Below are 72,089 nucleotides of genomic sequence, written 5' to 3' on the forward strand. Positions count from 1 at the left end.
TAGGGGACAAAAATTAATGCAAGAAATAGACTAGGAGGGTTGTGATTTTTTTCTGGTTTTATTGCCAGATAATGACTAGCCACTAGAAAAATCAGAAAACCTGACATAACTTGTATAGTAACTTATTTAAGTGTGGTGATGATAATACGCAGAGAAGCAACAGCTTGCTAGTATTCAAGACTGATAGAGCTTAATAAGCAAAGCTTAACTTAAGCAAGAAGCAAGAACAAGGTTGTTGCTATTTGATTTGCCTGACAAAATGAAACATGAGAAGTACAATGGGGAAGCTCTCAAACAAATAATAAAGCACAGGGTAAATATGAACATTCAAAAGCATATGTATACAAACTTGAGACTGAGGAACGACAAAGGAAATGCTGAAAATTCTAGTAAGTTCAAGAGATATATCTATCTGGTTTGAAATAGAAACAGCTCCTGAAGACTCATGGTAGTATGAGGAAACAAATTTTATAACTTTTTCAGCTTCTAACAGAGCACACCAGTAGTGGTATCTATATTAGAACTGCACAGCTGAGGAACACACCTTCAGCAGCTGTAAATTACTCTGAAAAAATAGCCCTATTATTGCTTCTTTATGTGTTCTGAATTGAACAGCAGCAATGAACGAGACTGAAAGAAGATCACTGTAATATTGTGATTGTTGAAATGAAATCTATTTCTCGTACTCAGTCTTAAGCTATTACAAGCACAGTGGGAGGAAATCAAGCTGTTCCATTGAGAAAATTGGTATTGAGGATCTGGGATCCCTTCACTGGGTATAACACTCCTGTTAAAGAATGAGGTGGCTCCTGGCTATGGTCAGCCTCAACCTCTGCCACCAAAACATATTTCTGGGAGCAGATTGTCACTCTTACAATCTGCAGATAGAATGTGTGTGTCACCTGAGTAACAAGTGCAGACATGTTGGCTTTTCCTAGAACATCTGCAACTTGTGACTTTTTTGGCTGGACATTCAACATGTGGTGGCCTACAAGTATGTCCATGCCAAACATGCCAAGTATGTCCAGTGAAATGGTCTTTCTGTGTCTTGCTGTTTTAACTGCTTCTTCTAGTGCCATATCTGAGCCAAGCTTCAGCCTCTTTGACATGCAGCAGTTCTTGTATCACATGGTATGTGAATCCAAACTATTTTGTACAGAACTCCTTAGCAAAGTGTTGCATACAGGTGCAAACAACTGTGCCCGAATTCTCAAATATTCACTGTCCTGTGTGAAGTAAGAGAAAATTTTTTCTCTCTCATGAAAACATTTCAGAAGGAAATAAAATATTTATCCATCTTACTGGATCATTCAAGAAGTTAAAGGGCAGCATGATATCTTAAACCACATCAGACCAGGAGGGAAACAATCCTGTCTTTGCATTTTTTTTTAAAGCAAGAAACTTTCCTAATACTTCTGCACCCTGTTTCTGTCCCCACCATAAGATGGTACACAACCACAACCACAGTAAATGTTCCCAGAGATGGTATCTGGAGAACAAGAGCAGGGAGTTTTGTGGGGGCCTCTTATATACAGTCTTCATTATCAACTTCAGATTGCTCTTACTTAGCCATATCTCCAACATACAGTATTTATTATGACTGAAGAAAAATGTGCTTGCACAGCTTTGCTCTCTGCATGTGTCTACATTCCTGCCCAGCAAGGCACTGATGTAAGGACCACTACTGCCTGGAAAGCCCAGGAAAAGTTTTACACATCCCCTTCCTTCCCACAGGGACTTCGGCCCTGACACTTTCTGTCACCAGCCTGTACTGTCCATGCTGCACCCTCCAGCCCTTCCTGCTATGATGTGATGAACACAAGCAGGGATCCAGGGAAATCAGTTTCTTCACCAGGCAGGAAAAAAAGTCCCTCTTTCTTTAGCAAAACTAACATATTTACAAAGGCAAAGCTAACACAAGACAGAGAAGAATCAGGCCTAGATTTGTGCTTATCCACTTGTCTAAAGCCATACATTAGAGAATAGTTTTATTGTTGAGAATAGCAAATGCAGACTTCTACAGAAGTACAAAATATTACATTATTATATAATTTGTACCATATTATTTGAAAAATAGCATGGAAAATGTCATTTCTAATATCCTCCAAGAAGCCTTTCTTCTTAGGAAAAACTGTACTTTAGGTAGCTTAAAAATAAGAGTAGCAGTACTAAAAACATGCTCAGAGCACCCCTCCAGACCTGCTAATAGACATGCAAAAGAAGCACTGCTGCCCTTGCAGATAGCCATAGCAGAAAGACAGGCTGCATAAGGCCTTGAGCAACCTGGTCTAGTGGAAGATGCCCCTGTCCATGACAGTGGAAATCAGGACTAGATAATCCTTCCAAACACTTAACATTTGATGATTCGATAATTAGCGTTGGGAGATGTCTCTGCAATGGCTTATGCAGGAGAGACCCACCTGCAAATCTTCTAACAAGGAAACATACAGCAAGTGCAAATCCAAATTATTCATTTTGTGCGTTTGTTTTACCAGAACTAAATTAGAACAGAGATAAAAGCATCTCACCACCACACAGCTATTTAGTGTGTAGTGATACCTTTGACATGCAATTTGTCTTTCAGAGGGGGAAAGATTATTCAGACTGACGTACCTTTGTGTTTCCTTTCAGATCTGAGGTAGTAGAGTCGACAGCAATGTTCCTTGGTGTCACAATCTGGCTGCAATCATCAAGCTGCCCCCTTCCAGAGAGGCAAAAATTTACCATGTTGACATATTCTTACTGGCAGTGTAGCTGTTTCATCTCATGTAGAAGGAACATACTGCCATGTTAGGTTTTGACAGGTCTCCAGAAAAATAAATGCACTTAGCTGGCAATTTCTCTGCAGAGACACTATGATACTTTAGCCCACTTTCATGAAGACCAACAGAAACACTTCCATTATTACTGACAATATAATCAGCATTATGTGGATTTTCATTATAATACTTTCTTGTTAATAGGCTTTTAGAGAAGTTTTAAAATTAAAAATATTTATTTTAAGAGTATCTAATCTCTAGCAAGAAATTAAGGCCACAAATTTGAAGATCTAATGACTAACATTTTCTCTCAACCATTAGTTCCTTCCTCTCTGTCAGGAGCTGACTGGAAGAAGTTTTGACATTGTTGCTCACTCTGTAGAAGACACTGTAATTTGAAACCTTAAGTCTAGCCTGTTGCAGCACATGACCTGTTTACCTAAATAAATTCAATCTCCTTTGTCTTCATGCTGGCATCAGAACTGGTGTGCTGTTAAAAAGCAATGATCATTTATTCTTAACACAAACATATTCTCTCTTGCAAAAGAAATTCATTCTAGTTCAGCATGGGTTTCTAGTCACCAAAGTAAACAGGATGTTGCCGTAATTGGGGGATAAATATCCTGCCCTGCTGCATGTCCTCGCCTCACTTGGATGTTGTTTGTGAGGTTTTCCTCTGGCTCCCAAGGCAACTGTTTGTCATGAGTTATCCTTGGTGTGATCTCTAACATATTTCAGGTTTGCTGTACCACCTGCACTCCACTTTTGGTTACTGTACCTGACTCTTTGGGTTGTAGGTGAAAGAATATATTGGCTGTAAAGAACAATAATATGTGGACTACATTAAAAACAGTGACCAAACATTACCAGTTAATTATCTAAAACTATTTTAAGGGCTTGTAGGTATATATTTTGCAAACTACCCAGGCATAGTTATCACTTTATGGTACAGAAGCAAAAACAGCACAGGGGATACAGGGACTGTCATAGCATACCCAAAACCTTGGTGGTGTTGCCAGAATCAGAATAGCCCAGAGGCAGCCTGCATGGCAAGAATGAGGTGTGTTTTTGCAGTGACTGAGTGGTATTCGACCACTCAAGCATCTCAACACAGTGAGGTGAAATGGAAAATAAACCTCTTAGGCTGGTAGCACCCACATATCTTTTTTTCTTACATTAAAAATCCCCATTTGTTCAAATAATGGTGGTTGAAATCATTCCCTTCAATCATGTTTCCTACTTGATGCTGCTCATACCATGCAGGCTCATAATTCCCATGGGATAGTACCGAATCTGTGGTCCTTTTGTGAGATTATGTACAAAAACAATTCTCATTTCTAGAACAATCCATACCAAGGAAAAACATTATATCTATGTAATACTACCAGCTAGAGCAGCAAGGCCTTGGGGTATTTCTCATGAGTTAAAGAACTGTGGTGGGTTTATCATAGCTCAGAATGGGAGCAGAAGAGCCTGTGGTAGGACAGAGATAAAAGGACATTGGTTTGCTACATATCCAGCAGAGAGGAACCAAGACCTAACCAGGAAAAAAAAAAAATCTGATCGAACAGTTTGGGACTTTCACTAACATAACCCTTCAAGTCATCCTAGCAAAGCAGTGAATAGAATGGAATTTGTGATTCCAAATTCCAGTTACTTATCTTGTAAATGCTGCCTGGCATGTTATAGAATCATAGAATTTTTAAGGTTGGGAAAGACCTCTAAGATCATTGAGGCCAACTCTTAACCCAGCCCTGCCAAGTCCTCCTCTAAACCCCATCCTTAAGTACCACATCTGCATGTCTTTTAAATACCTTCAGGAATGGTGACTTCTTCCCTGCCAGCTCATCTTTCAGCACATGGGGACAGTCTGCTCCTGTGTCTTGAAGATTTTATTCTGGAAGAATGCCCAGGCTTCCTGGACTCCTTTGCCCTTCAGGAGTGCCTTCCAAGGTACTCTCACAACTAGTCTCCTAAACAAGCACAAGTCTACCCTCCTAACTTCTACAAGAATCAAAAACTATAATTTAATGTTCACTGTGCCAAAACAATGTCCAACCATCAAAGCACCCACAAGACCAATATGGGATCCAAAAACCCCCACAAAATTTTTCAGTTCTTGAGCCCAGAGTCCTGCACTGTTTTTAAATTACTTGAAATCCAAATGCCTGAATCAAACCACTTGGCTTCCTCCGCAGTGACGCCAAGATTATTTTTTTGCCTTTTCTTTTATATATCTTTTATATAACTTTTATATATCCTCAATATTCTTAACTTGCATACTTGTAATTCCTTAAGTCTAATAACTTAGCATAACTCTAGTATTTTTTTAGGCTGAGAGACCAAACATCCCAAAGGCCGCATAGCAAGAGGCCAGAAAACCCTACGCTATCTTGGGAAACCAAGGTTCTCTCTAGAATATATCCCATAAACTAAAAATTTGGCCCATCCAGGAAGAAATTCCTCAAATGAAGGAATACCACATCATTCATCCAGGCCTCCAACTGGAACATCTTTATTAGATATCCTAATTTGTAAGGTCTATAAATTATTTATGCGATATATCTTACATGTGCATTGTGGCACGTCCCATCTTGATGAAGTGGTGTACCAATAAGGATCCTTATTAAAATACCAAAGTAAAAACCCCTTATCCCTTAACTGTGTCTGACCTGAATTTTTTAAGACCATAAAAAGGCATCAGCAGTATGCAGGAGACCTGCAAGCTAAGGGCAGGACCCTTCCTAGGAAATTAACCAAGGAAGATCTAGCTTAGTGCCAGCCCTTTCACATGACTTGTATTTCATTTGTTTAACACAGGTGTAATATATAAAAGTGTTCTAGTCTGGTTGCTGTCTCCTGACCCACTCCAGAGTGAGAATTGCTGGTGGAATCAGCCAAGAGTGCCAAAGGCAGCCTCACCATCCCAGAGCACTCAGCAGAAACCGGTGCATGGCATGTGGTGGTGGTTGGGTATACACCTTTGAACTTTCCCTTACAAATGCAGGGGAAAGCCAGACATAGGCAAAAGATAGTTTGAAAAATACTACCTTAGTACAATTCAAATATAACCCCCCACTGAACAACAATTCACAACCTAGGACCCTTGTGTGTGCTTTCAAAAAATAGTCTGTAGGAAATTTAAATTGCAAATGAAGCTACTCTAATCTTAGCTTCTTTAAATACCTTACTACATGGCTCCTTCAGGGTGACAGATTACTAGATTTAGATTTCTTTCAAGTTAGTCTCATGACAACCATTTGGGAGATAATATAATCTCCATTTCTCTGCTACTCTGAGGTAGGCTTTGGCTGCTTGATGCACACTAAAGAAAGCTTTGTTCCAGCTCCTTGATACCCTGCCCCACAGAAAGCTCAGCTACCCCTGCATTCTTAGTCCAGGGTCTGTGTGTTTGCCTATTAATAATAACAAAAAACCCCTTCAAATCACCAACATCACAGAAACTATGGCCTAGCATACAGTCATTTTTCATCCACATGGACAAATACAGCATTTCTAGTGACTGAACCTTTCTGGCAGAGTGATTGAGATTTCTCATGCAGGGAAAATATTGTCTAAAGCTAAAGTGTATTACAAACTATTTATTGGTTAATCGCCACACAGTAAAGTTCTCGGTACAATTTCTCAGTAGAAGTATATTAAATTCAACTGAAGCAATTAAGGGAAAGAGATAATGCTCTGTGCTCTAATAGTATTTTATTTAAGTGTTTACTATTGCTAAATTTTGTTTGGACATATAATCTCAAGCTACATATTTCAAGCCCACAAATCTCATGCCAGAATTACTAGGGAAAAATATTCTGTATTATTTCACATTTTGGTAGCTACAGTGGGATTAAGTTGAAGAGCAGAGTTCTAAATTGAACCTTAACTATTCTCAATGATGTAAATAATACAGTATTTCAGAACTAAACTCACAAAGGAAAAATTCAAAACCTGCTAGATAACATTGTAAAAAATTCCTATATCAATGTCAACATCTAGAAATTGACCTTTTCCTTTGAAAATCTCTTTTAAATAGTCTGATAAAAAAACCCTGATATTCATATTATTAAAGTAAAATTAATGACCTATGCACAAACCCCAGTATTGCTTCCATACCTTAGAAATAAATCTGAACTGATGAATACTTTCAAATAAAATATCCACATCTCTGTTGCCACAACAGACATTTCTAAAAGGGCATGAGACTGCACCTTAGGATGACTGCAAGAGGAGTATAAATTACCTTTATACCATTTCCTACTCCTTCTACAGATTTTGTCAGAAAAATTAATATATCTTAGACTGCATTCTGTACTTGCTGTAGTCTGTCTCAGGAATGAATTATCACCAAATTTTAATGCTTCAATACTGTGCATTTTTATTCTCATTATATTCTCCCTTTTTTCTCAATCTTGTGAGAAAAATTATAATAATAAAGAGAAAATAGCAGAACATTTATCCATTCCCTTGACATCCTTAATATTGTAACCAGAACAGAAAATTATATGAAAATGATTTGTTCTTATACTAAATATAGGCACAAGGAAAGAAATACGTTTAAAATTAATCAGTCCCCTGAAGAATATGAATCCCTGGTCCATCTTCAGTGCCCTAAAATGTACTTCTACACAGAGCATTGTCATCAATTAAAGCTACAGTCAGTATTAAACATTGACATCTGCTACTGTGATGTGGACTGCTGTGAAGTAAGCCTGCAATTGGACATGATACCATTTTGGAACAGTGAGGCATAGAGAAAAGAAAGGCAAGCACTAGATCTCTGAGCTGTTTTATAGAAGCACAGATGTTAGGAAATCTGAACTCTGCAAGTCCTTGTCTCTAAACTGAAAAGGATCACATTTCTGCTAAACATGCAGAATATGCTATATTTAATGTTATTTGTTCACTCCTTTTTTTTATAACAGAATAAGATACAAATATATAAATTGTCATTTTCTTGGTATAAAACATTTCCATACCAAGGAAGAAAATAAATCCATCAATCAGTGTCTTAGAGTACCATTTCATAAGTACAATCCATCTTTAAGTACACATATATTTCTTTAAATACACACACATCATTACAATATCTATGCACACATAGATAAACATACAAATACAGATAGTAATGATATTCCAAGTAAAAACAGCCAAACAACTTTTTGCAAGTGAGCTTAGGATAAGCTTGCAGCTAAGTAAGTTGTCAAAAGTGTCTGCATGTCTTTACCAAGGAAGAAGTGTAAAGAAAATTATTGTGGATGCCTGCAGAATATGTGTATCCTCAATAGCAGGGACCATGATCAATGGCCACTGAGATTCATATTGCATCTCTTTTGGACATGACTAGTTCATCTGATCTGTCCTTTAGGGTGCTCTACTATCATGTAGTCAAGAGCAATTCCTGTCCCAAAGAGATCATCAACTGCCTCAGTAAGAAATGGGAGAAGAAGTTGAGGCACAAAAACTTGCCATAGGGATGGAAAAAAAAAACCGTGACAAAGAATATGATTTGAGTTTCATGACTGTCATGCCAATATCCTTTCTAGGAGTTATTCACCAATCTGAAAAACAAGACAATTTAATTACTTGAGCTGATGTGAAGATTTTAATTTTGATATTGGTGGAATACATCCAAATGCACCTGATATTTCAACTGCCTTTACTTTATATGTCATAAAGCTCATCTAAAGAAGTCTAAACATTTTACAGACTACAAGTACATGTATTTAACTACATACTTGAATCTGAAACCAAGTTCAGATTAGAAGCAGTGTGAATTCCATCATGGGATAGAAAACCCAGAACCTCTGGGTGATGCTGGGAGGGATGCTACAGCTTTTTTCCCTCTGCTGATAAATCTGCATATCTTTCCTGTCCCTGTACTCTCTTGGTAATATCTCACTGTGTTTTAAAGGATTGCTATTTACTAATAATTCGTTCTTTTGCCCACAGTATCTTCCAACAAATTCTAAGAACACGAAAACATGTTCTCATATTTGAGAGAATAACTAGTAAACTAGTGTGTTAATAAACTCATCTTGATGAGTACCCACTAAAACAAAGGCACCCCCTAGTTTTAAGGTAACACAACACAAGCATGCTAGCTTATCATTCTTTTTGATCAGATAAAAAAGTAGTCTTGTGTAACAATCAAAATGAACCTTTGGTTTAATTTTAAGTCAGCATAAGGATTTATCACATGCTATACTTGGCCTCGTCCTTATATTAAATGCATAATTTTTGCTTAAAAAGAAATTTCTTTTATTTAATTTATTTTAAAAAGAGAAGTTCCTTCCTGGCACTAAATTATATCATCTAGTCCAACTTTGAATTTAGGAAAGTCATTATAAATTAACTCATTATTACTCTGAAATGCACTTCTGTGGATATACACTGAAAATCCTATTGTTGACAAGAAGCAATTAACTACAAGCCTAAGCAGACTTTTGGGGTACCTAGAAGTTCACATTATTTGGAAAACTAACAACTAGGTCTGTTAGCTCTGTATCTGCATTGTAGGTAAGCTTTACTACTTTAAAAGTCAAATGAGATCATCATTATCCCTGAAAAGGAAGTAAATTATTTTCTTATTCATAATATAGTGATATTATTACGGTACTGTAGTCAAGGTCTTTTTCTAATTCTGCACTCAATAGTGAATACAAAGGAAGTAGAAATCTACCAGTATGAAGAAAGAAGATGGAAAAGTATGGTCAAAGTCCATGAAGATGTTAGATCTTGTGGGCAAGGAAAACGGTTATTTTCAAAGATCATGAATTATGGAAACATGGATCACATGGCTTAAAATCATAGGGAAAGAAATCACAGTTAAAAGTCTCCTATTTTCTTATTTGAATTTTTGATGAACAAACTGCAAATTACTGCTTTCAAGAGTTCTTTTCTGTGTCAAAGCCTTGGTAGAACCTTCTGCCAGAAGAATTTCTGAAATTTCATGAAATTTTATGTATCTGATGTGTTGGCAAAATATAAGAACAACAAATCTGGGAAATCTGAAAATTAAGGACAATATAAATGAATGAAATTGAATATCTGAATTAAAAAGAGCAAGCCTATGGAATTAAGATTTTTTTTTTAAATATACAAGCTTGAAGAAGAAACTCAGAGCAATGTAAAGAAATATCTTTGCATTTACCACAATAAGTAAAAAGGTGTCAACTCCTTATTCAATCATCTGAAATGACAGGAGACTTGAAAAAAGTGGCAAGAATAACAAGATTTCAGATCAAAGAAGATAAAAACAGATTTGTGCTTGTAAATTGACAAAAATAACTTACTGAAGTTTATGTAATAGTCAATAACGAGGGATATCAATGCAAGGATCCTAAATATCTAGCAGCATCAATTATTAGTAGCTATTGAATTCAGAAACATAGTAGGACATGAGAGTTACATTTTTGTACACTCAGGTACTGCTTAATTCCGCTAAACACCAAGAAGAACCAATTTAAAGACAGCTATGCACATCTCCGGCAGGAGAGCCTCTGGATGTAAGCTATTAAGCTCTATAAGAAGTAAGTAAATGAGCACGGGAATGAATTTTGGGGTTAGGAAACATGCAAGATTAAGAAAAGATTTAATAAGTATGGAAAGCCTCAGAGAAAATATCTGTAGCAAGTACAGAGAAATTCCGTTAGCCTCAATGGGTGATCGGTATGATGAGCGAAGAAGACATGAGGCACAATCTCCATGAATGTGAATTTCCCTTTCTTAGGACTTTGCAAACTGTTTAACTACCTACTTCTTTCTGTATGCTTTAGAGACCTCCTGCAGTTACCATCATTTTGCCTGAAAAGGTCAGGGCCTTTAGTAGCACCTTTCTCTGTTTTTCTGCTGTGAAACCAATAAATAGTATTTTACTGCACGTTATTAATATTAACAAGAAAAATGCTCTTAGAGGAAAGTGATGCAGTGAAATAATGAGAACAGAGAGGGATCTTTCAGGAGCACCGTCTCAGCATGCCAGGAGCCCACCCTGCTAAACACACTCTCTAACATAAGGGGACTTTTGGTATGACTCCTTGCTACCTCCACTACTGGCCATGGTGGCAAACTGCTGGCATCTCCTCTTCAGTTCTCCTCCAGACTAAATCACACACTAAGTCTTCCTGCTTCTCCATAGCCTGATGCCTAGAAAATTTACAGCTGTATATCATCATTTTCACACAATCATTTACTTAATCTCCAGTTTCATGCTCCTGGCTATCACAATCTGTTTTGAGGGGCAGTTTACCTGGACACCTTCAGTTTGGCACTATCTTTGCAAGTAATTATATAGAATGAGTAGCTGTTAGGCATTAGCATGCTTACCAACCCAAAGTCTTTGCAGGTGGGGAGGGCTCATTCTCTGCAGCTGACTGGAAGGGGTCCCAGGTGTTGCAGAGCTTCTGTGACCCATCAGGTCCATTGGGACTGATAACAACGATGACATAACTCAATTACTCTGATTCCTAGGCTAACTCTTGACCAAACTTCTTGGTTTTTCCTTTAAGATTTTACACCTTTTCTTGTTGTGTTTTCCTCTTGAATGCTTCAGCTGCTAACAATCCTGCCTCAACAATTTCATTTTTATCTCTAAGTTTACCTTCTTGACCATTCTGCATAATATCTGACAGGTCTTCCTCAGCAGCAAGAGCAAAGGGGAGCATGCTCAAAGCATGAGCAGCATGATGCAGTGGGGCTATATGAGAACTAGGACTTAGAACTTGTGACACAGGTCCAGGACCGCTGGGTTCATCTGGGTGCACAGCCCTTGCTATTCTTTGCCAAGTGTTTGATCCTCACTCCCACATTCTTAGGAAAAGATTCTCTTTGCCTCTCCTGGAGCTGACATAAAGCCACATGCAGACTGAACAGAGTGTAGATCCCCACCCATTACCAGGTCCAGCTCAGGGTCAATCATCTGAGATGTCAAAGTCCTAACAAAAAAAAATTTTAAAATAAAATGAGACCTATTGCTAGTTCTGGGGCAGAGATTGGGTCTTTTAAGGTCCAGACTCTTTGTGAGGAAGCTTTGATGTGCCACTCAAAGCTTTTTTTTTTGTTCACAGCCCACTGTACTAAGGGACCAAAGTGCAGCCAGAGAGTGGATATGGTATAGGAAACATGGCAAGCTTTTAGCACTATGATACTTAGCAGCTGGTGTTTAATACAGCCGTTTGCTTGACCAGCTGTGACAGAACACATCACTGGCCAGATGCTGCCTTCTTCTGCAGGACAGCTGGGACATGGTTGGTAAGCTTTTTCTCTGTTCTAACAGAAATTTATACAGTCCAGGGATCTTAACATGCATGACTGACTATTCATTCTCTTCAGTGGTCATGGGAGCTTCATTTATTCATGCCTGACCAGGAAAGGAGAGTCTGCACATTAATCACTGACTCGGGTGTTATTTCAGGTAGACATGATGGAAGGTTATAACACATAATGTAGCAAAGCTGCATTTGCCAGGCTTGGGTACAGTACTGGAAAAGTGCTCTGAAACACAGGAAGCACCCAAGCACTCCTCTCCTATTATAACCATTCTGAGAGAGAAGGAGTGAGCAACCACTGATCACTCTGGTTATTTTTTGCTCAAGTGCATAGACAGTGCATAACCTTTTGACTACCAGCAGTGATAAAATCAGGCCACACAATTTTGCATCACCTCTACCTACAGTTTATAATATCAAAGAAATAGGACTCCTATTTGATAAATTTTATCAAATTTATCCAATGTATCTATCAAATATTTAATCTGAGGCATTTACAACTCTGAAAGTCTAGCTAATGGCCTTAGAAGTGTCAAGTCTTGTTGCACAAGTGTTAAGCATCTTGGGAAAATGTTGGGTTGGAAATGGGCACCTAAGACTTTTCAGTAGAAAATATAATTGTTTTTTTTATGATGGACCCTGCATAAAGGGCGTTTTCATCTGAGGAAAGATGCAAAAACAGTTTGAACTGCTAAATAAAAGCAACACAATTTTCATTCTGTGTTTTGGAATGAATGAAGTAAATATTACAGAATGCTAGGGTATTTCATAGTAATCTAAAACTACCACTGTGCCTGCTCCAACAGAAAAGATTCACAAGAGTTTCTTGCAAGAACCACTAATGTTCCTTTTCTAGATGTCTGTAGTGGTAAGCTGAAAGTGCAATTACAAAAAACCACATAATGTATATGACATAGTGATATCAATAAAAAGTTTGAGAATTTGCACAAGTTACCTAAAAGACTCATCAGACTGGGTGTACAATGACAATAAATACACCACAAACTTATCCAGAGGGAGCACTTGATGAAGACCTGTTACCACAAAATTATCAAAATGAAGGGCTGAAGTTACTGCCATGATATCTAACTAGTTCAGATTTTTCAAGCTTTTATACCAATTTGCAAAAACTAGGTATTCCTACTATATTTCCCCACAATACCTACAAGTGCAGTTCAGTGAGAATTTTTTGCTGTCAAATCTACTTTTGCCAGACATGCTATATCTGACAGCAGTGTCTGACAATGGGCTTATAGCTCAAAGGACATTTTAGGCATTTTAAAACTATATATGTGACTATAGGATATTGAGTCCATGTTAATTCTCAATACAAAATAAAACAGTTTAAAACAATAAACCAATATCAAGGTGGTTGGTCTTTCTGTCTTGGGTGATACAGAATAATAGGGATGCCAGATACTGAGTCCTGATACTGTCTTCTGGAGTCTTCTTAGGTTAGTGATGACTTGCTGGTTTTGGATGTGCTTTCCTGTACTCCTTAGGAAGGGAATGCGATTCAAATTCCTTTTCCATCAGGTCTAGGGACTTACTCAGCATCTCGTGGTTTCTGATCTGGGTATCCTAAGAAGCTGTACATAGATCCTGAAGATCTGCTGGTACTAGTGTCATCAATACATGCCAGTTTTCTGTTGTTCTTTCTGGTGCTTCTGCATTTCCATTCACTTTGCCCTCATATCAGTCTTCATGGTTCTTTATAATTCCTTTCACAGATAATATAATCACAAAATTATATCAATGAATCATGTGCTGACAGCCTCTGACACTTTGCTAAACAAAAACAAAACCCCTGCACAGTAAGAAGACAATGTCAGAGTTACTGCAGGAGGAGAAAAAGACAAATTTGGGTTTAAAAAAGACCTATCTGTATTGTAGGAGCTGCCACCACCTCCTGAAAAGAACACTGTTCATCTCTGGGATAAGAAACTAATCACCAGCATATGTTTTTCAGGAGATTGACCCAAGGCTTATGAAAGATTTTTCTCAAAAAAATATGAGAGAGGGAAAAAACTGTTTAAGAGACTGGGGAAAAGGAAGTACTGTGAAATGTGCCAGAAAAGGCCACAGATAGGGACTAATAACATCAAACTGGTCATGGCATAAATGGGTATCTGGACCTGCCAACCTCAAAAGTAGTTATGCTAAGAGACCACAGATTTGTTCATCCAAGAGCAACTCAAAGATTAAATAAAACATGGTCAGCATAGTATTTGTTTGGTGGTATCTTAATTTATTTCTAATGGCATGACATATTACTGCTATTTTTAATACTAACCATCAGCAGGAAGAGTAAAAAATGGCACTGGACAATACTGCTTTCAGAGACTGAGCTTCCCAGGCAGAATGTCTGTGAGCATCACAGCAGAGCCCTTGAAGCTCCACACTGCCTACTGAATCAAACATGGACTAAGCCTGACCCCTGGCAGGATCCCCAGCACTGCACAGCCACAAGCAGAGGATACTACATGTTCCTTCAACAGTGCCCAGCTCTGAGACATTCTTGGTCATGCCTGCAACCTGAAAACCAGACATCCAAGCCCCCTGCTACTAGTGCCAGGTCACCCTGGTGCATAATGCCATGCTGACATAGCCTTGTCCCTGTGCTTCAGGCGGTGAGGAGAGGCCAGAGACCTGCTCTATGAGATCCTCAGAAACTATGCAAAACTTGATTCCACAGGAAAAAGTTTGGGTGCAAGCAAAGCAGCTAACCTCTCTGAATTAACCCACTCACTTCTGACTGAAACACTCAATTGTACATCTTTCTGTATTTAAGGATGCTTTGCCTTCCTAAGAGGCAGAGCAGCTTGGCAGCCAGGACACTCCTGCCTTATGTCAAAAATGCAAGTTTGAGTTCCTACTTTGAATGGGGCCCAAGTAAAGATTTGAAGCTGAATCTTTTGAGCTCTCCCACAGTGCACTATTGTGTATGCACGCTGGCATTTATGCACCTGGTTCCCGGGCTGTGGTGAATGCTTCATCCAGCTGATTTGCACCTTTAGCTCAGCCACAGGCTGGGGCTGCACTTCCACAGTGGAGATCCCTACAGCCACACTGAGGATCCCTTTCTTGGAGCTGCCAGTTATGTCTCTTGAACAATCAACAGGAAGCTTGTTAACCATGTAGCAGTGTCAACTAACAGATGGTTCTGCACATGCCTGGTGGCAAGATTATAGACACTTACTGGTTAAGAGATTGATGACAGTGGTATCACATGGAGATACACTCAGGAAATAAGTCCTCTTGATGAATTTGACCTATAATTGCCAGGGTTATGACTACAGGGCTTTCAGTGTATGATAATGTGAATTGTCTACTGCTTTTTCATCAATAAATTTCGACTGCTAAATTGATACAGCCACCAATACTTTAATTCAGATTCAGTTACTCATCATCTGATGTCACAACTGAAACACTGAAAGCAACACTGACTTCAGTTCAGTAACTCATAGAAAAAGCATATAGCAAAAAAAAGGTGCTATGCCGAATTTACTTATGTGATCACAGGGAGGATTATACATTTATCCTCTCATTACTCATCTCATCATAAGGCCTATTGCATCCAAAGGCTAGATAATATGTTTTTCTGTAATACTGCTTCTTCAGAGAAGTATGACTTGCTGCATCTTATCAGCTTGGAAATGTCAATTGGAGGAAGTGAACCAAAGAAATCAAGACCGTTTATTCTACTTCAGAATTAGCCTAAACTCAGAGCAGGTACCTAAAAAACCTGTTAGAAACAAAAATAGTAATAAATACATTCAATTTAGAAGAATAAGTTGCGTTTCTAGTATCAGTTAAATGGGGGAAAAGAATTTGTGTTTAATTTCTTCAACACATTAACTACAGCTGCACACAAAGCACTGGAGACTAATCTCTCTATTAGTCACTCACTGGGGTTTACAATGCTAACAACTAGTAATACTTTTCCTACCACAAACTGACATTAAAGGCTTATCATTCATCCTTCATGCAGACAGCATGAAAATTGACACTCCACAGAGACATTATAAATAAAGCCAAACACTACAGGATTATTAGATAGTCCAGGTAACTTTCCTCATCTTCCAAAGAGACATTTTTGCACACTATAATATTCTACAAATATATTATTGTCACAATGACTTGCTCTTGAGGTTTTTAGACCAAGCACAGAGAAAAAAGTGTTCCTGTGCAATCTGAAGGACTACAACGTGGAAAACTTTCAGTAACAGTCATTGACCTTTCACTGTAGAAAACTGTCAGAGCAGTGAAACTAAGAATGAGGATTTTTTTCAGTGGCTGCTGGGGTGTTATACAGCCTTCCATGTGTATACTAATTCAAATCCTGCCTGGACCACTATTCTTTCAGCCACACTCAGCTGACAATTACTCTGCTACAGTTAAATGATTGCCATCAGCTTTCTCCTGAAGAAAGCAAAAGAAATAAACAAAAAGTTAACTCTTAGCCTCTCTCTTCAGTTCACCAATACAATCCTAGTTTTGTGAGACTTGCCCAGAGAGCCTCAGCATCAAAGCACAAGATGCCTGTTCTAGTTGCAATTAAAGTTACAGAACTGACCAGAAATTATTGCTTTACAGCAATAAATTTAAATGACGCCCATATGGCTTCACATCTGAACACTCACCAAAACAAATCTTTTGTTTTCTTTCCCATGGTATGAAGAATACAACCACAATCTGCAGCTCCAGCACAATCTTCTATTCATCAATACATTCCACCAGCACTTACATGTCAATTGGCCTTGACATAGCTTTCCTTCTAAATCAAAATCAAACATTTTCACTCTATACCTCCTGTTAAAATATCAGTCCATGCTCCTATCATCTCTCTCTTTGACCCATACAATCTTCTTCCTTATGGCCTCCCCACTATCTGCATAAATCTTTTCTGATGCATTGAAAATAATAAAATAAGCATGAAACAAAAGGACAATATTCTTAATGAAAGCAATGTCTAAACCAATCTGCATACAGCTATTGTGTTCCAAAACACACAGCCTAATGGATATAGGCTTTCCAATTTCCTGCAATCATGGATAAATAAGAAGCTACATTACTACAAGCTAGGAAGAGAAAGTGTGACTTATTATCTCAAATTGGACTGGAAATCATAAAAGAGTCAGAATAAATTTTGAATCCCTCAGTGCTTGACACTTCCAGAAGATGACAGATACAGAAAAAAGAAGACCCCAGAGACTATGAATATAAGCAATTAACATCACCTATTAAATATTTTCAAGATATTCTGCAATAACAACAAATAGGCAATCATTTAGTTTATCATAAGTTTATCATTTAGTCAAAAGCATTAGAATGTAGATGCTCAGACAAAATTTGTTTCAAATTCAGTAATCTTCTGTCATCCTTTTTTATAGGAGTTAACTCTCTACATCCTCAGGAAGCATTACATAATAGAACCTATTTTCAAATGGTCTTTATTGTAGCTGCCTTTTCTGCATGTTTGCACGTGATCACAAAGTTTGTCTTAAAGGCCTCTGTTTGCAGGTATGCAATGGTACATAACACTGAGGCATAAAGCTCAGCTCCTATACACTGAAAATCCAACCTTAACACCTGGAAAAGTACTATAAAAAAGCAGGATACTAGTTGAAGGGATTTAGTGCCTTCTCTGCTGGGATACACATTTGGGGCTTGATCTGGCAAGGTCCTAAATGTGCTGCTCCTGACACTGTGAGCAATCAAGCACGTGAGTAAATTTAAACAGCTGACTCATTTCTTTGACTCTCTGTGTTCTATGTACATGCATTGGGTGGCATGTGACTGATGACTTCATGGGATGTCAGCCAAAATGTGCAGACTCTCATACTGTTCAGACTAAGGGAGAAGTTAAACATCCCGAACACTTCAAGAGAATACATGTATTTGAGAAGTTAAACATCCCGAACACTTCAAGAGAATACATGTATTTATGCACAAACATACTTATACACTTACACATACATATGTTTATATACATATAAACACAATTTTCTGTATGTATTCCATACATTTATATTTTCATGGTATTGCATGTTTTGTCTAAGAAGTGACAAAGTTTGAGTCTTGTCCTGCTGATACTGATGAGTTTACAGCCACAGATGAAATCTTTGCAGGCCATATTTCTGGACACTTCTGAAGAGAAGTAACACATTCTTAATGCATAAAATATGTAATTTTCCCTAGTACTGCTCTAGAGTTACACAAAACAGCAAATATTCCTCTAAGTGAAGTAGCCTTGATCCCATTTGAATTTGAAAATTAGTAAAATCAAATGTTTTGCAATTAAGGATGCTACAAATAAATTCTGAAATAGTGATGGAAGTATATATCTATATTACATATATTTTTACAGCTTCCATCACATCTTTGTGATCTTTGAATCTCCGCTGGAACATAAGGCCAGTCAGCACAGAAAAGATTGAACTCTGTAATTGCAGAAGACATTTCCTCAGACATTCATGGGCACTGTGGTTTTGGCAGGAAATTTCATACATCCTGACAGAGATGGTGCATTTTCACAAAAGTATTTTCCTTTCCTGTTTCCACATAAATCTGTGGAAGTTGCCACCATCTACAATGGGAACAGAAGTGGGGGAAAAAAAGAAGGCACAGGATCCTTCCCTGACTTTGCTGTTGAACTTCTGCAAAAATTCCAGAAATTCATTTCATCTTTCCATGTCTTGATTATCTCAGATGCAAACTGGGGATAATTGTCCCCACTGTTCTTCATAACACACCACAAAATCCATACAGGAAAGCTAATATTTAAACAACACCCAAACTGTACTAAATCTATTAAAAAAGATTCCATTACTTTTGCTTGTGAGTTTGGATTGAGTGCTCTAATACTAATCTGGCTATCATTATTATTGTATTATTTTTATGTATATTATTACAAACATGCACATCTATATAGCTTCCATATTTCACGTGTTTTAGGTTTTTATCACCATGGTCACTGAAGTAATTAAGGTGATAATAAATTTATCAGTTTTAATTACATGTATTTAGAACTGTATTCCTCAGTTTACATACCCCCAGTGGTATTTCTTATGGCATGAATTTTCAGACTGGTAATAGAAGCTAAATAAATTTTCCCTCAAAAGTTTGTGTAACACGTGAAACCCAAAGGCATTATGCAGTTATATTTTTCTGAGTCACAATGTTTTTTGTAAGAATAGCTGTGTATTTAGTTCAACAATGAAACTCAAACTGTTTTACTAATGAAAAAGGAGCAGGCTATTGAAAGCAGATAGTTGGCTCATTCAATGTGCCTCTCATGAATGATGCCACTTCCCTTTTGACTGGAAGTTAAATAACCCAGACTTTGCATTCTACAAAGTATTTATAGGACCTTCTGTGATAAAGATATGGGAAATACATTCCACAAAGAAAATAGAACTTCTTAGCTTGCAACAGCAAAACTTCAGCATTTACCAAACAATTTTATGTAGCTTCTAGCTTCATCAAAATTACTTTTGATGAAATTATTTATAGGTTTTCCCATGGGCTTACCACTACCATTGGACTGCTGCACAAGCATCAAAAAATTTATGAAATTTTGGTAATATTGGGAAGAACAATTACTTGTTTTTAGATACAGGTGGATTCATTGGCATACTGAAGGCAATGGGAAAACTCCAATACCACACAATAAGACAATACTTTATATAGGGAATTCAAGAAACCTTAAATAAAAACATCCAAGGTGAACATCCATATTTTAATTAGTTCTCAATAGAGTAATCTGCACCTATGACTTCTTTCTTTAAAGAGTAGTTATAGTTTCATAATATATGTCTCAGATATTTTTATTCTTTCCCATTTGTATTCTTTGGGCTTTGTTAATTTTTAATTCTGTGTATAAATTTAATTACTTCTTGCCTTGGATATAATTCCATAAAAATCTGTGTATCAGGACTGTTCACTCTTCATGCAAAACAGCTGAGCAGCCTGGTCCCTGACCAGGTTCTTCACAGTGGACCATGACAAAAGGGTTCTGAAAGATATAAGTCAGTCTTAAAAGATTGCTTAGAAAAAGTGCTGAGCTGATGACCAGAAATAGTGAGCTGCATTTTTAAAGACCCATTGCAAGAACTACATAAAAGCATGTTACAACTAGTGACCCAGAACCACAGAGTATTTAATGAGTGGTTACTTTAAGAGTCGCCAAGGGGTGTATAAATTCCTCCCAAACCTCTCCACTACTCAGATGAGTGTAGAATTTATAGGGCATAGCAACATAGTAGGGACATTGTTTTTGCCAACAGCATGCTCAGGTGTGTTAGGAAAAGCATTGCCAGCAGTTAAAGGGAGGTGATCCTGCCACTCAGCACTTTGAGACACAGCTGGACTGCTGGGTCCAGTCCTTTGCTCTCCAGTACAGAGGGACATGGATATGACTGGAATGAGTCTAGAAAAGGGCCAAGAAGGTGACTAAGGGTCTGAAGCATCTGGCATGTGAGGATAAACTGAAATAAGAGGGATGCACTAGCTTGGTGGAAGGCAGGCAGGTTCTTAGCAATGCATATACATATATGCAGGAGTGAGTATACATACCTGATGGGGGCTTAAAGAAGAGAGAGCCAGGGTCTTTTCAGTGATGCCCAGTGACAGGATAAGAGACAATGGGTTCAAACTGAAATAAAGAAAACTCCGTTTAAACATGAAAAACTTCTTCACCATGACAGCTGACAAAACACCAGCAGGTTGCCCAGAGAGGGTGTAGAGTATCCATCCCTGGAGCTATTCAAAACCAGGTGGTTGGACTAAGTGACCTCCAGAGATGCCTTTCACAGTCAGCAGTTCTGTGATTCTCCTTCCCTAGGTAAGGAATTTTGGCATGTAGCACAGCTCCTCCTGAATTTTGTCCCTTCATCTGACAAAGATACACCACCTTCAGCCTAACTGCAATTTCTTGTTTTCCCAAACCACCTTCTAATTTCAGTAAACATTTCTTGGGGCACTAATCTTGAATAAAACATATTTTAGCATGAAAATATGAGGGACAATTTGTATAATGTCAGTTTTTTCATTTATAACTAACATGCTTAGATTTAGATGGCTCAAACTCCATAAGAAGGTAAACTTTATTTCTAATAATACCTAAAGACTTGGGGGGAAAAACCACCACTGTGGATATTTTCCTCTAAAAAGGTATCTAAATGTTGATTATATCTAGATTTGAAATGTACGATTACATAAATTTATGATGTTAACATCAATTTATTTTTCAAGAAACTTCTACTTATAACAACCATATGCACAGAAGTCAAGAAAATGTCTGACAGCATAGCTTGGGGAAAAAAAAATGCACTATAGAAAATAATGTGATGTAGATGACAGCTGCTACTCCCCCTTTAACTCTTATTCAACTTCTCTTATGTTAAATAGTATCTTCTTTTATTTACCATTCAATACTAACAAAGTTGTCATCACCAGGCCCTCTGAAGCTGAACTGTTTCTGCTGTATACATTTTACTGGATAATATTGGAAAATACATTTTTCTCGAAAAGAAACAGGTAAACGATATAAAATATTCAAACTACTTGTGGAAGCACTCTTGAAGAATGTGAGAACATCTCAATAGCTTACAAGAGTACAAACACTGAAATCAGGAAGACTAGATTCAGACTTTACTTTCTCAAGGCTTGAGGCAGTTTGCATGCATCATTCTAGCCATCGTCTACCTCTACTTTTGTTATGCTTCTACAAAAGCCCAAGAAACCTGCTTCTTACAATCCACAAAAAGCATGACAGTGTTCATAATAATCACAGGGAATTCCCAGATTTGCCACGATTGACGAGTGGCTCTCACATTGCCCTGTGGAGTTCAGTGGGGAAGTCAATCAATGGGTGTTTAACTCTGGCTGGCATCCTCTGCACTCACTCCTGCAGTCTGGCTGCTCCTGCCTCCTGCCAGCACCAACTCCAGAGCTTTTTTTATTGCAGGGCTGGCAGCTGCCTGCATGTCTCTCTGCTCCAGCCAGCGCTGCACAGAGACATCTCTCAAGTGCTGGCAAGAGAGCTCAAAGAGATTCCAGCAGGCAGAGGAGATCCCCTGCCAGGCTAAAGGACTGAGGAAAAAGGAATCGCTGGGCTTTTTAATCCTTTTTTTTCATGTCTGTATAAAGGACAGCAGGAAGTACGTGACCCCAAAGGAAAGAATTTTCTATCAAAAACAGCACCATTCTTTCTGTAAGCCTTTCTGTGCTCTCAGAAAGAAGCAACTTTTGCTTCTTGAAGGGATCAGAAGGAGTCTGCCAGGGTGACAAAAGAAAAGGAGAAGTTAACCTCGTCACAATGATAATAGGTTAAGCCAGTATGAAGGAAGCTTATACTGCAAAGATCTTCTAGGACTGAGAAGAAAATTGTCTTTGGTTCAGCAAAAGAAGAAATGCAACACCAGAGGATTAAAAAGAGAAGGAACACAGTAAAAACGAGAAAACAAAGAGACGCCCCTTTGCAGCAGCACTTTGAATAAACAAAGCTGCAGGGGGCACAATGAGAGACAGGACATGACTAAGCCATACAGGCAGAGAGAACTGTTAGTAGGCCTGTGCTACAAGCAGTAAGATTTCAACACAATCGAGTGGGAATTAAAAGAGAGGGAAGATGAAAACATGAGTCATGGATGATATTCAAAACTATTTGTAAATAGGGGCATCCAGGGCACAATCTCTAGACAGTCAAAAAACTGAAAAAACCACAGATGGAAGCCTAGCACATCCCCAGCAGCAGAAGAAAGAGGAGCCAGTACTAAAGATTCAAAAAGCAAAAGAAGAAATGGGAAAGGACGTTTTTTTTTGGAAGTGCACTGGGGTTTTTTTAAGTGTTTGCTGGATTTGGGAAGAGGAATGAGTGTTTCTAAAGCAGTCCATCACTCAGAGCCAATGATGAAACACAGGCCTTTATGTCTAAGTTGTGGAGATATCCACATGATATCCAGCTGATGGAGGAAGGATTGAGCCATACTGAAGGAGATGTAGGATTAGAGAACTTTTGAACAGCATGTTTGGAGAGGTTAGAGATGACAGGAATAAAATAGATGAAGTGATAGGTACAGGAAGGGATTCCAATGGGTGTTTTTATGACAGGGATGATTTGTGACTACCTACCTTTATTTGAGAGGAAACTTAAGGACTTTGAGAAATAGAAAGGAAAAAAGGCAGGAAGAAGTAGACACACAGGATAGGAGGGGAAGAGATAATAAGAGATGAAGTAAGAGAAACAATGAAATCAACATCTGTGTGACAAATCAAGAAGTAAATATAGAAATGGTTAATGATAGAAGTAATTAATTCTGTATTTAAACTTTGGATTTTTTTCTGCAGAAGAAAATGAGATGGTTGCAGTAGAGCCTATTTGTTCAAAGAAGGAGAAAGACACCGTGAAGTCCAAAGGAAGAAAGTAATGTTTTTTTTAGGAGAAAAACTGGATGTAGATCTATGACTGAAGTGAAAAGATGAGAACATAGTGATAGTCAGCTAAAATGTCAGATTAAGTATCATCAGAGAAAAGTAGCTCAAGGGTGAACATGTGCATGCAGAAGTGATAATCACTGCCCCATAGTCAGCATCTTATCTACAATCAGAGTTAGCCTCTTTCATTACAGCAGTGCAACTGATGTCCAAAAATTATTCAGAAAGCTTCTCAGACATGCTCATTTCAGCCAGGGTAGAGTTAATTTTCTTCACAGTGGCTGGTATGGGGCTGTGTTTTGGATTTGTGCTTTACACAGTGCTGATAATGTAGGGATGTTTTTGCTGTTTCTGAGCAGGGCTTACACAGAGCCAAGGCCTCCTCTGCTTTTCGTACTGCCACACTGGCAAGGGGGCTCAGGGTCCATGGGAGGCTGGGAGGTGACACAGCCAGAGCGGGTGACCCCAACTGACCGAGGGGACATTCCAGACCATATGACATCATGCTCAGTATGTAAAGTGGGGCAAGAAGGAAGAAGGAGATGACATGTTGGAGTGATGGCATTTGTCTTGCCAAGTGTAGTGGGTTGAGCTTGGCTGGGTGTCAGATGTCCCCCCAAGCCACTCTATCAATCCCTCTAGCTGCTTCCCACAGAAGTCATCCCTGTAGCCCCTCTGCTACCAAAGCTTGGCCATGCAAACCCAGTGCACCAAGTAACTGCTATGTTTGAAGGGGCCCTCCTCTCCTGGGGATGGCTGAACACCTACCTGCCTGTGGGAAGCAGGGAATTAACTCCTTGGTTTGCTTTGTCTGGGAGTGCAGATTTTGCTTTCCTTATTAAATTGTCTTTATCTCAACCCATGAGTTTTCTGACTTTTGTCCTTCTGATTCTCTCTCCCAAACCTACTGGTGGGGCAAGGAGCCACTGGCCAGGTTGCTGGCTGGGGTGAAAGTATGACATCAGATCAGCGTGGTCATGCAATAAACAAATGGCTCTCAAAAAACTAGATAAACCAAAAAGGAGGAAGAACAAAACCAACCCAAAAACCCTACAAATACCCCCTTCAGGGTGTAGCTGATTATAACTTTTTCCGCTCCAGATAGTACACTTTATTTTCAATTTTCAGTCTCACAATATACCTACCTCCTTAGCCTTGTGCTCAAAATTTACAAAGCTTTAGCTTGTCAGCTCTGGGAATTCTCTGACTTTCCTCTGAATATTAGTTACATAATCGCTTGAGCAAAGCAATCAAAGCAGTGATAGGTCAAAAGGAAGATTTGCCTGAGGTGATGCAGGAAGTTGATGGCAGAGCTTGAAGCTGAATACACATTTCTCTGCTATTCCGACAGCACAAAAACCAACAGAGCCTCCTTGACTGTTTGGATTTTGTTGGCTTCTTTCCAAAGAAGCACTGTTTCTGAAGCCAAAGCTACAAAATGCAATGGCATTGAAAGAGCTAATAAGCCAAAGAGGTATCCCCAAATGGCACTGTTTTCTAGCTCTCAATGGCACTTCCATGTTACTAATAAATTATATATCTTACAATCAATATTTTCTACATGCATGCTGTACTTTGTGTCATTTCAACTGCCTGTGAATGCATACAGTTCTTCAGATACTAAGCAAAGTCTTTCTCTGGGATTACATTCCTCACCTTCAAAATAGTTAGCTCCAAAAATGCCACAGGTTTTTGCTACTGACATTTCTAGTTACAAAAGGTAGAGTTGAAAGTCATTGTTCAATCCCTCTGTGTCTGTTCTGTGGGACTAAATGACAACTTAGTAAAATTTTAGTTGGTAAGTGGTGGCAACAACAAATACAGCACTGGAATTTAGAGGGATGAATTCAACATTTTTTGACATTGCAGAACAGTGTAACATTTACTTGTCAACAGTGCAGGATGCAGTTAATAGACTAAGCAAGGAACTAAGAGGGCCAGGACTCCAAGGCCCGCTCTTCTGAGGTGACAGCAGTGATTGAGATGACACATCCTGCACTTCAAATTGCACTCTTCAGGTTCTTCAGGAGTTATGATTTATCTGTGACTGATTAGGGAATGGGCTAGGCACCATGGTCTTACTCTTCTCCATGCTATAATATTCTCAGAAATTTCCAGATTTTTCTCTCATGAGTTTATCGGGCATCAGCTTATTGAGAAAATGCCTTCAGAACTGAACGTGAAGAATCAAGTATTTAAGAACTGAAAAACTGTGAAATAGGCATTTAATTAATAAAAAGGATGGTTACGAGTTATACTGATATTCATTATTATTTGCATTATCAGAGTCTACGCACTGCTGCTCAGAAAGATGATGCTTTCATGGTACTTGGAATAAAGAAGCAAAAAGATGTTTTTATCCCTGGAAATTTATTATTTATGACAATTGATAGCTGATGGATCCTGACTAATGGGGAAAAGAAGGGCATTAATAAAAGAATTATCATTGGCACAATAGTAACATCCCACCTCAGATGTGTAAAGTTCCTATAGCCATGAGGAATGGCTGCTCAAAAGCAATTACAGTGAAATTTTATAAGGCAGAGGCAAAGCTCTAAGTATGTTGAATGCCCTATCTGGATCTCCATTTCTCTTTAAAGAAGCTCATCAGAAACTGTTTTGCTAAAGGGAAGTGTTTGTAAAAGTTGCTTTTTTTACAGAAGTCATAGGGAACATTGTGAGGACATGGGTTCTCAGTCATGATTTAAGGCTTGTCATAATGAATTACAAATTCTTTACTGATTTTGACATTAAATTAGCACAGTTTCTTTGGGTTATTTCTCTGAGCACTCCAAAGAGACATACTAGGAACTTATAATAATTGCTCACTGGTCTTTTATCTAAACTTGGGCACAAACCTTTGCCACTGAAAAATAAGACTGGGCTCTGCTTAGGAACTACCTAGCGCAACGAAACAGCCTAATATGCAATTTCTACAAGCAGCCTTATCCAGAGCATAAATAAGATAAAAACTGAGACAAGCTAGATCTTGGGGAGTGCTCTCACTTAATTACCTGGTAATACTTCTCTTAGTATTTTTTGTTTTACAAGTCCACAGGCTGCTCTCCACCATAAAAAACTGCTTCAGCTGCTCTCCTCAGAGTAGGAATTGGTTATGATGGCACATACCAGTACTGTTATCACAAGGGCCTAAATCTGAAATGATGCAAACTCATGGTGACTTCTTCTACTCGTTTATTTGTAGAAGAAAGATCAGACGACCGGCCCAAATCGGTGTTTCTATCCTTTCACTTCAGTGGAGCCGCAGTGAGGGCAGCTGGCCACTGCTGCTGACATTCTCACGGTCCCGTTTATCGCACCTCGGGCACTCCGGGGCTCCGGCTGGGAGCCGCCCTGGGGAGCAGCCGGCACCCCCGGCCGGGGCTCCCGGGCGGCGCCCGGCCCCGCCGCATCCCTCCAGGCCCAGGCCGGCCTGGCGAGCACCGCTCCCTGGGGTCACCGGAGGGGCCTGGGGCCGCCCGGGCCGCTGGCGGCGGCTGTGCCCCCGAGCCGCCCCCGGGAATCTCGGCGGGCGCGGCGGGGCCGCAGCGGGAGTGGAGCGGAGCCGAGCGGAGATGGCCCGGCCGGGTCACGCCCGCCCCCGGCCGCGCCACCGCCCCTTCCTGTCATGGCCGCGGCCGGGCAGTGGCAGCGCGGCGGGGCGGCGCGGGCCGGCGCCTTCGGCTGCTGAGCGCCCCGCGGGCGGCGCGGAGCGGGGACCGCCCCAGGCCGGAGCCGGCGGCAGGAGGTGACTGAGGGGCACCGTGCGGGCAGGGCCGGCCGGGGGCTGCCCCAAGGAGCGGCCGCCCCGCAGCCCCGCGGAGGCGGGACGGGAGGCGCGGGCGCCCCGGGGCCGGCAGGGTCCGGCGCTGGCCCCGCCGGAGTGCGAGCGGGGCAGCCGCTTATTCGGGTGTCCCAGCGCGGGTTTTTGTCGTGTGCACCCCGCGAACGAGCCATCCCCGCGGTTAGAACTATTGCGGAGAGGGCGGTCCGGGCTGGTCCCCGCGCGCTCCTTGGGAGCGCCTTTCCAAGTTGCAGGAACCACGACGGACCTTTGTCCCGCAGTGAGGGTGACCACGGTGGCACTGCCCCGGAGGTTAAATTCACGCCCTCCCCCCTCAGTGTACCGCAGTCTGTCCATGCTCCCGGATCCCGAGGATGGCCGTGTTAGGAAGTGTGGGAGAGTGATGTGCAGCAGCCATCAGGCCGTAAACACCTGGTGAAACAGGCCCGCGTAGCAAGGCACCGGGTAAGCAGGCTCTGGTAGCTGCAGGCAGGAGAGCCTGTTCTGACTTTACCTCTCGGTAAGTCCTCAAAAGATTAGTTTCCACAGAGTTACATAACAAGATAGCAAATCCACTGTGGCTGTCTCATGATAATAAGTCATTTACTTTGGTAATTGGGAAGATAAAACCTAGATTTCATGAGCCCCACACAGATACCTGTAATGCATCAGTCTGTTGGCTTTTGGCAAGAGAAATCCAGGGGATGAGGAAGGAAAGTCATGTAACATTCCTTTTGTTTTCCTTGTAGATACCAGTGAAGTACCTGCTGTCCACCACTTTCTTCATTTAACTTCCCCTTGGGGTCAGCTGCTTGTCAGCATGCCTTCAACTGAGAACACCTCCAAACTTTTCCTGGTCCTCGTGTCACTGCTGCTGGTGCTGCCCGTAGTTGAAGCCCTGGATGCAGGAGATACCATTGCCTTCCTCCTAGGCCTCGCTGTCAGTGTCGTCGGATTCTGTGCCTGCCTTGGCTTGTACGCAAGGAGAAGGAATGGGCAGCAGTGACTTCAAGAAAATGCTCAGATGAAGTGAATTTCTGAACACAGCTTGGGGTTGGGTGTGACTGAGCTTTGGTTCTGGAAAACTTTCCAAAAAAATGTAGTAGATGTTTCTGCAAATCCCTCTTACTGTTCAGTATAACAGAGTAAAGATGGTACAAGACTGTACTAGTAAAAGGGATTTGTATGATCTGTCCTCATTACAAAAAGATAATTTTATATTGTTTGTGATTAAATATTGCCTTAAAGAAGGGTAGAAACTTTTTGAATGGGGAAGTAAAACTATAGAGAGGCTCACAGTAAGAGTTTATAAATTTAGCATGTGAGGGAGGCCATCAACAAGTTCCATAATTTTAGTTTCAATATTAAATCAGGAGGAAGCAGCTCTTAATCTTCCAGTCAAGATGACAAGAATTTTGAAATTAGTCCTAACCAGGTAGCGAGCGAGCAGACTGCTCTAACTTGTGTGCTCATGCTCATGTTCTCTGTAATGACAGTTAACACCTAACAACTCACTTCTGCTGTCACATGGATGAGACTTAAGAGAGCTAAGGAAACATGAAAGGTTTTCTTTTTTTCCTTTTAGAATATTTTTAGAGTATTTTTTATTTTAGAATATGCCACTCCTGTAGCCTGTATTCTTATTATCAAGTAGATACACCTAAGAATGAGATCACCATTTTTACTTAACATGTATTTCACAGAAAAGTACATGTAAGGCTATGTAAATCAGATTAGGAATATGGGCTTTGTCTCTTGTTTGTTTTTTTGTACTCAGCTTTTTTCTAGGCACACCAGTTTTAAGGCTTAGTTCATTTGATTTTTACACTTTTTTCTCCAAACCTGAAGACTTAACTATTTTGATGAGGAATTTGTGTATTTCTGCATTAGAAGGTTATTAGAACTATAACAAAACCATTGTGCACGTTTCTTTTATAATGTAGAAAGAACTTGCTAAAATTCTGGGTTTAGTCCATTGTTCTTGTGGATTCCTTGTGACAAACCTATGTTGCTAGTTAAACATTTAGGCTTCTCTAACTGATGCATATGACTTCCACAGAAGATTGGGACCAAAACCAAAGTAAAAAATCCTGGTGCAAAATGGGAGATGTAAACAGTCTTATTCTATTCATGTTCAGTCAGATTGTGTTGTATATGGTTGAAAGACAGTAGTGTGTCTGTTTCTGTAAGTACCAAAGGTGAAATGGCTCAGCCAAGAATGTCTGCCACAAGTCTCTCTGACTTGTTAGGGTGTTCCAGCTTGAGCCAAGGAGCACAATCTGTAACAGAAGCAGAATAAGGAGCATAGGAAGATGAGCTCTCCACAGCTCAAAGAATTTCCTTCTGATCTTGTGCTGTGGACGCTGCCACTCTTTGCTAGAAATCTTGGCTTTTATCTTTCAGAGTTATGTGTTTTGATTTTTGTATTCTTCCACTTCCTCTGTGCCTCTGTTCAGTAGAGCACAAAGCAATGGCTATGGGCAGGTCTTATGTAGGTAATTGGGTGGGCAGATATGTTCTCCAAATCCTGATTTCTGCATGCCATTTTTGGAAGAGAGGGACAAAATGCACAATTACCATGTAGAAATCAAATGTACAGCCCTAAGAGGACCTTCAGACAGAAGTATCACCTTTGAAAGCTGCTTAGCAGCAGTAGATGATCCTGTTCGTGATAATTCAACTGGGTGGGTGCAAGCACAGATTGAAGTGTGATCTTTGATGTTCCAGCTTAGCTAAACAAAAAAAAAAAAAAAAAAAAAACCAAACAAACCCAAAATACCCAATAAACCCCCCCCACAAAATTGCTACTCAATTCACTTTATAGTTCCCAAAGTTAAAAAATATTGCCTAATTTTTTCAGTAAAATATTAGGTATTGCTCTATCAATAGAATACATTTTAACACAAGCAGATTTTCACTGACACCTTTATCTATACCTTAGAAAAGATCCCTGGCAATAGTTTCACAGGATTGGGCAACAGTTTTTCACTGCAGGAGAACAAAATTGTAACCGAGTTAATTATCTCAGGCAATAGGGCTATGAGACATTGTATTATTTGCCCAAAGCTGTATGTACTTCACTGAAAGGCGTTTGCACAGCATAATGGCTTTGTTTCCTGGGTTCTGATAGAAGCTTTATTGTTAAAGACTTGCATTTGTCAATTACTTGAGTGTAAAATCAGATACCCCTGTTTTTCCTCTGTCTTAATAAACTTTGATGTATGATTTGTCAACAGCTTGATGGAGTAATTTTTATAAAAAGGAAAACTGAGATGACACAAGTGACTGTAACTGTTGGATTTCCTTCTGTTGACTATTATTTTGATACCTACTTTTGCTTATGTTAGATAACTTTATGAATGAATGTATCATAAGGTATGATTTCAGTTAACATTTGTACTTCTCATGGTCCTACTACTTGTTTATCCCATTTCAGTAACTGTTACTTTAAAGCACCTCAGGGGGCTGGTCCCTTTAGTTTGACACAGTCATCTTGTAGTTGCAAAGAATCCTGTTTGTCTGGTACAAGGAAAGCTTGAAGTATTTATTTTTCCTTTTGACTATGAGTTTTCAATGTATCTTACGTAGTTGCCTTTATACCAGAAAAGCTATTTATGTCAGTTTTCTTGCTGGAGACACAAGGGTATAAAAGACCATTTTCTGTTGGTTCGTTTTGGGGTTTTTTTTGGTTTTTTTTTTTAATGAAATACTATTTGAAGTTTTTTAAGAGCTAGTTTTATCCTAGCATTTTGTGAAAACGGTTCTAGATCTTTCAGGATTTCAGCTACTGCACAAATCAGTTCACTTTGTGCACTAAGCTAGTACTATTAGTAGCTGTTTTCAGAGCAGGAAGTAGAAACAGCCTGACAATGTCCACCTCTTAACAAACACAACCTACCTTCTGATAAAAAACCTGCAGGACAAGAAAGAGTAGCTTTTGACTGCTATGATTTCCATATGCTTTAACAATAGTGTAGCTAAAACACCGCCATCCTAAAACATCCTCTTGTGTACTGACTAGACACAGTTAGACGCAGTCTGAAACCCTGGTTCCTCTTTGCATAGTGCTTTGAACAGTCCACGTACAGTCTCTGTGAATGGACAGAAGGCCTTCACTTCTCCTGACATACTTTCAAGTGCTGCACACCAGCTAGGCCTTACCATTCTGCTGTGAACAGCAGTACCTGGGGCTGCAATACAAAGGTTTCACACAGTTCCTGATCCACTTGCTTCTCTAGTGTGTCAACGCTGGTAAACCTCTTTCTCCTACTCAGATAAATCCTGCTGCTGCTGCTGCTGCTGCTGCTTTAATACTGTTGTGAGGCCTGGCAGTTCTATGATATCTTGCATTTGAGGACCTTTATTATTTACAGGTATTAATGCTTGCATCCCAATTGTATCCTCGGAGCAAAGTAGAAGGAGAATCCCTGTCTTACGATGGAGTCACAGGAAGCAGTTGGCATCTCCAGGATACTCACTGATTTTTCAGGCTTGTGGTTCTCAGCCACTATGCCTTTCCATGGAAACTGTCCCTGGACTAGCCCAGGCTCTTGTCTACTGACTAGACACAGTTAGACACAGTCTGAAACCCTGGTTCCTCTTTGCATAGTGCTCTTTACATAAGCTGTGTGAGAAGGGGAGTTCACTGTTTATAACAAGAAAAACATTGCTAAATGGATGAACCGATTTACACTAAATGGTAAATGCACTAATTATTATGCTACAGAAGTAACCTTTCCATTCATTTCTACATCTGATGAAAGGTTTGGCAGATCTAAACTGGTGTAATGATGAGATTGTTAGGAGTAGTGGAAAGGAGAGCTTGAGTCTGGTGTCCTCCCAATTTACACTTGAACAAACAGTAAATGATCTGAAGTCAACAGGAAGTATGTGTTGTTCACCAGATAAAAAAGTGAGACTACTAATTCAGAACCAAATGCAGCACAACACATATTGGGCAAGATCTGATGTGACTACTGATGCAAGGGACCCAAACTATTTAATTCCTGCCAAAATCAATGTTCAGACCTTTCAAGTGACAAGTTTTTAATACATTAGACAGTGACTACATTGCTAAATGTTCAGTTCTTAAAGAACGTAATCAGTTTTTAAATTACAAAGATTTTCAGTTCACATGAATACACAGTTACACCAACTATTACATTTGGAAAACAAGTTTTCCAGCAAGCAACCTGAATTTACATACCAGGCATGATATGGTAAATAACATAAAAGTACATCTTTCTTTGAACTAAAATTAAAAGAACAATAAAATTATTATATAAAATTATATAGGCTTTCAAAATATTTCCAAACCTTGTACTGTTTCCTCAGTTCAGTTTCTCTGTAATGGAACTTGAAAATGTGTGGGAAGCTCTGTCACATTGAGGTACAGGCATACTAGACATTCAACAGAGCCTTTTGTTTCTGGATTATTCATCTGATCAGATCAAAACAGAGATTTTCATGAAAAAGATAAAACCAAATGTCCCTTTAGTATGCTAAGCAAAGAGACACATATAATCATAGAATCACAGAGTGTTAAGGGGTTGGAATGGCTCTTAAAGACCATCTAGTCCCAACAGCCCCTGCCATATGGGCAGAGACACCTCCCACCAAACCAGGTTGCTCAAGGCCTTATCCAGCCTGGCCTTGAACACTGCCAGGGTTGGAGCATCCACACCCTCCCTGGGCAACCTGTTCCAGTATCTCACCACCATCACAGTTAAAATTTCTTCCTAATATCTAACCTAAATTTCCCCTCTTTCAGTTTGTACCCATTATTCACTGTCCTGTCACTACAGTTCCTGATGAAGTATCCGTCTCTTGCTTCCCTTTAGGCACCCCTCAGATATTGGAAGCTTGCTATGAGGTATCTCTGCAACCTTCTCTTCTCCAGGCTGAATATCCCCAACTTTCTCAGTCTGTCTTTTAGGGGAAGTGCTCCAGTCCTGAGCTTCATGGCTCTCCTTTGGACTTGGTCCAAGAGTTCCATGCCCTTCTTCTGCTGGAAGCACCAGGACTGTACCCGGTAGTCCAGGTGGGGTCTCACAAGAGCAGAGTAGAACAGGAGAATCACCTCCTTCACCTGCTGGCCACACTCCTCTTGATATAGCCCAGGACACAGATGGTTTTGTGGGCTGCGAGTGCACACTGCTGGCTCACGTAGAGTTTTTCATCAGCCATGACCCCCAAGTCTTTCTCTGCAGGGCTGCTCTCAATCACCTCTCCACTCAGCCTGTAGGTGTGTCTGGGATTGCCCTGAACCAGGTGCAGGACCTTGCACTTGGCCTTGTTGAACTTCATGAGATGAGGTTCACATGGGATCATCGCTCGAGTCTGTCGAGGTCCCTCTGGAAGGCACCCTTTTCCTCTGGTGGGTCGTCTGCACGACGCAGCTTGGTGTCATCAGCAAATTTGCTGAAGGTGCATTACACAGCATATGTGGAGGCCTGAAAGCAGACTGCCCTCCATTAGACCTAGGAGCTGCGAACATTAGAGGCAGGGAAGAGAGAATTGTGTCCACAAGCACACTGATGCAGAAAACGATGTTGCTGCAGGGTTGGGTTAAAGTTTGTGTTCTGCTTCAGTCTTCCTGTATTGGCTATGTTCCTCCTCACTAGTCATTGTCTTAGAATTTCAACTGGAACCGACAGTACTGGCAGCTTTCTCAGTAAAAATTGTAGTGCTTCATTCAAAGCACTAAAATTTTACATACACCTTCATACTCCTATGCTCCACTTGGCAAGTATAAAAGCATGAAAATTATCTTCTTTTCCTGAACAGAGCTAAAACACTGCAGAGGAACACAGTTCTGCAAAACTTAGAAGAGAAGGGTCTGTCTTTTTCTTCTGTTTTTCCATTCTTCTGTTTGTGCAGCTGATTGTACACACTGTGATAGTGCTAATAATAAATAACTCCATGTCATTCCCTACCCTCTCACAGAAAAGCAACCATCCTAAAACATGACTGATTTTAATCTCAGCAGAATCAAGGTGAAGAAAATGGTCGCTTTATCAAAATCTGTTCACTTTCCATTTCATGAGTTATCTGTGAAATGAGAATGTCTTTAATTCTAGAACTTTTCAAGGACGTTTTCTTCCAACATATTTCTGAACTGATATGGTTATGGAAATTACATGCTCAATACCTGCACTTATTTTCAGTCTTTAACCTAACATGATTGTTCATAAAGGCCCATGGTATCACTTTTACATTTTATTTTTTATCTTCTCAAATGACCTGGAAGATCAGCAGAAGCCATATTGACTCATTTTTCCTCAACAGCATGTATTTATTTCAGCATCTGTGTGAAAAGCAAGGAACATTTAAGCTTTTCAGAACTGTGATCTTTTCGGAAACACCATTTGTGATCAAATTCCAAAAGTCTATCCAGTATTTGCAGACAGTGTATAATCTATAAAGTGGTATATGTCTACTGAAAAAAGAGAAGACATTTTTCATAAAAATTAATAATAAAAAAAATAAAATTAAGGATGTTGATTGAATATATGGAGTGGTAGCCAATAACAAACGACTATTCAGCACTAAATGTCACACAGACATCTTTCATCCTATCATATTTGCCGAATACAATATAGTATTGCAGAAAAAAAAAACATAAATCACAAAAATATATTTTATATTAACAATTAAAAAAAGTGCTTTTCAGAGAATAAGTGCATATTATTTCTAATAATTATGGCTCTAGTGCAAATCTCAATTAAGTCAGCCCAAAAAAATTTATTGTCTTAAATTGAATACAAGCTCTTCTAAAGGGGTGACCATACTGCCTTCTGAATCCCACACAACTTTGCCACAGCCATCCCCCATGCCAAGGCTCTGGCAGCAGGCTGTCCTGATGCACAGGATGCTGGCTAACCTCAAATCCTGCCTAGGAAGCGACAGGCAGCTGTGTCTCTCTGGGTGCCAAACGCATGCCCAGGCCACTGCTACCCTCTTGCTCCATAGATTCATCTCCTACTGTGAAGAAAGCCACATAGGTGATGAGCTATTTGTTTAAACTTTCACGAATAGCTGTGTGGCTGTTACATCTTTAACCTTCCATGCAAATTTCACATTTCAAAATTTAATATTGTTGTTACAAAAACCCAGTATATAACCCTTTAAAATACAGCATCCATGTGGGCTGGGGTGAATACATCTAGGAGAAGTAGAAAAGCAGAGGACACTGTCAGATGCAAGGATATTCTAAATTGTCCATCCAAAAAAAAAAGAGAAAACAGAAATGATCTTTGGGAGCCAAGAAATGTACAAGGTGACCTCCAGAGGTCCTTTCCAACCTAATTTACTGTATGATTCTATGAAATCCTAGTTGTAAATGGGATGCATAAACAGAAGCTCAATTCATTCGTATCTTCATTGCAAACAAGGATATATTTGTGGTGAACAAATCTAATCACAGTGTGAGCCCATAGGGAACCTGACTGCAAAAGCTGTGAGGCTGTTCAGTCATCATGTAAGACCACAGAGAAACCAGATGTACCAGGATTCTCCCACTGTGTCTAGCGAAACTCAATCCCTGAGGCATTAAAAGGTTATGGAAAAAAGGGAGAAAATGCAACACATGTACACTAATCCTCTTTATGAAGTGGGATTTTTAGAGATGGGTTTATGGGGCTAGTACTGTACTCCAAATGGAATTCAACTGCTTCAGTGTAAAGCCTCAAATGTGAATTATGTCAACTCCTGCCCAAGTCAACATTTTGAAAATATTAAGATTTGACAGCCAGAATAAAAGACCTTGTTGCACATGGAGTTCCCATTGGCATCAGTGGGAGTTCAGGACAAGGTCAAATACAAAATAGAGATTTGGATGCAGTAGATACCTTGATAGGGTGGAGGGGTCCCTGCATTTGACCAGTAGTGCACCTTGCACCAGATGGTGCTCGCCGGGAACTGCAGCCACGTTAGTCTCCATCTACATCTCTTTCCTTAGAAAAATATTAGCTGAATTATTTATTGTGATAACTGAATGCCAAATTTTCATCTGGTTTAAAAACAGCCTGAAGTTGCTGAAATCAATGCAGTCATCCTGATTTAAATTCATTTTGAACAGAAAACACAAGAGGCTTCATTCTGACCTTGCACCAGCCCTTATACTACTGTGTAATGCAGTAGAATTATTCTTGATTTCCATTTATGTGAAAATCTAATTGGTTCTTAAAATAGATTCTGTCTTTTTTTTTTCTCTCAGTCTGCTACCAGTAAATTATTTGACCTACATCTTAATAAATATTAGGAAAAAAAATCTTCTCCCCACACTTATTCCACAAATACACTTTAGAACTTGTGTATTCAACTTAGACTCTACTTTTTTGCCCCCCCAACATTTATCAAGAAAGGCAAAGGAAAATCAAGTCAATGCACTCTCAGGGACACCATACTAATATAAAGTGCCTGTTTGCTCACTTTTAATGTATGTGTGCCATACATGACTGATGTACATCTGCTTACCTTGCTGCCTTGTTGTTCTTACGATTTCAGAAATAAAAGCAATCTGTGTTTGTGGCAAACTGTTCCTTAGGAACTCCTTTCACCTAGTCTACATGAGGTTCTGTGTATTAAATAAGTTCCTCATAGATTTTCTTTTCCTGTCCAAAAGTAACACTGAAATCCCAGTAAAAAGGATTACATGCTCTCAATTTCAGAAGGGCCAGCAAGGAAATTATTATAGCTATAGATAGAAATGTAAAGGACTAGAAATCTGAAATTTCCTGAGTTTTGCCAGAGATTTCTCTGCTAAAGTCCCAATTGATGTAATGGGAATTAATAATTAAAATCCCTTCTACTTCCAAAGGGATGCTGACCTTCCAGTAGTGAATTTAAAGCATGTGATCACTTTATGTACACTACCAAAATAATCTGAAATTGACTGTACATAATAATTGCCAGTCTGCTGCCTTAATATATCATAATGTCAACTGTTGTAACTCAGGACAATGAAAGTTGCCCAATTCACTGCAAAATACAGGCTTTGGGAAATAAATGTCCTAGAAACAGGGCAGAAGCACTGACAGACATACCTTAAATGTACTCTTTCACACAATAGTAGCTAAGCAATTTGGTCAGTAAGAACTCTATGTCCTCTTACAGCACTGGGTTTTTGTTTTTTCATTATCTGTGTTGCATCCTCACTTTCCTTTTGTCCTGTGCTTCAAAATCTACAACCTGGTCTCACAAGAAATATATTCTAAGTAAATGAACCGTAAGAGTGAAAAAATGTGTTTTTCATTTTTTAAACAGTTAATCCCTGTCACCTGCTTACAGGAACTATTTCTAGTCTTATTTCAAAGGCAGAGAAAGATGTAGCTTTTATGAAACTGGGACATTTGTAAAAAGTATTATAAGTATATATGTTTCTTTAAACTTACTACCAAAGTAATAGAAACCCATAAACTACACTGGTTCCAAAAGGATGATTCCTTCTAGGATGCTAACACAGAACAGATCAGAACAAATCTTTCACCATCCCCTGGTAGAGAGGCTTAAGAAATCCTTTCTCAAAACTGCTATATAATGCACTATTTTCACGTCACAGCATACCTAAGCCTTAAACCATAATGCTGAGTCAAAGTCTATTAGACTTGGATCTCTTTCTTCATTTTAGCACTTGGAAGTTCAATGTTAAAGTCTCAACATATTCTTAGTACAAGCAATTATTCATCCTCTTACTCTTCTTGTATTTTTCAATTTCAGAAGCCCCCAGGCATGAATTAACATGTAGGCTTTTTACATTAAAAAGAAGCATTTTGCTTTCTGTTTTGAAAATGTATCTGTTCACTAGGCACCATACTTGAATAACCATACCCCCAATTTGCAGATTTTTAAGTAAAGGTTAAAGAGTTTAAGGATTGCAAACCTACCTCACCTTAAAATAGTTTTGGTTTAAGTCTGTTCATAATTGTATTTTGAGATTGCCAAGTATACCAGAAGTCTGAAAGTTTCATAATTAAGGCCTTTACTTTCGCTCTCTCCAACTTCTCACTGCATCCACCAAAGGTTATCCCATGTCCATTTATTGTCTAACTAGGTTTGCCTAAATTGGTCAAAAATTAATTTGAATCTAGCCTTGCAATCCCACTAATTTTATGTTTTCATATCTCATATAGATATCTTATGTTTTCATATCTCATATAGATATCTTTTCATATCTATCTCTGTCTGGCTGTGACAGCAGAAAATAACTTATATTCCTGCTACAAGTTTTTCTTCTGATTTCTCATGTCTTACTCCAGAACGGCCATTAAGTTACCACCCCTTTTTTACTTTTGCTTCTCTTCCCAAGACTGATCCATGTTTTGGTAACTAACCTATATGGGAATATAAATAATTCTGAGAAATTTCTGAAGGTCTTCCATCTGATTTCAGCTTGCCGACATTTCATTATGTTCCATGGCTGACCTTGTGGCAGTGTCCTTTGAAAATTCAGTGCCCTAAAAAGGCCAGAAAAAAAGAAAGAACTTTCTTTTCATCAATATAGAGCATGCAGGTTGAAACAGATATATCTTGAGGACCCGTAAATTCCAAGAGAATTCATAAGTTTTACATAAACTCTTCAAATTGCCACAGTTTTGTTATGCATGCATATCTCTGAAGAGATATTATAATAATAGAGATATTATAATAGAGAGATACATTATATCAGCTAAATGTTCTGTTAGCTTTTGAAGCATTACATTATTACTAAATTTACAATGCAGCACAGAACTACACAACAGGTATGTTTTACTTGGTTACTGCTGGTACTGTACAGAGAGGAGCTGTTGTGTTGGCTAATTAAAAGAGCACTTTTTTGTCCACATACATATCTCCAATTAGGAAAAACAGATTAATGTTATTTGGATCTCTTATTTCCACATTTTGTTTTAATAATGGAGAACAAATAAGTACAGGGAAATAATAAAATTATGCAGTGAGGAACTCTAAGAGCTTAAGAGGTAGTTTAATTATCTAAAACATGACTTCAGCAAAATCCTTCAAAAAAGGACCCAGCAATCCCTCACTGCAGCAACAGAAAGACTAACGGTGCTAACTTTTCAATTGACATTTGCCCTTTGAGCTTTAGGATGCAAGCTTTCCTTTCACATGCAGAACTGATCAAGAGCGTGCAGTGCAGAATCCCAGTGGTCCAGATGTGACACAGAGCATAACCTAAATGTCTTGCTCCCAGCAATGTCCCTAGCAGCAATGTCCCTAGCAGAGTCTGACCTGAGTGCTGTGTTCAGGTAAGGTACAGCAGCAGTAGTGAATGCCCCAGTGCTGCAGGAAATCCAGCTTTTTTTCCACCTAGTACTTACTGTCATGCACAAAACAGAAGATCTGGAATTCAAGCCCAGCTTCATAAAAAGATCTCTGAAGTACTAGACAGTACAGTCCTGGAAAGCATGGTCTCCTGTTTATTCTGGATTCTCCAGCTATTAAAATGCAAGAGCAATGAGAGAGGGAGAGTGAGATGTGGGCAAAAGAGATTGACTTCCATGTTTGCTGCTTAGGATACCTGCCCCTTAGGGCAAGATTTAGGTCCTGGTCTCAGCTCCAGAGCCTGACATTATGTAATCAATGAGAAAACAAAGCAAAACCAGCACTAAACTATCTATGTAGCTGGGACGAGATTCTATGCATTTCTCTTGCCAGCAGACTGTCGTATCTAGTACAGTGCAACATCCTGATTCTGCTCAATGTTTCACACTTTTCTTTAAATACCACACTCAAACATTGCCTGACCACATGCAAATACTGGTCCAATTTAGCAAAAGATACTGCCATTTGCTACAGTTAGGCTTGACTAGTTTTGCAGGTGACATTTCAGATAAAACACTCATTCTTTCGTACCTCCATGAAACAGGCAATGCAGTAGTAAATGAATATTTACAGTTTTAGAGTTACATCAGAGATACATTCATGCAGTTCCTTCTATCATGCACTCACAGTGCTGTTCTGATAGTATCTGCAGAATTCAAACTGTTGTGTTTCTTAAAAAGATGACCTACCTTTACTGAGAGACTGTTCCCTGCATCCTCATAAGTATAAAAACTTAAAATTATTTCTCCTTATTCTACATATAATTGAGACTATTTCATGCTTAATATCCAACAAACTGACAAAACAGGACCATGGCATAAGGTTCTAGGTATCAAATTATTTGCAGTGAACAGTTAACAGCTGATTTGACCTGAATATGCAAAACTATTTGCACTTTCTAGATCATAAGACCTAAAGCTTGGTAGTACAACATATATTCATGGTAGCTGCTTGCAAAACCAATGTTTATCCTCCACCTCAGACATTACAGATTTGACTCTCCATTGTCTCAATCTTGTGCATTCAAAGCAATTATCACTCAGCAGTTTACCTTTTAAAACAATTTATATTTTCTTTACAGAGCTTTACATCAATCCAGAGTCATTACACAATACTATATAATACACATATATGTATACATATATATCATATCTATGCATAAATATAGAAAGTGTATGCTGTAGGTGTTATCTTAAAACTTGAACAATAGATTCGTAGGAAGGCTAATGCCTAGATGTGAAGTGGTCATATCAGCAAAAAATAAATATTTCTTACATTGACACTGTTAATTTTTGTCCCTAAGCACAGCCTAAAAGACAGCTTTGAAAGATGTCAGTGACAGTTATCCTATTTTATCCTATTATTTTTAAATCCCCCCTCAGTATATTGCTAGAAATAGAAAATTCTATTGTCAAATAGTCTCTGTAATCCTACAACATACTGTCCATGGTTCACCTCTAACCTACCTTAAAGATAGCAGAAAATGGAAGTATTTACGTATCTCAGCTCTACAAAAATGATTGATTTGACACATATCCCTCTGCACTGATAATAGTCATGCAAATAATTCCATGAGCACAGGAAGAAATGGTGCAGTAACTGCAGCAGAGGCAAGAGGAGCTCAGCAGTGTGGCTGTGGATCAGTTTGATGCTGAACAGGTCAGTAGGATGTGCAGCCTGTCACAGAACCAGCGTGGCCTTTGCTACCTGCCATTCTGCCCCGGGTGCAGAAACCACAGTGACATATCCAGGGTCCTGTTCAGCTGCACAGCTGAGCGTAGCCAAGCTTGGTCACCAAGACACCAAACAAGAAAGGGACTAGAACTCCAGGCCATGGCCAATTTTGGCCAGGAGATGAATCACTGTATGCTGAAGCCTCAGTTACAGACCAGGGTCCCTAGGGAGGTGTGGCCAGTCTGAATCTGGAGGCCAGCCAAGGGAAAAAGGTAAACTCTAGGACAAGCAGCCAACATCTACATTCACAAAATTTATAGGAACCTCACCAGCGTCTGAGACCTCTCTGCTCATGTATCTGACTTCACTAAAATCAGCCTTCAGATTTAAAAGAGAAGGAAGGGAAGAAATATGTGTAAATTCACTTAGGCATTATATAGCTTTTGACAGAAGGTGTATGAAAAATAATGAACCATAATCACTCCTTTCATTGGGCCCAACTACACGCTAATAATCTCTAGTGAGCCAACAGCACTGAATGGGATGAGAGCAAAACCTGCTAACCCAGCCATCACCCCAGCCAAAGAATATTCCACACATTTCCACATATGCTGGAAAACTATGAAAGAGCTTGGGATAGAGTAGGTTTACATAACAGGTAAAGTTATGTGTATCTCACATGAGTCTCTGTGCTTTATATTGGATGCATAAAAATGTTGGACACAGCTCAGCTGGAAGAAGTCATCTTTCCCCTGTCTCTCAAGCATTTTCAAGTTTGTCTCTCAAGGCAAGCATTCTGTTCTGTAATGTCACTAACCCCATTCATTTTGCTCCACAGTGTTCCACTGGTGCCTATAATGGTCATAGGAAAAATGTGTTCCTGAATGCTGTGATTGGCACTGTTAATGACCATGACACTGCAGAGCTGCTCTGTGCTTCAGCGGGGTTAGCTGATTTCACGACCTAAATTTCCATTTAGCAAGGTAAACCAGAAGTATTGTATAGCTGTGGGAAAGCATTTTACTGAAAATCAAATATTAAAATCGCAGAGACAAAAGGACTATAAAATATAATACCTGAGAAGGGGTAAGGTGCACAGAAAACACAAACCAAACACTTCTGTTTAAAAAAGAAAATCTACAAGCTTTCTAGAGCTAACATACAACACTTCTAAAATCGCTGTAACACTGTAGTAAATTAACAGAGCTTTCCATGTTAGTGGTTCTGGGGTGCTGGCTTGCAGTGACAGGAAACCTTTTTTTGTATGGTATGCTCCTCTTCTACCCAAAAGTCATTGATACAGTGCCATATGGTAAGGTAGGGGAACAGTCACTGAAGAGGTCAAGGTTGCATAGCTGTGCATCAGAAACAAAACATCATCAGCATGGCCCTGGGTCAGTGCTCCCAATTCAACTTCTAAATTCTGGAATACTTTCTACCTGTTTTTCACCAGATTGTTTTCATATTATTTGTTAGATAAGCCTCACGCAAAAATCATGTTTTTCACCCATGGTGATTTAGTCATGAATTCCAAATGTGTTCAGCTGTTTTCAAATATTTTGGTTGTTGGATTGTACCACTGTGATGTATTCGCATTACCGTATGTCATGCAGAGAAAAACAAATAGTCAATGGAATGTATTTACAGTGGTTGAAAGACATATTTTATTGTAGATTATACTAAAATATCCACAATTAATTGGATTAATTAAACAGCAGATGAAAATATATTAAATAAATGAATCACTATTTCTGTAAGACCATTCTGTGTGTCTACGCATATGCTTCAACAAATCCCATCCACAAGATTTGGAAGGAATGGTATTTTATTTTTTGTATAGAGAAAGAAGAAAGTATTCTCCCTCCTGTTCCACATTCAATTATCAAAACACCAACAGGTTTTCTGGCATAGAAAGAGAGTGGAGACACTGGATATAGCAGGAACTTTACTAAGTTTGGTTCACATTCTCTTGATGTTCTGGCAAGAGGTTCTTTCTCCTACCTAGGTGTGCAGGTAAAGATAGTCTTCCTAAGGTCTGCAGCTGAGAGTCCTGCTGTATGCACTCTTACTGAGGCATCTTTACAGTGCTGCCCATATTAACTAAAAACTATTGATGGAATAAGAATTTCAATGCTTCCCATTAAGAAAACTGCAAGTTCAGAATAATTCACATTAAAAGACTTGATGTACAGAGACATAAGATAGTGCCTACCTTCCACTATGAAAAAAATCTAACCAAACAATCCAAAACTTGAACTAAACAAATTGCATAAAGATTACATTTTGAATATTACATTATTTCTATATTTGCATGGAGAGATCCAAGATGAAAGTATTAGAAAAATACTCTTGAGTATTCTCAACCGTTCAAAAATACTATTGTAACAAATGTATCACCTTGAAATTACTGCTTCAGATACTGTGAAGTTCCTTTTTTTCCTTCTATGGAGCTCCACCATCGATCTGCATCACTGTGGATGTGACCGGCTTTATCTTTTTTAAGTCGCTTGTTATCACTCATCCTTGGCCATGAAAACAAGCATTTCAGTAATTCTTCAGCACAGCACAATACATATATGGTGCACAAACAACAGAGACAACATATGAACCTTTCTTTGACTCACTAACATTCTCTTTTCTCTTTTTCCCTCTAATCATATATGTAAAATTACCATTTCTGAAGTCCAGCATTTTAAAAATGTATCTTATCTTTTTGCAGACACAACTAATTAGCAGTGCAATTTAATATTGCTAATTACCCATGGCCACAGTTAAGGTCATTTGCACTTTTAACTACCTGATATGCAAGTGAAGTCAAGTAAGTCCATGTCCACACTACCTAAATTGCACAATAACTGAACTTAACACTGCAACACTGATGTAGCAGTTTATCTACAAAACCTAAATGCAAAAGATGTGTCCAGTCTTTCAAATGCAGCCCTAGTGAACTAACTGATGAAAGGTATTTAGAAGCCTAAGGAAACAGGTAAGTATCTAAAGGGATTTTTAGAAGTATATAGGTGCCTCACTCCTATTAGAGTAATGCAGAGCAGTTTTTTCTTTGCAGGACAAAGCATTTTTCAGATGTTTGGCAGATAAGTGTTTTTGTATTTAAATCTTCATTTATTCCTGTGTAAAAGTGCAGCACAGAGCTACTTTTAAGAACCAAATTAATTTTCAAGGGCAACTATGAAATATTTTTTAAAATACTGAATTAAATGTTTTTGAGAAATATTTATAAAACATCAGAGAGTCTGGGTAAATGCTAACATTAAAAATATAATTATTATCCATAAGAATTGTTATAGTCACATGAATGCAATTTTGTTGTAGATGAAAACGTGCATCACTGAGACAGAGACCACTAAAGAGATTTTCAGTGTGGGGTGAAATTTATGTTTGTGCTGAGAGCCAACCCAGGAGGCAGACACTGCCAACAAATGTCTTTACTCTGAAAACACTTTACTAAGGATAAGAACCAAATATATTGCAGGTGACATTCTCTATTGTGCAGGGGTCCTACACAGGTCTCTGTATTATACAAGTCCTACTTAAATACTGCTCCAAAGTTGCACAAATCTACTGCACAGGCAAGAAAGTTCCCTTGAAAAAATTCCTTGAGCCCTTTGAAAAGGATGCACTTTAGTAGCATCTATCACAGTTTCTCAAGCAATACATAAATCTTGTGCTGGCCTCTGCACAGGGGTAGGCACACCTTGTACATTATTTCTCCTGTGTTGTAGAAATATTGGAAAATCCTACAGTGCTTGAATTCACATTATGCAGAACAGGTTGATACTACATATATACAGATTTCAAGACAGTCAGTAAACCCATTAACTACTAAAATTTTTTGCTACTGACAACTTCTGGCCCCATGCTGAACTCCTCATTCCACTGAAATAATTGAGAGACATTAATGACCTTAGTGAGGACAATATCTCAACCCATCCAATCAACTGTAATTCTTCTAACCCAATCTCTACCTCAGACTCCATTAGTGAGATTTCTCAGTGTCAGACTTCTCAAAACCCTCTCACATTCTGAGGAAAGGGTTCAAAACCACGGCAGTCACGCAGCATCCTCACCTGGTTCACAACTGTGAATTTCAAGGCACATATTCTCAAAAGAAATAGATGGCAACTACCCCAAATGCTGCTTACACACCAACAAATTCCTCTGTGATAGTATTGAACTGTGACCCATGTCTGCACTCGTTCCTGGCTCCTTGTCCACGTGAGCCCAGCCATCCCCTCAGGGGAGAGAACTGCCCAGACCTGCAGATGATATCAAAGATTGAGAATATCAAAGTAGGATTCTACAAAAAGATGATCTTGATCTGGAAATGGACTTAGTGGATCCAATTCATTAAACAGTGTTCCTTGGCCATTCTTGAATAGTACCTAATTTGGAAAAAAAAACCTAGACTTGGAATACAGAATCCTCAGTCACTACCAACAAAGCTGAGTATTTCACCAGTTATTTTCTTCACTGTGATACTTAAATAACTCAAATAGGAGAAAATGAAAGAGCTCTGTGCCATAACTCTCAAGAACTTTATAGTAGAGTTCTCCGAACCTGGAGATGGTTCTCATCTTTGATCTAAATCAGAAAATCAGCAAAATTGTCTTGCCTCTCTCATTTTCTAGTGAAAGTTCTAGTCAGTCTGCTGCTAACTCTAATAAGGTACACGAACCCTCTTGTGCTTGTACTTCACTTACACTCTCCTTCTACCCTTCCTTCACAGGGCACAGCAGTACATAAGTATGAAAAGAAATAATGTCAAGGAAAGCTATTTATTTCCCTAGGAGTAATCACTTCTTCTGATATGCTTGTTTGGGACCATGGGTCCTCTGTGTTTTGAAGTTTCCTTTGTGGTGCCCTTAGTGTTACCCCACCCCCCCACCCTTATATTGTGTGGTGGACAATTTATTCAAGATTCAAGATCCTTCCTTGTGCCAAAACCCCAAGAAATTCTTCTTGGATATCCCTAATCCACTCACTATGCAACTTGGGCTGCCTCACACTTTTTTTTTCTGAACCTTTCATATTTCTAGTGCAGCTGTTTTGAAGAACTAGTTAGCACAGACCTCATCACCTGTCCCTTACATATCTCTTTTCCCTGCCTTCCAACTGTTCTTGCTCTCTGGAGCCATCTTGTTCTGACATCTGCCTTCTCCTTCCAGATTCTCAGCCCCATGACTCTTGGATTTTTTTCCCCTACATGGAGGACCTGCTACCTATGCAACAGTTTAACACAGCATTATGTCACTCCACTCTCTTACCTGGCAACAAAGGTTTCTCTTGAGTGACTCTACCCTTATAACAAACAGAATGGAGTTCAAGCCATGTGATGGACTTTAGATTTGTGACTCAGAATAAGATAATCTGGCCCCTAATGCATATCTTTCTCAGTGATTTCTATGATAGGAAACTAACTTTGTTATGTGGCACTTCAATCTAGATGTCTACATTTTGTTGAACAAAATTAGAACACTTGTTCTCAGGTTAGCCTGTGATGACAAATGGATTTATGCTGAACTGGTGGTTGAGCACTGAATGAATTCTGAAGTTCACAAACTTCTAAGCAGTTGTTACAGGTCTAAAAGGAGAGCAAGTTTTAAAATGTTATATAGCAACATAATCTTGTAACATCTCCTAAAAGAAAGCCCAGACTGAAAAAAAAGTTAAAACCTGCATCACAGGATCTATTTTATGATGATGATTGTGTTGCCTTGTTTACTCCTAACAGAAAATCATCATTCTTACACATACCAGTGTAAGAATAGGCCCTGACCTGTGACCATACTATAGTCATTCATAGTACTAAGTATAATAAATCTTCCTAATCTTGCATTGCAAATGTTTCATTTCCATGCATGGCATTTGGAGAACTCTATATTAGAGAGACCATTAAAGCTACTTCCTTGCCCTTCACATTTTAGGAATGACATCAAAGGTTATTGTTCATGTCACTGTGGGTATGTATATTTAACAACAAAGAAGGAGAGGGGTCTGCATAGCTTAGGTGATTGCAACATGAGAAGTGCAACTTGAAGTAGTAACTTTAACAACCTACCCAATTTTTAAAAGTGAAGCTAACCCCTGCCAACCTAAAGATGAGCACCATCATGTCCTCATAATTACGTTTGTTGAAAAAATTAAAAATTGTGTGGCACCTGAGCTTTGTGTCAGTTTTCTGCCTAAGAATAAATTTTATCTGAAACAAGCCACATGGTTGAAGTAGTGTGATGTTGGTTTCAAATACATGTATTTTCCAGTGGCTGGAGACCTCTAGGCTTGGTCAGGCTGCTACTGAAGCTAATTTTGTGGTTTGGCAACCAATTCCAATGCCTTTTAGTGAGTGTCAAAAAAAGAACCCAAACCTGACAACAGCCTTAAAAAATGCCTGTAGTCTACTAACAGTCTCACGGATGTGACACACATTATGAATCAACCCTATAAATCTGTCCCACAGAAGGATTTATTCTGGCTTGAACGGAAGCTCCCAGCGAAGAAGTTCCTCAGGATCCAAATCTCTCGACCCAAAACAAGCTGTTCCTCAACTGCCTTGCAGCCAAAGCGAATTACTCTTGGGGCACGGCTTTCATGTTCCCACTTCTCCCGGATAAACTTCCACACAAACCGAAGAGGCGGGAGGGCGGAGGGATCCCGGTCCTTCCCTCTCCCTCCTGGTTTTGCCACGGTGGCACCAGCGAGGGTCAGCGCCGGCGGGTGCGGGGGCCGGCGGGAGGCCCCTGCGGCGGCCCCGGCTGCAGCCCGCCGCCTCCCGGCGCCGCCGCCCCGGCCCACCGGCCCGCATGACATCATCGGGACGGCTCGGGATCGATCCCCGCCGGCCGCCGGCTCGGGCGGCGCTCCTCCGCGGCGGCCGCCGCTGCCGCCCTGCGCGCCGAGGGGGACCGCGGGCCCTGCCGCGGGCGGAACGGGCTGACACCGGGCTCATCGCCGCCGCCATGCAGCGAGCGCGCTGACGGCTCTGCGCCGGCTTCGGGCTGCGCGTCGGGAACCGCTCCACGGGCTGCCGGGGGAAAGGTGCGGCGTCCTCACGGCCCCGCGGCGGATGCGCCCTTCGCCAACAACGGCGCTCGTTAAGGAGCCCTCCCTGGCTCGGGGGTCAGGAAGAAGGAATTCACCGGGTGGGAATCGGGAGGAAGGAAAAGGAGCCACGAGCGGGAGGATCAAGCAGCGGCAGCTGAAGAAACCGCCCGGTGCCTCTCCTGACAGGCTGCGACGCGCAGCGCGGCGGGCGCTTCCAGACCCCCGTCGTAAGCGAATGGGGCGGGAGGGGGAGCCCAGAGGCATAAACAAGGAGCGCAGGACCTAATTCCTTCCCCTCCCTTTCCTCACTGGCTTGCCCGGGCTCGCCAATAAATCCAGCTGGGCTATACATCGCGATGGGAACGTGCTGCCAAGGAGGCTGCCTTCCCGTCGCTGAGGATGCTGCCTTCCCCTCACTGAGGAGGCTGCTGCCGCCGGGGCTGCCTGCACACCACTGAGGACGCTGCTGCTGCTGCTGCCGCCGCCGAGGTTGCCGTGCCCTCTCCGAGACAGCAGCAGCTGCTGCCGCCGAGCCTGCCGTGCCCTCATTGAGGCGGCCGCCGCCGCTGCGTTACAGGGAGAGATTGTGGCGCTGCGACAGGGGAGGACGGGGCTCGGCGCGCAGGGGGGAGGCGCGGCGAGCATGCGCCGCCCGAGCCACTGACTGGATCCTCAGCCAAGGTACCGAGGCAAAAAAAAAAAAAAAGAAAAAAAAAGGGAAATTGAAAAAAAAAAAAAGGAGAAAGGAAAAGGATTGAGAGAAAGAAGAATGAATGACGGTAGAAGAGAATAGAAAAGACCGCCAGGGTAAAGCAGCCCCCGGTCGGCGGGAAGGAGCAGCTCTGGCATGTGGGGATCTCCGGCACCAACAGGTAGGAGGAGAGGGGCTGGGGGCGCCGAGGGCTGCCGCGGCTGCAGGTGCGTGCTGAGAGGGCTCTCCCGCTCAGGGCTGCGGGGCTGATTTCCAAAGAAGGGGCATGATGGAAGCCCTCCCAGACAATGCCTCTTCCGCTCTCCCCAGCTCCCCGCCGCGGGGGGCTCTCGCACGGCTCCGGCAGATGCGGCTGATGCCAGGCAGCGGCGGCCGGGCTGCCTCGCAGCGCGGCGCAGTCAGTCCAGCGCAGCATGGCCGGGCGCGGGGGAGCGGCCGTGGCCGTGGGTGCGTGTGTCAGCGGCGGCGGCGGTGTGAGTGAGTGTGCGGCGGGGCCGGTGCGTGCGGGCTCCGTGTGCGCGGAGGCAGGGCCGGCCGCCGCGGGGACAGCTCCACGGAGGAGGGGGAGCGGCGGGGCTGGCGGGAGGGGGGAGGGGGAGCCTGATTTCATGGTTTTAAAACGATGCCATGATCTGATCAGCCTCTGTTTACACAGCAGCAATCAGGCTCTTTTGTGGACGGTAAGAATGGAAGGATTTTGCTGGGATTCAGTGGGAATATCCTTTGTACACCCGAGGTGGCATAGGAAACACTTCGTGTGAATAACGAAGGAGCCCGATCATGCCTGCTGTGGCTCCTGTCCCTGGCTCTGGAGGGAGAAAAAAGAAAAACAAAACAAAACCGGAAAAAAAAAATAAAAGCAGCAACAGACAGCTCTTTATTGTATTTTATTGCATGAAATGTGTTCCGGTACGATTCACTGGGAGGATTAATGGGAATCATGGAGCCCTAATTAGCAAAAAAAAAAAAAAAGAAAAGAAAAACAACCAAAAAAAAAAACCCAACAATTTATATGTTTATTTAAGCATAACCAAAACTAGCTCTCCCGAAAGGGTGGGCATTATATCTGGGCTGTGCTGCCTATTTTTGCTCAGTATTTACACTGACCGTTGCTTATTATGAATTATGTCGAGGCTTTAACGATTTGCATCAAAGCACGGGGGAAGGGGGGGAGGCCGGGGGGGACGACACCCTAAAGCATACTGCTATCGACTGTCTAGATACCTGTTTATCGAAAAGGCTAAACGATAAAATTATTGTTTATAGAGGAAGGGAGGGGGATAGTGAATACTGTTTCTCTTACAAAATGCATAAACTAACACTGTGTGATTAATGTGCTTTGGTGACTTGGGTTAAAAAACATAAATTCTGCAGGGTTTCTTTGGGTGTGATCCATATCAACACAGCAGTTGCCTGTTAAAACATTGACAAATACTGTAGCCATAAAATAAATGTAGGTAATGTCAAAATATCAGCAGTCTTTGGGGATTCTTTAAAAAAGATGTCAGTGATTAACTCTTGGGCTTGCAAACTGGGAATCTTTTGATTCATAAAATCTCTGAGGCTTTAACTGTGAAATTATATGTGCTACCAAATATAAGGGGCACTGGTCAGTCGTGAAACTGTAACAAATCTGCCAATAGTCAATTATACTAAATAGTCAGTTTAAAAAAAAAAAAAAAGCCTTATGTTTTTTTAGAAACAAACAATAGTACTCAAATTTACAACTTCATTTGGTTCTCCATAAATTAACATCTTTGCTAGCACTTTCTGACATCATTTTGTGTTAACTTAAGAACTGATAGCTCGATTTTTTTTCAGATATTTTGATGGCATGACAAATCAGAAAGAAGAGGATGTACTGTATGACTAGACACAAGATCAGTTCTGTTTGTGGATTACATTTTCAGTAAGATGTATGGATCTATTTTTTCCTTGTTCTTAAATATAGATCATGAGACTTGACTGAGGCAATATACATATCATCCATCCATCTATGGCGAACTACAGCCATGCAGCTGACAACATTTTGCAAAATCTCTCTCCTTTAACAGCTTTTCTGAAACTGACTTCACTGGGTTTCATAATAGGAGTCAGTGTGGTGGGTAACCTTCTGATCTCCATTTTGCTAGTCAAAGATAAGACCTTGCATAGAGCTCCTTACTACTTCCTGTTGGATCTTTGCTGCTCAGATATCCTCAGATCTGCAATTTGTTTCCCTTTTGTTTTCACCTCGGTAAAAAATGGCTCTACGTGGACGTATGGGACTCTTACTTGCAAAGTGATTGCCTTTTTGGGGGTTTTGTCCTGCTTTCACACTGCTTTCATGTTATTCTGCATAAGCGTCACGAGATACTTAGCTATTGCCCACCACCGTTTTTATACGAAGAGACTGACCTTCTGGACTTGTTTGGCTGTTATCTGTATGGTGTGGACTCTCTCTGTAGCCATGGCTTTCCCCCCAGTTTTAGATGTGGGCACCTACTCATTCATTAGGGAGGAAGACCAATGCACTTTCCAGCATCGTTCCTTCAGGGCTAATGATTCATTGGGATTTATGCTTCTTCTTGCCCTTATCCTCCTAGCCACACAGCTTGTCTACCTCAAGCTGATATTTTTTGTTCACGATCGCAGGAAAATGAAGCCAGTCCAGTTTGTTGCAGCAGTGAGCCAGAACTGGACTTTCCATGGTCCTGGAGCAAGCGGTCAAGCAGCTGCTAATTGGCTGGCTGGATTCGGAAGGGGTCCCACGCCTCCAACCTTGCTGGGAATCAGGCAGAACGCCAACACCACAGGCAGGAGGAGGCTACTGGTTTTAGACGAATTCAAAATGGAGAAGAGAATCAGCAGAATGTTCTACATCATGACATTCCTCTTTCTGACCTTGTGGGGTCCCTATTTGGTAGCCTGTTACTGGAGAGTTTTTGCGAGAGGGCCTGTAGTACCTGGGGGATTTCTAACGGCCGCTGTCTGGATGAGTTTTGCCCAAGCTGGAATCAATCCTTTTGTCTGCATTTTCTCCAACAGGGAGCTGAGGCGCTGTTTCAGCACAACCCTTCTTTACTGCAGAAAATCCAGGTTACCAAGGGAACCTTACTGTGTTATATGAGGGAGCATCTGTAAATCTTTAGCCTTGTGAAACACTACCATTCTCTGCTAAGCAATTGTGGCCTGTAGCCATGTCTTGAGGAGAAAATCAAGAATGGGACGTCAGCAGCTGCAAGGATTTGGGCAACATTCTGCAGTCTCTGCAATAGCTCACCTCTAATCCTGTTTTAAACCTAAACATGTTCCTGCTGACCACTGCTGAAGGTTTGTAATTAAGAACAAAGGACTGAACTACTGCCCTGAATTCCTTTATGTGGTTGAAATCTAGATTATGAAAGTAGCAGGTGCTAAGTATCAGTGCTAAATGCTGTGTATATCACTACATAAAATAAGAACATCAAAAAGATTAGCATTGGACATCTTAATAAATTAAGTTGATATGAGGTTAATGTGTTGATAAAACTAATTTTAGACATCTGAAGACCTTTAAAACATTTCATACAATTATTATTTTGCAAAGACTGAAAACTGGGGACTCAAGTACTGTAACTGATTAAAGATGTGCCATGCATTATTGGATTATCACACTTACAAATCTGTTTGCCTTGTGAGTAAGTTTTGGGGAGCATTCCAAAGCAGTATTTTTGTTCAGATTTTGACTTTAATTTTTTTTTCTCCAAATATATTACTCTTTCTAATTACCATTTTCCTTAACAGTGAAATTACTAACATTTAACTGTATTCTGTGTTTTTTGCTGATTTGGTATAAAGTTTAATAGACTCTTATTTATATTTTTTAAAAAGCTAGATATCAGTCTGTTAGGCAACGTTAATGATAATATCCAGTCATAATTGAACAGTTATAATTATACAGAATAAACACATGTTGCCTTAAAGGGTTATCTAGTATCTTCCATTTTGTTTAGCATTGAAGCAAATAAGCAAGGAAAATTGAATCAATAACTCTGGTCAGTCATTTGGGAGTGCATGAAAGATCACTTAGTCCTCTTTTTTCCTTTTTGCTCCAATGGTTCCCAAAATCAATATGCACATCACTGGGATTATATGATTTTTTTCTAGGTGTGCCGCCCTTTCTAGTTTGTTCTGAGAAACACAGGCAGTTGATGTATGTTTATATTTTAAGACAGCTGTCATGGGGAGACCGCAGCCTTAGTATGATATCTTGCACAATTTGTGAAGCATTTATTCTACTGAAGGCACAGTCTTGTTTATATTTTCTGCACATTTTGGTGTATTGGTTGTTTTAAATTATTTAAGTTTTAACTTGTGAAAGCATATACTATGATTTCTTAGTATTTTAGAAATACATTAGAGTCTGTGAGTCTTTCCTTCTTTAAGATACAGATGTGTGGATTTCAATATAAAGTTGCATTTGCCAAAATTTACCTGTGTAGCTTGTTAATTTTCTTGGAATAAAATTTTACATTTTTCCAGTTATACAATTAACCTTTTTTATTTTGTCTAGTGAGCTAGCATGAAGTACTGAGAATGTAGCCATTATGAATTATTATCCTTTGCAGTCACTGTATTCCCAAACTGTAAATGCATGAATGATGGGGACCACAGGATTGATAAATGATATTATCTGCAGTAGCACTATTGTGTAGTTTATCATAATTACCCATCTATCTGTTCTAATATGTCAGTTATATTTAAAGTTACAACACAGTATTTGACATTAACTTCACAGTTTAATTTTGGAAAATGTGTATAACTGAAGCACAAAATCATGAGTTGATCAGTCATAAAGAACACAGATTTTTCTTAATTTTGGGAGAGACAAGACTAGAGGTCTGAATTCAGTATTGGTATATCTTGTCCTTTGTTGCAGTTTTATGACCAGCAAGTTAACGTATGCATACACAAGTAGCAGTCAATAATGGAAAAGCTTAAATTTGTGTGATAACATTATATAACATATGCAACAATTCAGACAGTTGTGTCTATATGTGATCAGACAACTTGATCAAAGATTTGGTGAGCGATCTGTTTGACCTCACACTTTTATACTGAGGTTGATTGGTGAGAGGCATGGCTTTATATACTGTGTTGAAACAGAAAAAATGCTGAAACAATGAGTCCTCATCAGTGTAGGAATGTTTCAGAACGTAATTTGAAATGGGACCAATAAACTTCTACCAAAAGGACATTTTTATTACACTGGAAAAGGCTTTGAAATTAAGGTAGTTAAGCAATTGTCAAAGATAGAAGGAGTGGATAAAAACTGAATCATATGTTGAGAAAAATTCTGAAAGTCATTCCACTTAAGTTTATTAAAAGGTTGATTGGCAATAACTTCAGTCTAATTTCTTTAAAATAGTAACCTTTACAAGGAACATTGATATTACATATTGTAATAAAGAAGTACATATAAATAAAGTTGTAAATAGTATATAGTTGTAGAAGTAGTCAGTTCTGATGATTAGCCAGAAAATTTTCAACTATGAAATTTCAAAAGCTGCAAATCTGGGGCCTGACCTAACTCTTAATAAAGTTAGTTGGTGTTTTCCCACTAACTTCATTTGGAGCAGAAGCAGGCCCTAACATTTCTATAGTACTATACTTCTGAAATACTAAGAAGGCTGTATTTACTATGCAGTGGGAAAGAAAAGAAAATTTAAATTATTTCCCTGAAAGTTTTGCAAGGAGCAACTGATGTAAATTAAAATAATAAACAGTAAACAAATCTGAAAGCAAATATTTTGATAAATGTTTTTCTTTTGATATGAATATAATTCCTTTGGCTATATGACAATACTGTATTGCTACCTGAGAAAGGGCAGGTAGTTTTTATTAAGTGGATTTTTAAGAATTGTGCCAGTAAGAAATCTTGTGACAGAAGTATTTAGCTTTATTTTTCTCCAGTGTTGAAAGGACAAGGGGATGTTGAGTGAAATTAAAATCCAACATATAAAGTAGCATTTTATGCAATGTTATTACTCAGTGGATATAGGATGATTACAGACTGATATAGGATGTCAAGTAGTTTAGAAAGATTCCTCAAAGAACTGAATGTATACATGAATTAAAGCAGTGCTTGCACTTTTTGCCATCAGTGTCATTTTGATCCTAGTCAGCATATCAAAACTAATGTATTAAGGTATCAATTCAAAGGAGCAAGAAGGTTCATTCCAATTCAGTTCACTGTTGTGTCACAGTATGAAGAGCCTTTTGCTTTCATTTTAGTACAGGAGTTAAGCTATTGCCAAAGCTAGAATACAGGGCTGATAGAATAGCAGAGAATATCACAATATTTTATATCTGCATTGATCTATAATGTTCATGGGTAATGTTAAGTCAATAGTTTAAATTTTCTGATGAGAGAGGAAAAAAAAAAAAACGAGACTCCCTGAAAGAAAGACTTTCTCCCCCTATTCCTTTCCTGCCCTCTGTTGCCCCATGACCCTTTGGCATTGTCTTCACAGAATCCTTCTACAGGATCAAATGTTTCCTACACTGGGTTTTGTATTTCTCCTGCTCCTTGAGAAGTGTCTCAGCCCCTCCTCCTCCCCAGCAGATAAGCTCCTGCAGCAGCTTCCCAGGGTTTGTCAGCATCTGGGTTCCCCCCCTGAGGATGGAGAGGCGCTGCCAGGTCCTTCAGCTGCCTTTGTGGCTCATGGCTCTCAGGGCACTTGGCTGGCATGCTGGCTATCTCTGTCTTCTGGCCTTGCTCATGAAGTAGATGCTGTTTATGTTATGCAAACAAAAATGAGAATGGGGAGGGGGCAGCAGGAAACAATTTTCCCTCTCACGAATTTTTCACAAGGAAACCACTGTTTTTGTTGCATTGCCCAAGAGCACATTGTATTTTAAAAGCATAATCGGAGTTAATTACCTTCTAAATGAATAAAATCTACAGTTAGCCAATTAAGTCAAGGTTTTTGGTACAGCTGAAAAGTCTTATTATAAAATGGCTTTTTGTCAGTCTCTAGACCTTAGAGGGAGAGGAGTCCATTCTGTCTGTCTGCTTTTAAGTGCATTGTGTTTGTTCACTTGTTTTGCTTTTGCTTTGACTTTCATGCATCTCAAAATTTTATTGATATTAATAGGAATCCAGTAATGCAGCAGGTTTTTATCACTCATGGGTTTAAAAAAATAATATTAAAGGGAACTCTCATGATTTTTGTGGTGAGTTAGGGAGGTATTTTGGCAAGTACTTGGTTTTTAGCAAATGTTTAATAAACCTGTAGGCTGCTGGGCTCCTGCATAGTTGCACAGTCAGTTCTTAATTATTGAAACTAGTAATGGAATAGACTAACCCTCATAAAGCTAACACCCAGGTAATACAAAGCATGTCCACACTAGATAAGAACTTCCTATGTGTATTACATTTATCAAGGAATGGAGTTAAGCTCAAGTAAAAGTGAGATCAGAAATCCAAAGAAGAATGGTGGGTGTTTTTCCTTTTTTTTTCTGCTTTGTTTTAGCACAGCACTGCTAATCTGCAACCTGGGTTACACACCCACATACAACTGAGAGTTGCCTGTACAATTCTGCATAGCACATAGGCAACTTCCTTCTAGTTTATATTCATTGAGAGCTCTGTGAGTGCACACTACTAATCTGATTGACTTTTCAGAGAAAAGAGAAGGCTCAGTCTGAGATACTGCTCTTCAAAATTAAAATTCAATAGAACTTCTCTGCTTTTGTATACTTCAGTGATTTTGAGTGTGAAGAAATCAGTGACTTAAATCAGCCATGATCATAAATGTACTCTGGCCATGGCCATTAAAACAGGACAAGATGACATTTTGCAATGCATATGCAACAAATCAAAGAGTTTGATATTATACACCAAGACTTTGTGTGAGTGGTCTGAAAATAGTTTATGTTTTTCTTTTAGAAATAAGTATGATGAAGCTATCCCTTGAAATGGATAAAGCCTTTATCTGTCCAGTGTGGACAAAGAAGAGGAACTTTAAAATTTGCTCATTATAAATAGTAAACAGTTTCAGTGGTGTTTTTGTTCAGTTGAACTGTGTAATTATATAACTATATGATGATCAAAGGAGTGTCACAGTAAATAAGTTAGATTTTTAATAGTCTAGAAAGGAAATAAGTAACAACAATCTTCAGACATTTGAAATGAAGTAATTACAGTAATCTATATGTTTTATAAAATTTAGGTAACAAAATAATTATTTACATTTTCTGTACTTACTGAGTTATGTACTTAAAGAACAATGTCTTTAGATAGTGAGTTGGCTTTTGCAGGCCAATGAGAGACTTCTTTGTATCACAGGTTCTGTACTTTGCTTTGTATGTAATAAGCACAAGAGATATAAAACCAGAAGTTATCTGATATCAACTTCAAACTCTGCATTAGGTACAGAACTCCAAATGGTCGGCCTATTACTGTCTCCAGAGATTATTCAAAACTGTGCTGTGCTACTTCAAAAGAATTCTACTTCAGCTTTGTTAAAGAGCAGTCTGGTTAAAGATGTGTGTTTATTTTCATTCTATAACCCTCAAGTTCAGGCATGCTCACATCCTTATGCAAATTGAAGAAATTGCTAGAAATAGAAGTTTAGCCCTCACCAATAATCTTGGTGAGTTTTGCCCTATAATAATCTTGGTGAGTCAGGTTCTTGAGATAGTATAAAAGGGTGGCACAGATATTCGATGACTACTCTAGGCAGAAAGTGGAAGGATGCAAAAAAGTATTCATCCCTGTTTAGGAACTGTTTAAAATCCTGCTGTTTGGTGTCCTACAGTGAGCCCATCTTCTGTGGGACTGGCCCACCACAGGCCTGCAAACCACTCCACGCTGAGTTTAAACAGGACTTTAACAGGTTGCACGTACTCTGAGTACTGAGGTCAGAAATTCCTAGACAATATTCATAGGCTACAGACTAGTGATAGTTGCTTGTCTCCTCAAAACAGAAGTCACAGAATAAACAGAGGCCAAGAGAGAAATGCTTATTGTAAGCTGCTTGGGATTTCGTGCCCTCTTGGCCCCCTCAGAGGTGACTGAGAAGATCTGTTTCATTCTTGATTTTGTTTGGGTTTTGTTTGTTTATTTTGAAAATGCATGCTAACTCAGTTGCTCTATTCCATCCCACCTATTGCCAGCTGAACTTTTGATGTTATGCTTAATCAAGTCTGTATATTCTTTAAAATACATATCTAATAGTACAATGTATTTGTAGCTTTGCACTGATTATGCTGATATGTATCACTGTTTGTTCTTGCTCATTTCCATAAGCATTTCCTGTGTTTCAAACACTCAAATCCTATTTTTTAAATTAAGGCATTCTATAGTTGTTTCCTAATTTTTCTGTGAAGGCCTTTTAAGTTTTGGATATTTCTCCTGTTTGTGCCAAAATGCAGATTCTTAGGACACATCACGGGGAACATTTAATTTCTTTGACTGAAGGACTGTCTGGACATCATGAGACTGGAAATGTATATTTAGGTCCTGTAAAATAATTTATGGTAATGACTGGGCTATAGAACCGATAGTGATGGGACTGCTGGAATAGGATATTTTGGTAACAGTGGCTTTAAATTACATCGTAAAACATCTAGCACAAAGGAGAAATGCTCCTTTTGTAAGATAATTATGTAAATGAAAAGTAAACACACACACAAATGAGTACAGTTCTATTGAATTTTGATTAACATATTCAGTCATAGCTGAAGCAAGATGGGCATAAAGCAAAAAAAACAAAAAGAGAAAGTATCTTACCATTCAAAACATAATCCTTTTGAGTTTGGCTTGATTCCTACAATCCCTAGTCTAGGAAAATTTTCCATCTCTTTTTTCTGGAAACTCATCTCAATAAAGACTACAAGATCTTGGTAATTTATATCAATATTTATGTTTTTTACTAGACTAGTTCTCAGTGCAAGCATGACACAGCAGGACTGTAAATGTAATCTCTGTCATAGTGTATATGCAAAAGCAATCTTTCAGTGGTCTCCAAGAGGGAGTCTATATGCACACAGATATATTTCTCAGACTCTCCAAAATAATGTACTATAGTTGATACCAAGTAGGGACAGCTCAACTCCTGGAAGGGCATGAGATATCACACTTGAGTATGATAAGTGAGCTTAAAATTAGATGCAAGGAAGGTGAGGGAAATTTGGTAATAACTTCCCATGTTAAGAGTTGTAAATAATGTTTTTGGCCTAATTTGTAAACCTCCTTCTAAGTTCCTAAGTAGTGGTACGGGCGTCTGCAGTAGGTGGGGTGTAATGCTGCAGGTGAGTCCTTACGTCCACTTATTTTAGATAGGGATGGACTGGAATCAGTGCACATTATAGCCTGGTTCCTCCACCAACCACCTTGCATGGTACTAACAGGCACTAAGCTCATCAGCCTAGACATCTGCTCCAGATGGATCATTTGGTCACAGTCACATTTTTGAAACTTTTCTGCCAGTGTTTTCTGTGAGTAGTTTCTGTTTATAAAAGGTGGAAAGAAATGTGTGTAAAGGGATTGTGTATGTTGAGCAAATCCTTTTCAGCCCAGCCTTGGAGTGAGGACTTTTTGTACGAGTGCAGATCGGTGTGGAAGCCCCTCATAGTTTTACCACATCTGTCAGACCCTCCTGTTCTTTGGTATAGTTAGGATACCTGCACACAGGATCTCACACGGTGTCCTTCTGTCTGCATTCAGTCTCCTTTCCCCTGTACACCGCCAGAAAGACAGACACCATTGTTTGTGGAAGCACTTCTATAGAAATGACCTTTCTCCAAGAGATACGTTGTCACAAAAGCTGAGATTTGCTGTATTCTTTTGTATCAGAAAAAGCAAATCAAATTTGTATGTTTTGTATTAAAACTTTGTGTTGAATTTTCCTCTTGGCATACTAACTGAAAGGCAGTATCACAAAAAAGCCAATTGTTCCCCCCAAACCAGGAAGACCACCAGTCTAACTGGTAAAAACACTTCCATTGGGAATATTATGATCCTTTTTTATCAGTTAAATAAATATTCGATATGATAATAATTACTGCAATATTTGATTATACTAAAGCCGTGAAAGGGTTAATTTTCAGCTTTGGCATTTTCCTTATGTAAACACCTTCATTCCATTTCATGCAAGACAGGTTTGGCAAATGTGGATGTTTTGGGTGGTTTTGACATCTAAGTTATGCCATCTAAGGACAAGTGCAGGCTGATGAATAATTTATTCACTTAAATTTCAGAAGAGACCATGTAAAGCTAGCTGCCACAAAAAAAAAAAAAAAAAAAAAGCAATGTTTTCTTTAGTCATGCATGTGATCCTTTAAATATTGGCTTTGGAACCTGAGTATTGTCAAACTTCTTTCTAATACAGAATTAGAAACCAAGCTGTAAAGATAATTTCTAGTCACTGACTATAACTACAAAATTTTATTGTTATATATATTCTACCTGCCTTTTCCTTTGCAAATATTGAAAATATGTGTAGGATGAGATTCAGATGGAAAACCCTTGACCATACTGAAATTAGTGATAAAATGTCTGTAGCTAACTGAGAAGAAAGGATTCTATGTATAAACCTCTATTTCTAAAGACAATGGAGGTATGCCACACAATTGATGTATATATTACACTTATGTATGGCCAGCATGTCTGAGAAATGAGTTTTTAAGGCCCAGTTCACGTTCTTAAGCTTTGTAGTCCTGTTTTCTTTATATCAAGGTCTTAATACTATGCTCTTACAGCACTGAAATCTTAAGTCCTGTTGTAATTCGTATTTATGTAACCATGGTGCTTGATAGCCTCTCTATAGGAAATTACCCCTTTATCTTAGGTTCTGTGAAAAAGCAGCCTCTGTCTGAAAGTAAATAATTAAAAGATAACACAAGAAGGATATAGACAAGTGGGATTTGAAGAAATTATGAGGCAGTGCTGTTAAATTTGTTTTGAGGCAGTTTTGGTAAATATGATGAGCAAGGCAATCCTAGCATATTCCTGCTTTCTTTTTCTTTTTCTTTTTCTTTTTCTTTTTCTTTTTCTTTTTCTTTTTCTTTTTCTTTTTCTTTTTCTTTTTCTTTTTCTTTTTCTTTTTCTTTTTCTTTTTCTTTTTCTTTTTCTTTTTCTTTTTTTCTTTTTCTTTTTCTTTTTCTTTTTCTTTTTCTTTTTCTTTTTCTTTTTCTTTTTCTTTTTCTTTTTCTTCTTTCTTTTCCTTTTCTTTCTTTTCCTTTTTCTCTTTTCTTTTTCAAGAGCAAGAGAGATGATTGAAAAGTAAAGTTTCAAAAGAATTGAAAAATAACAAGGGGGTGGATTCTCAGAAGAGAAGAGCAGCTTGGGAGAAAGTACAAAGGCTGCTCCCTGAAAATGTAATTGTCAGTGATAATTGTCAGTGGTAGTCTGTCAACATGAGCAGATTGGAATCTCTTGATAAAGAGAAAAAGATGATAGGCCAAGAAGAGCAGAATGAAGTCACATTGAAGCTGAAGAAGGAGCTACAAATGACTGCTGATTCACAGCATTAGTTAGAAAGAGGTAATTAGAGGTCATGTTGAAAGTAGGGTTCAATGAAAACAGTTGGTGAAAGCAAAGAATATTGACTCCAGGTAGTGATTGCAGTCTGTGAGCTTAAAAGGGAGAGGTAGAATAAAATGGCTGAATGGTTACCAAAATAAGGGGGATAGAGAGCACCATCCTCTTTCTTTTTCTTTAAAAAATAAGGAAGAGACTGCATGATGTCAGGATGGTTAGGTGAGCAGGAGAGAGGACAGAAGAAGGTGATAAACCATAAAGGATGTGTTGAGAGTCACAGCTAGTTACTGGAAAGGGTGATGGGAGGTGAGAATAGCTGACAGGAAGCTGGCAGAAAGAACAAATTTGGATGAATGTCCCTGGAGTAGCGTGGGAAGATGTGGATTGACATCCTAGAAGATGGAGGACTCTGGGAAAAATGGAGAGGATGACAACAACAAGAAATGGGAATGATGTCAGTCAGGGATGGGGAGGCACAAAGAAGCACAGGAGGATGGCAAGAGCCAGCAGTGAGGGTCACCAGACAGGAACAGGCTGTCTATGAGAGGCTCTGCTTATCAATGATGTTGTGCTAACCCATGCCAAAAGGAAGGGAAGGGATACCAAGGGATTCCAACCCTTTTGAGGTCTGCACAACTGCCCCCCCATAGCTGAAGGTTTGCACTAGATGACCTTCAAAGACTCCCTTCCAATTCCCAACTATTCTATGATTCTATGAACTTTCATCTCAGTGTTCTCAATGTCTTGCAGCTGGTATTACATATGAGTTCAGTAGGAACTTGAAGAATGACTGAATAGTTTCCATTACTTACTATTATTTCCTTTTTAACATTTTAACAGGATTTTCTGCTTCTTTCAATATTCTTTCCCTTGCTCCTTTTGCAATATTACTCTACTAAGAAAAACTATGTTCTTTGTGACACTACACATTTAGAGCATGTTGGCCCATCAATTTTGTTAACTTTCAGACTGAATGATAGCTTTTCAGAACAGTGAAAGTGCAGTTTTGGTGCAACTTGAGAGCACTGCTGTGTTTTATTATCATTGTTTCCCATAATGGGGGTGTCTTGGTTTGGTGAAGTGACCATTAGGATGAAAGCCAGTAACTTCCAGGTTCTCATTGTAGCTTTGTCACTAGAATCAGTGCATGGGTGACCTTGGGTGATTCCTATAAACCAACTTTTCAACTATCCACTAATTTTAAGAAACCCAAGGACATTTTGAGCCTCCAGCTTAAGACACTAGTGAATCTATTCCCAAGGGAATGCAGCACCCTTAAGTATAGATTCTTTTATTGTTGGTGGTGTATAAGTGGTAAAATTGATCAGAAATGTCCTATTTGACTTGTTTTGCCAACTTTTGGTCTTCTGTAGGAAATTTCAACTTGCATGTCTCAGACTTTTCCTTCCTGAGAAACTGAAAATATTCTTTAAAGGTCTGTTTCCTGACCACTCTTTTAGAGCAAATAGTACTTGCAGGTAGTCTTTCAAAAATAAGGTAACCAGATTAATCTTTAGCTTGAAAATAAGTGCTAAAACCTTTCTTTCTGCATAGTTTGCCAGTTAAGATAGATGACTAACAAATTAACTTACTTGAAGGGTGAGAGATTTAGTTACATAAAGTTTCTAGATTTCTGAAACTCATTATAAATCAGGATTTACCCCATTTACTTGACAAGGCCACGGTAAGATGCTGCACTAGAAAGCAAATAATTGTTTTTTTCAGTTAAAGCCAATGAGACAGTATGAGGGTCAGCTTTCATTGCTGACTGTAGACTACAACCCAAAAGTTTGGAGACAAATGTGACAGATGATTTGGGATGTTCAGATAACCTCCTCTTGCCAAGAGATATGTTCATTAAGCTGTCAAAGATCTGAAATGTATGCATTGCCCATCCATCTGGCATATAATTTAAATGCAGCTGAATTCCTGACCTCAGATATGATATAAGCATTTCTGAGTAGACATGACTGATAAATGTGCATAAACAGAGGCTCTTAGAATAAAATTGTGTTTTAAAAGCAGAGTAAAAAAACTCTTCTGAGATCTAGAGACTTGTGACAACATTGATAGATGGTAACATACTCATATAAAAAAATTTAACTGAGTACTAAATAATATTTTAAAAATATTTGCACAGGATTTTTGGTACAATTAATAAAGCTCTCTGTAGCCTGAAGAAAGGTGTCAGAAGTTGAGTGCCTGAAACTGAGATACTGAATTAATCACAACGAGTTTTCTGAGGGCTGAATAGATAATCTGCATGATTTTAAATATTAAAAACCTTTGTCAGGGTAGATGTGCCTGCAAAAATGCAAGCTGGCAGTTGCACATGATTAAGTCACAGTTGTCTAGGCAATTCTATATCTGGGTTACCACAAACTATTATAAATAAAAACAAGTATTGATACCTGAGGTTTTTTTAATTTACCTCTGTCAGGCAGCAATGTTGTCATCATTCAGGTGAATTTTAGCAATGTCATTTTAAAACCTTTATATTTGAAATTGTATCATACCAGTACAAGGTTAGAACCCACACCTGCCAAACCTGGGTGACCCATAATGACCTGTGGAAAGAGTAGCACTGTGGAGATTTGGTGTGTCCCTCGAGGGTTCACATGAGCAACCCAGCTTCCCTTGAGTGTCAATGCAACTTCAGCAGGAAGATGGTTTGATTGATATTTTTGGAGAGAGATTCTGTGATTTCTGGGGGCTTTCAGTGTAGGCATCTGAATCAGAGGCTGAGGCTTGATGGTGAACACCCTTTCAGTCTATTTTCAGGTCTTGCTATATGAACACTGCCTCGACTCTCAAGACTGTAAGAAAAAGAGAAGACTCATCTTTCACAGTGCAGGAGATCTGGTGCATGAATTTAAACTTCTACACAAACAGATGGCAACATTTTCTTTTGCACTCCCTTTTCTCGGCATGGAGCATCACTGTCTTCAAGTCACAAATCCCGAGATATGTTTATTGACAGAGCTAATAGCAAAGCCTGCTTCTGCTGTATGAGCAGCTTTACAGAGTGATATATTTCTCAGTCTCATGAGGATGTTGAAAACCTGCTTCACTTGTGAGTAGTTCCGAGCACCTTGTCAATTGCTGTTCATGTCAATGAGGCTATTGTAGATACCCACAGGGCACCCATATCACCTGTGTGGTGCAAGGGATGCCTCCTAGTAGATCCTTAAAATCCAAATACTATTTAGTAGCATCATAAGGCAGAGACTTCTGCCAGCATCCAACACAAAGAATATAAAAGCAGACTTGGAACATTTTGCTACTGGAGATACAGGGTGGAAGTATTTCTATGGCAACTGTCTTATCAGCACCTGACCTGCCCAAGTATTGCCCAACTCTTTATTTTATCCTTCCTCCTTTTCCATTTGATACAGCCTTAAGACAGTGTATTCTGGAGGACAGCAACTGAAGAACTGAATCATATTTGTCCCTATTCAACAGAAATTCAACAAAAAACTAATTCACATCCTGAGCTCTCTCTGCATGATGTCCCCATGTTTGCTGCTGAGCGTCTCACTGTGGGAAGACAGAGTTCATGCCCCACATGTCATGTGATTTACACCCAGTGATTTACCCTGCAGGACCACTTAAATCTGTTAAGATTTGCAGCACCCACTCTTTTGTCTATCTTCAATGTCCAGTGGTACGGAGGCTCAAGAGCAACCTGTTCTATGTTCCATGCCCCTCGTCACAGGCTCTCATTTCAGCTCCCAGTGACCATCCCATAGTACCTTCCTATACATATTGTCTGCAAAGGATCCAAACAGCCTGGTATTCTGGGATTTCTGGTGGATTCAGGCCATGCTATGGGGGTTATGCCTGTCCAATTGCTGCTGCTTGAAGGGCATGCTTGGAAAAGATGGTGTGCCAGGTCTTGAAAGTGTCCTCCTGAATGCAGGCTTGCATCCAAACTGTTCAAGCTATGGCTGTAAGCCACACACAGCTCACAAGGTGATTTCTACAGCCTGAGGGGCTAAACAAGTGCTTCTATACTTGAGAGCTGTGGTGGCATAGGATGTCCTTAACCAAGTGGTTGATGGGTTAGAATACTCCTAGCTTTATCGTTATTGCTCAGGCCTCTAACCCAAGCAATGCCCTAAGCAGCAAAGAGTTGTCTCTGAGGACCAAAGAAAGAATGGTCCCTGCAAGGAGGGCAAAGGGAAGAACTGCACCGGGAGAAAGGTGGTGGACATTGGACTTTAATGTGAAAGAGCAGGACATAGGGATGGCAGGAATTAGAGTGTCAGAAGGCAGAGTACCCAGGAGCAGTGTGGGTGGTCAGAAAAGAGAGGTGATGTGGACAGATGACAAGAGACACAGGGGTATAGGGACAAGAGGTAAAAGAAATGCTTGGAGAGGTAGACATGCGGATCCGAGTGGGAGAGTGTGGTGGTTTGAAAGGCTGCTGGGATGTAACCCTTTGTTAGTAGCCATTCTGTGCATCACAGTCAGTTAAGACACAGACTAAGTGTCCATGTGAAACATGCCTGAAAAATGAGAAAAAATGCAGTCTGAAAATTTTCAAGGAGTTTGGAGGGCAGTGGCAATTGTACCTGGTGATCCTGTTTGTTCCAGGTCTGTAGCAATTCTGGTGTACACCTCATTGAGGCAGGAGAAGTAAGAGAGGAGGTGTGAGAGACCATACTTGAAGGAGGTGTGTAGTTTGATGCTTCCCCTGCAGGCTTTCTCACTGCAGCGTGCCCCTGAGAGGCCTTAACTGGACCTGAAAACTGCTCTTTTGCAGAACTCCTGAGGGAGAAGGGGAACAGCATTGCCTTGCACCCTCATGGGCATGACTTCTTTCCTCCTTTCCTTGCAGTGTGATACAAGGAGGGCAATTAATATTAATATTTTTACCTCTATTTTTTAAATTGATTTCATTTAACCGCATTTGGAAAACCTTGAAGATCATAGTATGCTCACAAATTCAGCTAATTTGTTTGTTGCAAGGACCCCAGCCATGAAGTGTGTATATCCAAGGCAATTGTGAATTGAGACTTAAGCCATTCAAGCAAGTCTGTAAATAACATTCAGTAAATAACATCCAGCCTCCTGGTTCCCAAAAAATATCCAGGCAGAGCCAAGAGAACCGATGCTTTCAGCACAACACTGCCCTCTGGAGCTCTCAGAGAGAGAGTTTGCTCATTCCAAACCAAACAAAGTAAAAATAGAGGGGAAAAATAGGAAAAGGCCTTGGTCTCCAATGTAAAAATGAATAGCACAGTGTACACAGTACTTTAGTGAGTAAAGAAAGCAGCTATACTGTCAAAACAATGGAAAAATAAAGAAAATCATCCCCATCTCAAATGCTGTGAAATATTTTCCAGCATTGAATAGAAGGTGGAAAGAAATTGAGAATTTTAAACAGACCTGGAAAGAGTGACCTACTGCAACAAAAATTCTTTTCAATTTTGCTTAAAGGCATTTGGCAGCATTCTAAAAACAACAAAAAAAAATCTAACTATTGTGAAGGAAAAAAATAATTTGCTCTCTCAAAAATCTATTTTAGATGCAGTTCTTTTTCTGCTGTACATCCTTTCATATTTTGATAGTGTTTGTGTCAACGCAAGGATGATATGTTACCTTGTGCTGTCAAAAGCTTACCAAAATAAACCTCATCAACAAGGCATTAAATAATAATATCACCTTTTTTTTTGAAGTTTTTATATTCTCTGTGATGTACTTATGCATATTTTTAAAAGAACTTAAATTATTGATTCCCACCTTCCATCAAACCTGTCTAAGCAGTGAAGTGTATATAGAATGTTGTGTTGTACTAAGCTCTGTTAAAGAACAACCCACAACACTTAATTGAAAGCATGGACTTGTTAGCAGTGAATTTCTTGAGTTTATGAAAGGCTGAGTCTTGCAAATACAGTAACAACCCATCATTGCTATTTCTGATGGCAGATATTATTCTCAGTAATATACATGCATGGAATTGGATTCAATAATAATCATTCCAATACTTTCTCCACAAAGTGTTTTTCTATTAAAGTAAATGATGGAAAATATGAAGTTAGGAGGAATCTCTGGAGAATATCTAGTGCAAACATCTGCTCCACGAAGGGTCATCTATAGAAGGTTGCTCAGAGCCACATTCAGTCAGGTTTTGAGTGCTTCCAAGGATGGAGGTCCCACAACTTCTTTGGGCAAATTGTTCCTTGCTTTGACAACCCTTATGATAATTTAAGTTGTATTTCCTGATTTTCAGTTTATGCCTATTGATCTTCATCCTGACACAGTGAAGAGTCTGCTTCTGACTTCTTTATTCCCACATGCCTAAGGCATTTATACACACTGATAAGATCCCCCCTTAAGCAGTTCCATCTCTCCATATCTCTCCCTATATGCCAGGTGTTCCAAACCCTTAATTGCCTTTGTGACTCTTGTTGAACTGTCTGCAGCGTGTCTGTGTCTCTTGTAATGAGGAGTCCAGTGCTGGACCCAGCACGCCAGATTGATCTCTCCAGTACTGGGCAGACAGGAAGGATCCCTTCCTTTATCCTGCTGACAAGGATTCTCCTAGAGCAGCTCTGGATGCTGTTTTCTGCAGGAGCTTATTGCTGGCCTGTGTTCAGTCTGGGGTCCCCAAGGATCCCAAGGGCCTTTTCTGCAAAGCAGCTTTCCAGCCAGCCAGCCCCCACTGCTGGGGCTCTTCCTCCTGACAGGAATTCATAGTGCAATCCAATCTTATCAGGACAGTAGCTGCCAATTTTGAAAAGAACTGAAATGATGACTTGGGAATAAATAACTTGCATTGCTGTAGTTGAAAGAAAGGTTATTTGAATACCAGCAGACTAAGGGGAATGGATCAAAACAAACAAAAATGGCAGCAATAGGGAAGCAGTGATCCTCATGTGAGTAAATATCTGATCAAAGAAACAGAACTCCTGAATTATTCCCTCAGGGCTTGAGCCAGTATATATTGAAGCCTGTGAGAACTTCCCTATGGTTTGGGGGGCACTAAATGAAGCCAAAATGTACTATGAAGAAAGGGGGATAGTTTCCATAACATTTTTTTTTTTCTATTTTGCTAATCATAAGCAGCAGCTAAGCAAGCATCTAGAAATAGTGGGAAATTCTGAAAATATTTCATAAATTGAATTTAGGTTATGAAAAACATAAAAACTGTTTATCTGCATAAATGTTTGCAGGACTGGTACATATATGGGAAAGGAGATCCAAAGTAAATAATAACACAGAAGATCTACTGTTTTCTCTTCATTGATTGGGGAAAAAATTAGCTTGGCACTAGAAGATTCAAATTCCTAGGCAGTTGACTGCTATGCAAGTAGAAGGAAAAGGAAGTAATTATACATTTTATCTCTGAGGCTAGTTATGAAATACTGATACCAACACTGCCATATATGACAGAGCTAATAATAATTAGCAGGTTCCCTTAGCATCCTTAGTGCAGATGGCCAAGTTTAATAGCATGTTTTAATTTCAATTCAGATCCAAATGGATAGCACGGGTCATCTTGGCTGATCTGCATATACGTGTATCAAGATCATTCTTAAAAGCTGCTTTTCCCTTAACAAACTGAATTTCCCCAATATTTTATTTTGTAAAATTTATAAGACAGCAGCCGTAATCCAAATACCTTGTCTTGACAGAACACAAACTAGAATAAAATTGGAATACGATGTTTCCAGCACATGTCCTGGTTAGGTAAGTGATAGGATCTGATTTTAGGACCATGGATTAGGGCTGCTTTTGAAAGATAATTTATGAAGAAGATATGGCCCTTCACCTGTGTCTTAAAGTAAAAATAGATCAGAAACCTGAGTTGCTTGTTTTTATTTCAGTTTTTTGTTAGATAATCTAATTTTCTATGCAGCATTCCAAAGTTTACCTACTTTACTCTTTCCTTAAAAATTGATCTAAAAACTCCAAATGGGGGCTCTTCTCTTTGCAAGGTGAGGATTTCTTCACTTTTATTCTCATTGTGCATTGTATATTCACTGTGTACAAATATAGTGAGGAATGTTTAAATTATTTCTGAGAGCCCTTTCAGACAGAATTGTCAAAGAAGAAACCATGGATGAGAAATCACTGCAGGAGTTACCTTTTTTCTTCCCAATATTTATGCAATTATCTCTATCATCCAGCCACATTTTGGTGGATGCTAGCATTATGACTTGAGATCTTTAGGATTTTTTTCTAGCTGCAGACACAAAGTCTACAATGTTCCTTTCCAGGTTTGGATAGTCAAATTTGTCTTAACTAATTTCTCACCTATAGCATTGTTATAAATGTTTAGTCACTAAAGGAGTGGAAGGTCTTGTCTTCAAGAACATCAGTTTAAGTCCAGCTCTATGTGTGTATTTAGCTAACTCAGAGGACATGATGTGGCTCATAGTGATTAATAACTATGTTCTCCAGAAGCTGGCATCTTCACAGAGGTCTGCAGTATATCTAATTGATTTGGCCTCACTGAATTTAATCTTGAGATCCTCAACACACCAAAATTAAGTACAATTTTAAGTATAGTTATTAAATTAAACCTTAATTTTTCTAGAAAATATGGGCATCTAACACTTTAGGGATACATGAGGTGAAAGATTATTAATAAATCTATTAAATTTAGAACACTTTACAGCTTCTCTTTAGAAATAGAATGGCATTACTTTTTTAAAAAAGAAAGAAGAAAACTCAATTATTTGGATGTTTACCCATTATAGGCTAAGTCTTTATTTGCCACAGGTCCTCTGATATTAAGAGTTAGACTGAATGACCCTGATGGGTTCCTTTCAACTCACCATATGATTCTGTGATAATAGTGAAATCAATATACAGTTGAGGATGTGGAATTTCATGTGGGCACACTGCCAGCAAAGTCAATGACTCTTTACCCTTCACTTAACCAAAATGACCATCAAAATGACCATAATTTAGGCATTGGAATGGCTAAAGGTGAGGCAACTATTTCATACTTGTTGATTCAGAGGGTGTCAACGTGTCATTAGGGAGTGTATCAAATTAATTGGCCTACACAGAGGGCAACCAGGAACACCTAGGAACTGAGCAAAGGGAGAGCTCACTGATAAATCCAGAACACTCTGCTGACCTTCTGCCCTGCTCTATCAAGATCCAGAGCACAAAATCCTCTCCTGGGGAAGGCTGAAAACCAGAGTAAACAAGCATGAAAGAATTTGGGGTAATATATTTTCTAAGAGATGTCTGCATTGGATTGTAGCCTACCTGATAGTCTCTAAAATAATTGCTAATAATCTTGGCCCACAGTCTGCAAAAAAAAATGTTTATGCTGGGTGAATAATTCTAAGTGTTTTCTTAAGTTGCAACTGATTAGCCTGGTAACAATATCAGAGTATATAAGGAACAGATAGAAAAACCTAGACAATAATTAGTCCCAATGATGGGATTCATGATAGGATTAATGAATGACTAATTCCAATTTTAAAAAATTAATTGACCCAATACTTCTTACTCAATTACAAATCTAATAGTTAAAAGAAATATTGCAGGTGTGACATTCTCACACTTAGGTACATCATTTGACCTAGACTTGTTCGACCTTTTGCCTAAGATACAGGATACAAAAATAACTGATTAAAGCTATTTAAACTGCACTGACAGTGTTACTCTATAGACTCTGAAATTTCATCAAATAGAAAAAATTACCACACCCTTTGAGGGTTTATTCTTGGCCTCAGATGATTTCAGTCTTTATCAGTGACATGGAAGAAAAACAAATCATGATGGACAAAGTGTGCAGGAATTGTGGAGCAGTAAACCATGTGGGAACAGTAAACAATGAGGCTGACAGATCACTGATGGAATTTGGATTGTGTTTCTGAACAGGCACAAGCAACAATATGCATTTCTGTTCAGTTTATTGGCTCATACTTAAAGATCAGAAGCTGTGCACTAATGAATAATCACTCTGGTGATGACTTACTCTCCAGGTAATCAGCAGACACCAGTTCTCAGAGCACAATTGTGGCTGAAGGGACTAAATTGAATTCTTCAGTATTTAAATGTGGAAGAGGAGTAAAGAGGCCATCTCACTTTCACATTCGGTATGGATGTAACTGCTACCAGAATACTGTGACCAATTTCTGGCTGAGGAAGTGTGAAAAATTGATCAAGATTTAGAAAAGCAGAGAGAAGCACTTAAAACAAATTTGTACAAAGGCTATTAAGCTTGAAAGACTGGAGAAACTTTTTTATTTGAGGCTCTTGCTTAATCTCATCTAGGAAAAAAAGAATTTGTTCAGCTGAAAGATCAGCCTGGTATAGGTCAGCAGAAGGGCTGATCAAACAGCAACTCTAACAAAGTCCCTTACTGGGTTCATGTGTTCACAGGGGGGTTAGAAATGTAGTGCTTTAACACTGGAGTCTTTTTGGGACTGAGTGGTTCCACAGTGACAAAAGATTTTAAAAACAGTCTAAATTAAAGAATGGATCCTATGACTTGGCCCTTCATTGCTATCACTGCTGTGCAGGGCCAGGTGAACAAAAGAAACAGAGAAGGTCCGATTAGATAATCATCTTAGATCTTGGT

The 72,089-nt window shown here is 39.5% G+C and overlaps 2 protein-coding genes and 1 long non-coding RNA gene across 7 annotated transcripts; 2 read left to right on the forward strand and 1 right to left on the reverse strand.

The window, feature by feature from the left end:
- Positions 1-20,020: 20,020 nt before the first annotated feature.
- On the reverse strand, positions 20,021-27,615 carry LOC118698340 (uncharacterized). The gene is made up of 3 exons (XR_004981872.1): positions 27,601-27,615; positions 20,612-20,690; positions 20,021-20,051 (listed from the first exon to the last, which is right to left on the reverse strand). It is a non-coding gene; the product is annotated as an uncharacterized LOC118698340 (long non-coding RNA).
- SMIM30 (small integral membrane protein 30) lies at positions 27,097-30,492 on the forward strand. Its single transcript, XM_036401551.2, has 2 exons — positions 27,097-27,221; positions 28,007-30,492. Exon 2 carries the CDS (start codon positions 28,078-28,080, stop codon positions 28,261-28,263), a length of 186 nt encoding a protein of 61 aa, XP_036257444.1. The 5' UTR covers positions 27,097-27,221; positions 28,007-28,077; the 3' UTR covers positions 28,264-30,492.
- An 18,219-nt stretch (positions 30,493-48,711) lies between these two features.
- On the forward strand, positions 48,712-53,540 carry GPR85 (G protein-coupled receptor 85). Of its 5 annotated transcripts, none has more exons than XM_036400883.2 (2): positions 48,712-49,189; positions 50,851-53,540. In XM_036400883.2, the coding sequence occupies exon 2, from the start codon at positions 51,026-51,028 to the stop codon at positions 52,136-52,138; it is 1,113 nt and encodes a 370-aa protein (XP_036256776.1). In that variant the 5' UTR covers positions 48,712-49,189; positions 50,851-51,025; the 3' UTR covers positions 52,139-53,540. The 5 variants fall into 5 exon arrangements, with proteins under 5 accessions (XP_036256776.1, XP_036256777.1, XP_036256778.1 ...); XM_036400884.2 differs by lacking the exon at positions 48,712-49,189 and adding an exon at positions 49,199-49,506; XM_036400885.2 differs by lacking the exon at positions 48,712-49,189 and adding an exon at positions 49,199-49,476.
- Positions 53,541-72,089: the final 18,549 nt, after the last annotated feature.

The sequence above is a fragment of the Molothrus ater genome, chromosome 5, assembly GCF_012460135.2.
Source record: "Molothrus ater isolate BHLD 08-10-18 breed brown headed cowbird chromosome 5, BPBGC_Mater_1.1, whole genome shotgun sequence".
Taxonomy (NCBI): Eukaryota; Metazoa; Chordata; class Aves; order Passeriformes; family Icteridae; genus Molothrus; species Molothrus ater.

Excerpts from the sequence above, each read along its gene's own strand:
- GPR85 (XM_036400883.2), top strand. The coding sequence starts at position 51,026 with ATGGCGAACTACAGCCATGCAGCTGACAACATTTTGCAAAATCTCTCT.
- SMIM30 (XM_036401551.2), top strand. The coding sequence starts at position 28,078 with ATGCCTTCAACTGAGAACACCTCCAAACTTTTCCTGGTCCTCGTGTCA.